The 71,656-nt window shown below is 47.1% G+C and overlaps 1 protein-coding gene across 1 annotated transcript; it reads right to left on the bottom strand.

Annotated features, from left to right (window-relative positions):
* Positions 1-21,099: 21,099 nt before the first annotated feature.
* Positions 21,100-56,099, bottom strand: MARCO (macrophage receptor with collagenous structure). Its single transcript, XM_035008176.1, has 16 exons — positions 54,985-56,099; positions 42,142-42,243; positions 41,054-41,275; positions 39,817-39,852; positions 37,544-37,579; positions 37,213-37,257; positions 36,807-36,914; positions 33,269-33,367; positions 33,136-33,171; positions 32,564-32,662; positions 32,409-32,471; positions 25,516-25,560; positions 24,430-24,528; positions 23,874-23,909; positions 23,123-23,314; positions 21,100-21,450 (listed from the first exon to the last, which is right to left on the bottom strand). The coding sequence occupies exons 1-16, from the start codon at positions 55,079-55,081 to the stop codon at positions 21,320-21,322; spliced, it is 1,446 nt and encodes a 481-aa protein (XP_034864067.1). The 5' UTR covers positions 55,082-56,099; the 3' UTR covers positions 21,100-21,319.
* Positions 56,100-71,656: the final 15,557 nt, after the last annotated feature.

The following is a 71,656-nucleotide window of genomic DNA, read 5'->3' as shown; positions in this document are numbered from 1 at the left end:
CACTTTCTCTCTCTCTCAAATAAATAAATAAATAACCCAACACGTTTCATTATCCTCTTTGGCCAAGAGAAGCCAGGAGGGAGCAAGCTGGAGGTGAGGGGAGGAGGGGAGGCAGTTGTCTGTCACCGGAGCTGAGTGTGAGCCGCCTGGGGGTGGGACCCAGTGACTTCATGTTCAGCTCTGCACACAGCATCAGCCCCATAGTCGGCACCCCAGCAATGCTGGCCAAATGTGTGGCTGGCAGTCCTGCCAACTGAGCCCTGATGGGGCAGCCAACCTGCCCAGCCAGTCTGGGCCTCCCCACCTGGAAACAGACACCGGCAACCTCCCCCCGGCCGGCCACCGCCACCACCATGGGTGCCCTGTAACACCCGACACTGTGTCCTACTTTTATTCTGTCTTCCTGCCCCCCAGCCCTTGCTGCACCCCAGGGATCTACCCAGTTCTGGTGAGAAGGTTAAAGACCCCGCAGCCATGGGCACTCCCTTGGGCGGCCCTTCTGGAGCCCCCTGGCTTCCTGCTGGCTTCGGGGCCTTTGGCTTTGCATCCCCGTCTCTGCTATTCTCCCCAGTGGGAGCTGATCCTCACTGATTATCCAGGACCTGGTGTCCTGCCCCCCGCCCCCCCGCAACCAGTCGCCTCACGTATAAGGCCGCAGCCCCTCTGGCAGCTTGGAAGGTGCTGCCCGGGTCCAGGCTGCATGTGGGACCTTGTGCCTTCTCTGCAGCCTGATGAGCACAGCCTGCACATCCACCACCAGCCCGATGTGTCCCACCCGCCTGGGCCCCAGCCCGGGCCAGGGGCTGCCGAGTTTCTGGAGAACAAGGTGACGGAGATGAGCTTCCTCGGGGGAACTTGGAATCTCTTTGGGAGACCAAGTCTAGGCACAGCCAAGCCACTGGAGAGCCGCGCAGAGCAGTTTGGATAGCAGGTGGCTGAGGGCTGGAGCAAAAGGCCTGCAAGGGCCCTGTGGGAGCCTGGGTGAGAGTGGGTGCCAGGGGAAGAGGAAACTCCATGGGGAGGCAGGAGGGTGGTGTTGGAGCTGGGAGCAGGGGCCTTGGCGGGCTCAGGAGGCCCGTGACAGGTCACACTCCACCACCCACACCGCACCTATGGCCCCTGGTGCTGCAGGTGCTGCTTCCCACTGCCAAGCCTTTGCGCATTTGTCTTCTCCCCAGCTGCGCCTTTCCTCCTGGAATTCCTTCTCTGCGAAGCCGGAGGACCAGGAACACGAATCACCCCTTCCTGTAACCGCCTCTGCCATTGCTGCCCAGACTTCACCCGGCTTCTCCGGCCCTCCACGGGGCCCTCCCTGAGGCCAGGCCACATCTTACTTACTCATCCGTGATCCCCAGTGCCCAGCGCGAGGCTGGCATACAGGAGGGGCCAACAAGGCAGCTCGGTCAAGCTGAGCTGCTGGCCATGCCCCGCCCACGGTCCCTCCCTGCTGCAGATGTCCCCATGCCGATCCTCTCCCCTTGCTGCCCTGCCTCTGGGCTCCTCCCTTGCTCTCCTGGGACCCACCGGGGGCACAGTGACCTTCGGCGTTGGGCCTGGCTCTGCCACGTACACCCAGTGACACCTGAGCATGTGGGCCTTGGGTTCCCCCATGTCCGTCGGTCAGAATGAGATCCCTGCACAGAGCTGATACAAAGCTCAGGAGGCCCAGGGCCTGGGAGTTTCTCCGCCGGTGCCTGGCTCCCCTCCCTCGCCCCTATCCTGCTGCTGCAGCTCCGCCCAACTCCTTCCAGCCTGCCTGCGAATCGCTGACACCTCTCTGGGGCCCGGGTGAGCCGTCCAGGGCCTGGCGAGTGCTTTGGCATACTTGGTCAATAGGAGGCACTTGACCCGTGTATGCTGTGGTTGGAGCAAGAGGATCTGCCCAGCTGCAGATGCTCCAGCCCCACGGAGACGTGACAGACCTGTCCCGCTGAAGACGGGGCAGTGGGACAGTTGGCCACACAGGTACTGGGTCATACCCTGCTTGGGCTACCTCCTCAGCTGTGGGACTTCTGGCAAGTCAGTCTACCTCTCTGAGCCTCGGACTCGCCAGGTAGAAGAAAAGGAAAACTGATGTGCCAACCGTCCTCCAAGAGGGTGATGTGAAGATGAAATGAAATTAATGCTAACAACGTGTTTAGCATGGTGCAGGGAACATGGGAAGCATGAAATGAATTATATAAATTAGTAAATATGTGCATTTTCACAGCTGTGCCGAGCCCAAAGAATAGAACGATCGATCCTTAGGGTGTATGGGGCCCCAGGAAAATATTTGATTAAAAATGTGTTATCAAATCCATGAGGAGTCTAATGATTTATTGATGAAGGCTTAGGATAATGGGCAGAGACGAGGAACTTAATTGTTTGTTGGCCTATCAGCGCTCGGGAAGATTCTTCAGAGAGCCCCGGCACTGCCTCTCCCCGTTCAGGTCCAGGAAGCATCGCTTTGTATTCTTTATTGACAAGAGCGCATTCCTGGCTAATTTCATAGCTCCCACTGCAAGGAACAGGTGGTAACACCATTTAAACTCACAATGCTGTAGCTTTCCGGAGCCAGGATGGCAGTGAAGCCGGGTTCGGCTCCCAGGCTGTGCGGTTCCCCAGCGTCATTTACTTAACACTGGTGGCCACCAGTGCTCCTGAAGCTGCATCAGCAGGGTGCCGTCCATGAGCACCGACTCCACCGACCTGCAGTCGCTGTTGCGCTTTGTTACTGATGACCACGCGTGTACAAGATCTGCCCCGGGACTGGGGGGAATCGGGACCAGTGATTCATTTTCCAGTCATGTTAAACTTGCCACTTGGAATGTTGTCGCACAAACCCACAGCACGACTTCCACCCACGTCTTTTCTTGAACTCATTAGGCCGTAAGGACAGTACCCCTAGAATGTGATGGCTCTCACACCACCATAGGCAAGGCGGCGTGGGGGGAGCCGGCAGACCGCACCAAGAGCATCCATCCACTCTCTAGCCAGTCTTTAGAGGGCCAGGGGGAGCATGGTGTCCCCACCCACATCAGCCATAAGAGACTATGTCACGGCATTCTCCAAAGCCCTCGGAGGAGATAGGCATGGCCCCCATCCCTGGAAAGGAGGTGTGGAACCATCCTTGGTACCAGCGGTGGGGAGGGACGCAGGGTAAAGATGATCCACCACCCCTCCCACCACTCTCAAGTGTCATAGACCTGAGGCCACATCATTGTGGAAAAGAACCAGCCCATGGGCCCACAATGGTGGCTCAAACCCAAGGCTCTGTGGTGGACTGTGGGTAGCTCAGAGCCCCTAGGTTTATCCTCTGTCTGGCATGAATGAGAGTTAGCCCAAATCAGCGTATCAGTACATTCTAGGGGCCCCAGCTCATGCATCCAGTGAAAGGAATAGCATGGCAGCCAGTGGTGGCCATCGGCTCCTCAGACCACTCTCCTGGGACTATGGCCTGGCTGTGGGGCTCTGGGATGATCCCCTAGGCATGGGTCCTGAAGCTCCTTCAGATGCTTTGCAGACCCCATGCAAAGAGTAGAGGGTCTGAGAGCATCTGGAAGGGGAGAAACAGAGCCAGAGCCTCCTGCCAGTCTAGGTCTAGAATACGGGTGCCCCACACAGAGGCTCTGCCAGCCCTGAGGGTCTCAGGCACTAAAGGGGACTTAAGAAAATTTCAAAGAGGGAGCTTCTGGAAGCTGGAACCTTTGCAGGCCCTGGCTTGGGCCTGAGGTGCCAGCCTGAGCAGAACTCACAGCTCCAGCTGGCCCCAGGTACCCAAAAGAGATTCAGAGAATTTCAAGGAAGGCACCCCAAATGGGGCCCCCTGAGGCACAGGGCCAGGGCAGAGGTCTGCTTGCCTAGGCCTAAGGAAGCTACTTCCCCCTCAAAATTAATAATAACCAATGAATGAGATTTTAAATCTAAGGGTCATGGAAAACTGAACCACATAAGAAGTTCTGGGCTCGGGCACCTGAGTGGCTCAGTTGGTTAAGCGACTGCCTTCGGCTCAGGTCATGATCCCGGAATCCTGGGATCGAGTCCCACATCGGGCTCCCGGCTCAGCGGGTAGCCTGCTTCTCCCTCTGACCCTATCCCCTCTCATGCTGTTTCTCTCTCTCTCTCTCAAATAAATAAATTTTAAAAAATCTTGAAAAAAAAAAAAAAAGAAGTTCTGGGCTCTGTCCACATTCACCCTGGCTGCTGTGGGCCTGGCTGGGCTGCAGTGGGGCAGATGGGCTTGGCTGGGCTGGGGATGGCTCACGTCCCCTCTTTGCAGATCGGAACTCAACAGGCTGGTGCTTCTCCCCGAGCCTTGCCTTCCTGCACCAGGGCCGGGGTACCTAGGGTGTCTCGGTGATGTTCCCAGACCCGTGCCAGATTAGTTAAATCCGAATCTCTGGGGTCTTCTGCACTCAGGGGATGGATAAAGGGAGGGAATGAGAACAGCAAGGTCTTTGAGCACAGCAGACTTGAGTTCAAATCCTAATTCCTTGACCTCCATGCTGTGTGACTTTGAGCAAGTTAATTAACCTCTCTGAGATTCTGTTCTCTCCTGTGTAAACCGGATACTTAGGCCTCACAGGACTATCATGAGTTCAGTGACCGAGACCATGGACTTCAGGCAGATATGTTCTGTACTTTAGTGGCTGTGTGAACGTGGGTGATTATCTAACCACTCTTAAACCTTCATTGCTCCTTTTTAAACGGGCATAATAATATTCCCCACCACCACCACCCAGGGCTGTGGAGATAGAATAGGATCAAGTATTTTAAATATCTAACGTAGTAGCTGGCACATTCTAAGGAATTTTTTTTAAAAAAGCTTATTCTCTTGCCTATGGAAACTGCCTATAAGAAGTGGATGATCCCAATCCCCCATCCAGCTTCTGGCTGTCTTCACTTCCCTGTCGCTTTCCTGTCCGCCTCCCCCCGCCCCCACCCTGACAACACACACCTCATCAATCCTTCTCTCCCCTAACTGCTCCAGTCATATTAATCTTCCTTGTTCCTTCTTATCTCTGAGCCTTTGCTCCTGTCAGGTGCAATGGAATGATCTCCCCTCTCCTCTCTGCCAAACTAGGATGAGCACCTCATTCACGCCTTTGTCAAATTAGAATGTTCTCCGTGGCAAAAAAAAAAAAAAAAATACCAGGAAAGAAGGAAAAGGACAAACCAAGGGAATATATTCACATATTCATATCCAGGCAATAGGAAGAGCTCTTACAAATTAGTGAAAAAGAATAATAACTCAATTTAAAAAAAGAAAGAGGGACCCAACCCATAGGCAGTTTACAAAGAGGGAAGCACAAATGGTCAATAAACATATGAAAAGAAGCTCGGACTCCCTCGTCATTAAAAAACGCACATCAGAACAATGAGATGCCATTTTTCACAGTTATCTCCGGAAAACGATGATGACAATCCAGTCAGGCGAGGGGATGGGGAGGAAGACTGTTGGAACTAGTACAGCCTGTTTGCCTGGCGTTTGACAACTTTACCAAGATTTTCAAGGCTTATCCTCTCAGAGAGCACGATGCCGCTGCTCGGAGCTGTTTTGTATTTGTAATTGCTCATGCCCCTCTATTCATTCAACAACTCTGCTGTAAACTCTGCCTGCAGGCATGGTCCTCAGCGTTGGGATGCAAAGAGAGGAGAGTAAAACAGCTGCGCCTCAATCGTTTCTTCCTGCTGCGGTAACTTCAACCAATGTGGTTTTGGCACCTTACGCTTCTGCTGGTCAGAAGCCCCACAGTCAAGGTGTCGGCAGGGCTGTGTTCCTCCTGGAGGCTCTAGGGGAGAATGCGTTTCCTTGTCTTGTCCTGCTTCTAGAGGCCACCCGCCCACCTTCGTTCATGGCTCCTGATCCTTTCCCTGACTCTGACCCTCCTGCCTTCCTCTTACAAGGACACTGATTACATTTAGGGCCCACCTGGATAATGCAGAACGATCTCCCCATCTCCAGATCTTTAATGCAACTGCATCTGCAGAGTCCCTTCGGCCACCTAAGGTAGCGTACTCACAGATCCCGGGGATTAGGATGTGGACGTCTTTGGGGGTCCTTGTTCTGCCAACCACACAGCCTCATGGAGTTAATATTCTAGTGCTGAAACACAAAGATACTCATGGCGGCATTATTTGTAACAGCAGAGAACTTGAAAAACCTAACTGATCATTAATAGCAGACTCCTTAAATTGGTTATGATGCTTCCATTTAGTGGAGTCCCAGGCTGCCAAACATCTGAAGGAGCTAAAGCTGTTTGTAGTCACAGAGATCCATCTCACAGACACTTTGCTGAGTGAAAAAGTGACTGCAGGGCAGGATGAAGAGTTAGCTGACAATTGTGTGGAAAGAAAAGTACATATCCTTTGATATGCATAGAATGTATTTGGAAAGACACACAAGAGACTGTTAAGCAGAGCAGCCTGGATGGGGGGGGCGGGTGTTGAGTTAGGGTGAGCCTCTTAATATATCTTGTGGTATTGCTTTCCTTTTTCACAATTTGTAAAAATAACTTTTCAATTAAAAAAGGAATCTAGCTAAGGGAAGGATAGAAATTAGACCATCAGGATCTTAGCACCAACCCGCATCACTTCCCAAAAGATGTGCCCCCAATTCTCTTCTGACATGCCCTGCCCTCCAGGGCAGCCTGGAGCAGCCAGGAATTGGTCTGCCCAAACTTGAAACAACAGATGCAGCTGTCCCAGGAGGGCTGGCTACAGGGCCCAGGCAGCTGGCAGAGCACAGAGGTGGGGCCGGAAGGGAAGTGAAGGGTGGGCCAGAGAACCACCAGGTGTTGGTTCATTCATTCATTCATTCATTCGTTCGTTCATTGGTTCTTTCATTCATTCATTCAACAAATATGGGCAGGAAGCCACTGTGTGCAGGGCTGGGAGGGAGAGCTTGGAATCATCCCCGGGGGATGATGGGCACTCACCGAGCCTCAGCTCTTGAAGTGCCCATCTCACTTCAGACCCATGTGCCCTGGTATTGGGAAGTCTGGGTACCTGGGTACTCTGTCTCATCCTGGCCTGGAGTTTTGCCCCAGGCATTGATGAAGTCAGATGCAAATTTTATTTTATTTTATTTTATTAGATTTTATTTATTTATTTATTTGTCAGAGAGAGAGAGCACAAGCAGGTGGAGTGACAGGCAGAGGAAGAAGCAGGCTCCCTGCTGAACAGGGAGCCCCCAGTGTGGGACTCGATTCCAGGACCCTGGGATCATGGCCTGAGCCAAAGGCAGACACTTAACCGACTGAGCCACCCATGAGTCCCCAGATGTGAATTTTGGAAAATGCTTTGGGCTGCAGGGGGATACAGAGGGGCCATAAGGGGCAGGAGCTGAGACAGGGGACAAGCTGGAGGCTGGTTCAGGGAAAGGACGACAAAGGTCAGGATTAAGACAGTGGCTGCTGGGAAGAGGGGAAAGGATCTGAGGGAAGAGGGAAGGGTCTGACTTGGTGATAGGCTGAAAGGACTGGGGGAGCTGGAGGGAGCCCCTTTGTCTTCTTCCTGAGAGACTGCACAGGGAACAGCCTCTTCCTCTCGAGAAGGAGCATGAAGGGGGCAACGGTCCTAATGTGAGGCTGTGCAGGCGAAGGCCCTTGTGGGGCACCCAGAGGATGCTGCTGCCGGGTGGGCCAGTGGCCAGCAGCAGTGCTGACCGGAGGGACAGAGAAATAGCAGTGCGGGGAGGGGAGGGACCGTGCTGCCTCGGGCCGCTGGTCGTGTACAGAGCCCTGCTCCTGTTCACCTTACATCCGTGGAAATAACAAAGTCTTCTAAGATGTTTTCATTCAAGCTTTACTGAAGAATGAGAAAACACACACGTCACTTGTTTTTTTCTCTCCATCTCTTCATCTGCTTTCGAGGTGGCTTTGGGAGGAAGAAGTTGGAGTTGGGGTAACCACCCCCAGCCACCCCTTGGCATCGTTGCTACTGGGGAATAGATGGACAGTGAAGCAAGAAGAGGATGAATGTCGGTTTTGAAGGGGCAAACAGAAGAGAAAGGAGCTGGGGAAGAAGACTGAAGGGGGTCAGGGAGACAGTGGGGCGAGCCTCCAAAAAAGGTTAAGAAAATGAAGGGGACACAATGTTTCAAAAAGCACATAATGCATTTTGAACTTGCAAAACATTTTTTTTTTTTTTTTGGAAAGGAGGTAATGGTAAGACTCAGATACCTCCCCTATCTCTCTTTCTCTCTCTTTCTCTCATCTATCTATCCATCCATCTATCTATCTGATCCATAGATACTTAAGGCATTCCTACAAAGCACAAGGCATTGTGATAGAATCTTCAGGCAAATGCTGTTAAAGTACCTATACTCTAGTTGGGTGAAAATTGAAACTAGCCATAACATATTTAAATAACAGCTTAACCCTGAAACCACAAAGGAAATGATTGATAAATTTGACAACACACAAAAAATTAAAAGCTTTAGTACAAAAAAAAAATTCTTCAGTACAAACTGTAAAGGTATTTGCAGTTCATACAACAGACAACCCATTTCCCTAATGTACATTGAAAGAATCATTGAAAGACCCCAGATGAGCAGATGTCAACAGGAAGTTCTTAAAAATGAAAGCCAATATGAAAGCATTCTCAACTCATAATTAAAGGAATCTAATTTAAAACAGCAAGGAGACTTCAGTAATCACATCTCAGATTGGCAAATATTAAAATGCTCATTTACTGTCAAGTGCCATCCAGGGTTTGGGGAAATCGGCACCCTCTTACTCACGGTGGTGGTCAACTGGTAGACCTTTTCAGAAGCTTATTTAGGACCATGTCAGCATTTAAAACATATATCCCATTTGACTCAGCAATTCCACCACTAGATACTCAAGGTGTACCAGTAGGAATGCTCAGAGCAACACTGCTTAAAGATTACAAGGTATCTAATATCCATCAACTGGGGATGGAATAGATGAGTTCTGCTGTATCTGTACTGTGGAATATCATGTAGCCATTAAGAAGGATGAGGTATAAGTGAAAACAGCTCAGTAGAAAACAGTGTGTCTAGAATTATGTCATTATGTTGATAAAAAACATACATGGTATACTGTATATGGATAACTCTAAATTTTTTTTTTTGGAAGGATACATGTGAAACTAGTAACCATGTCTGTCTTAAAACAGGATATGAATGGTTACTCCGAGATAAGAAATGCAGGAGCTGGTCTTTGGATGGAAATCATGAGTCTGGCTTTTGACTGTTGAGTTTAAAGCATATTTGGGAGGAAGACAGAGGGGGGCTCCATGCAGACAGAAAGGGCTTGTTATTGTCGATTTAATGTTTTCAAGTACTATTTGAACTTTTTATTATGTGCATGTATTACTTTTGTGTTATAACAGATTTTAAATAAAATTACATTAAGGCAATAATTGAATAGCTGGCCCAGGGCCACACATGAGACACAGTGAATTGCTCAACCAACTAGGGCTAGGCTAGGAGGTCTCTCTGGTCACGTTGTTTCTCTGTTTTGTGAAGTCCTTTTGTCACTGAATATTGTTCATACCCTTAGGAAAATCCCCTGCAAGGTGCTCACAACGTTCCCCCACCACCACTAGCAGCCCCTGCCATCTTGCCCGAAGATACAACCAGGGCAGGAGTATGTTCTGAGCAACTTCCATTTCAGGTGATCCTCAAACATCAAAGTATTATCTTGGTCAAAACCAAAATGAATCACGAATTTGGGCATCTATGTGTGTGTGTGTGTGTGTTTGTGTGTGTGTGTTCCAAGGTGAGTGGCACAGCTTGGTGAGCGGAAGGAGCCCTGAACAGGGAACAAGGACACTTGGGTTCTAATCCAGCGCAGCAGTCACCCCAGCTGGTGTCTCAGTGCCAATCTCATGGCCTCTCTGGATCTCCCTCACTTGCCTCTAACACGAAGGAATCCAACTCAAATCATGCCCTCCAAAGATCCTCGCAGGTTAGACATTCTGGGTTTTCTACATTTCTTTCTAGACCCCGAAGCAAGCCTTGGTTATATATTCTTCCATTTCTCTACTTTACCATAGAGCCTCTGTAAGGCAGAGCTAACAGAGGGCTGGAGTTGATGGCACACTGGGGTGGAGAGTTTGGGCTCAGAGTCAGGCACATATCCTTGGGTTTGAACCCCATTTCTGCTTCTCACCTGCTGTGTGGCCAGCACTAAGCCAATGATCTTTTCTGAGCCTTTGTTTCTCCCTGTATAGAATCCCTTCAAGGTAGTAATATAGATGAGGGATGCTTCATCTCAGGGGCCTGGCGTGTAATAGGTGCCCAATAGAAAGGGAAATTCTTTTTTTTTTTTTTAATTTTTTTATTCTTATGTTAATCCCCATACATTACATCATTAATTTTAGATGAAGTGTTCCATGATTCATTGTTTGTGCATAACACCCAGTGCTCCATGCAGAATGTGCCCTCCTCAATACCCACCACCAGGCTAACCCATCCTCCCTCTCCCCTCCCCTCTAGAACCCTGTTTGTTTTTCAGAGTCCATCGTCTCTCATGGTTCATCTACCCCTCCGATTTCCCCCGCTTCATTCTTCCCCTCCCGCTACCTTCTTCTTCTTCTTCTTTTTTTTTTTCTTAATATATATTGCATTATTTGTTTCAGAGGTACAGATCTGAGATTCAACAGTCTTGCACAATTCACAGCGCTTACCAGAGCACATACCCTCCCCAGTGTCTATCACCCAGTCACCCCATCCCTCCCACCCCACCCCCCACTCCAGAAACCCTCAGTTCGTTTCCTGTGATTAAGAATTCCTCATATCAGTGAGATCATATGATACATGTCTTTCTCTGTTTGACTTATTTCACTCAACATAATACCCTCCAGTTCCATCCACGTTGTTGCAAATGGCAAGATCTCATTCCTTTTGATGGCTGCATAATATTCCATTGCATATATATACCACCTCTTCTTTATCCATTCATCTGTCGATGGACATCTTGGCTCTTTCCACAGTTTGGCTATTGTGGACATTGCTGCTATAAACATCAGGGTGCCCGTACCCCTTCAGATCTAGAAAGGGAAATTCTTATCATTGTGCCAGAAATTAATGATAGCAGAGCACAGAAAGCCTACTTCCTCACCTCCTTTAAGGCTTCTCAAATGCCCTTTTTCCAGGAACCTATGTTGCCACACTTTTGACTGTAGGAGTCATGCTCTGTTGAAATTGTCTGTGGCTATCCCTAGCTCCATCACTAGACTGTGAACTCCTTGGGGCCCTAGATCATGACTTTCAGCCCCAGTCCCCCGTACTTGGCACGGTGCCTGGCACTGAGAACTGTTCTCTATACCTTTGTCAAGTGAGTGTACCCACGTGTAAGCCTGTGAACACTGCAGGCTTTGGAAGGTAGTTTTGCCTCTGGCCCAAGCTTTGTCCGGCCCACCTGTCCGAACTGTGATTGAGCTAACTCAGGAGGATTCCTGTACAGATGGGGGCAGGGGGGCTCTCTGGGAAAACTGACATAAGTACCAGGAAGGAGGCTCGTTTTTAATTAATTGCAGCCTCTTTTATCAATGACAGCAGGGACCATAGTCAGCATCACAGAAATGCTCTAATTGCCTCGGAGAACTTCCCGCACTTCAGATGTTCTGGGAGAGCCTCCTCAGCAGGCCCAGGCAGCCCTGATGACTCCCTCCTGTCCTTGCCAATTAGCTCCTCCGGGGGTTCCCTAGGTCAAATTCGAGCTTCTCTTTCCCACAGCCTGCCCTGTTCCTGAATCCTCTGTTTGGGTGAATAGCACAGCTACACTCCTGGGCACCCCAGCCAGGAATGAGCCTGGAGTCTACCCTCCACTCTTGGGCATCAGGGCCCATCTGTGCCCCAGGCCCCTGCTCCAGCCCTTGTTCTCTTTTAGCTAGGCTGCTGTGGCCTTGTCTGCTAAATGTGCATCCCCTACAACACACTCATCCAGCTCCTTCTTCCTAGAGCACCTTTCCTCCGGCCTCTCTCCTCTGGCCAACTTCAATTATCCTCCCAGCTTAGGTGGGACATCCGCAGGAAGCCTTCCATGAACTCCATCATCCCCCTTGAGTTCACTGTCCCGCTCTGTGTCCCTGGCCCCCATATTGGATCATCTAGTTGTGTGCTGATGGTTCTCTTTCCCCAGCTGGACTGAGAGCTCTTTGTGGGCCTAGCTGCTGTGGAGCATCTCCCTCTCCCTGCCCAACACCTGCTACAGGGCCTGACATTTACAATGTGCCTGGGCAGGGTTTGTTGGAATGGAGTTAAACCCAGCACATTCATAGATAAAGAGCCTAAAGAGAGAGAACACTTTCTACAAGGGAAGGGGGGCTGCCAAATGCTGGGGGTATCTCCTGAAGCCAGAGAGCATGAGACATAACCAGCGGCTTCAGGCCCACTAAGACCATGGGTGAGCACCTGCTTGCGAGGACATTTGCTTCCCTGCTCCCCTGCTTTCTCACATCAACTGGCCACCATCAAGCAGGCCTTGGGTGGGGGCACTTTTCAGGGGCTCTGGCTCTCTGGGACTCAGACCCTACTTCTCAGACTGCACAACCATGACATAGATTGCATGCGCCCTTCTTGGCTCTTCTCTGTCCTCACTGGCCAGTCCTTGGATGAAGCCCCTAGGTGGGGAATCCTGCAGGCACAAACTCTCAGATATGGTGGGGGGCTTGGCCGTGCCTCAGTCTCACCCTTCCTTGTCCAGACAAGGAATTGAGCGCTGGAGGAGGACATGGCTAGAGGTCACAATCCAGAAGTTGACTGAGTAGACACTAGACCGTGGGTCGCCTGACTACTTTGGTGCTTTTTCTGCTATAGAACTCTCAGTTTTCCCCCAAAACTCTTCAGAAGTCCCTCCATCACACCTGCTGGAGTACCCACCTCCTCCTGCCCACGTTCTTTACCCTGGGGTGTAGGTATGGGAAGGGGATGGCAGGTATAGGAGAAGAATGTGGGTTTCTGGGTCAGCTTGTGTGTAGACCATCAGCTCTGCTGCATACCAGCTTGCTGTGTGGCCCTGGGCAGATAACCTAACCTCTCTGAACTTCATCTGTCTTCTCAGTAAAATGGGAGTTATAGATAGACTCTCGTAGAAATTTCTATAGAATTAATACATATAAAGAATCTCATATGATACCGATTCAGTCAGTGCTTAATAAATGGAAGTTTCCCTACATCCTAAGGGTGTTGACCCCTACCTAGTTCATGCCCTTTCGAAAGCATTCTGTCTAGGGCCAGCTGTAGATTGTTTATTCCTGGGGATGAGGAAGAAGGAAGGAGGAAGGAGGAAGGAGTTTAGTGGAGGCCCAGGCTGGGCACAAGTGAAAGGCATGTATTTCTTTCAAGGCAGGAAGGCTGGGACCGGGCGGCACCGCCGGCCAGGGAACCTTGGTGGGACCCGCAGCCTCTGGAGGTCAGAGCCAGAGACCGAGGCAGGCGCCTGACAGGCTGAGCACGGCCTGCAGCGCCCCCGCGTGCCCACAGTGAGAACAACCTCCCAAACCACCGTTGGTCTGCAGAAGCAAGCCACCAGGCCTCGTGACCTGAAGGGAAAGCAGGGTCCAGCCAGCAGGCCCTGAGCCGGAGGCAGCCAGGTTCTGTTTGAGGGAGGTGAGAGGCCTGAAACCCACCCCTTTTCAGACTGTTCCTCAAGAGCAGTCCTGCCACCACCTGCAATGGTCAGTCACTGCTCAGGGTCTACCAAATTCTCGCCCGGAGACTAGTGCTCATCAAGCCCCTGCTCAGCTCTTGCTCTATTCTTCCCAGTCCCGGCCAAAAGGGCCAGAGGGCCAGAGAAGAGCTTTCATCAGCTTATCAAAGCCCCGCAATAAGAACATCCAGATTTTTTTTTTAAATGCCATTTTAATGTGTATCTTAACAAACTTGCAAATTTCTTGTGTTACCTTTTGTACGACTTTGAGTGCAATTAGCGGGGAGACACTAAACAGCTGTTTCACTTGTGTTCATTAAGGTTTTACTGTATAGATTTGGGGAGTGGGACCAAAGGAAGGAATTCCAATTGGACCCCGGGCCTGGTCGGGGTTCAGAGCAAAGACCCCCACACTCCTGGGCCAGCCCAGCCCATCACTCTGTACTGAGAATATATTCACTTGTGGTTTCCCCCCTTGGACCCTGACCACAGGGGACAGGAACTGGGTCGTTAATCTTTGTGTCGGTGACTCCCTCGTAGAAGGCACAGGTGGATGTCTGGCAAATTTCAGAAGAAAATACAAATGTGAGCCGGTGAGGTTGGAACCAGGGTGGTGGCAAGTGGAAAGGCAAGTAGAAGAGCTCAGTATTAAATACAGAGGAGCCCTCGTCAAAAACACCTCTGAGCTCTCCTGGTAGGATGTTAAAGCTTTAGCAGCTTTCCCATAGACGTATGAGAGCCCCCGAATTTGCTGGTTTCTCAGGAAACAGGACTTGATCGGGAGGATGAGCGGTGGCACGAGGTAGCGCCCAGCAGGGCAGAAGGGGAGGCGGGGCGTGAGGCTCAGCAAAGGCGTCCTCAGCAGAGTATGTGGAGGACCAACTTATCTCAGTCATCAGACATGCCTGGGGTCAAATCCGCCCTCCACCTCTACTGGCTGTGTGACCTTGGACACATAACTCCTCATCTGGATGATGGTTTCAGGAATTTTTATCTTGCAGGTTTTTTTTTTTTTTTTTTAATTCAAATAATTGAAGTATGGTTGACACACAATATCCTATTAGTGTCAGGTATACAGCGTAATGATTGGACAAGTCTGTAATGCTATGCTGTGTTCACAAATGTAGCGACCGTCTGTCACCATACAACTCCATCACAGTACTGTGGACCGTACTCCCCATGCTGTACCATGCATCTCTGTGACTTTGTCATCCCGTAGGCGAAGCCTGTACCTCCTACCCCCCTTCACCCATTTTCCCTATCGCCTCTCACCCTGACAACCATCAGTTTGTTTTGTGTATTTAGGGTCTGCCTCTTGCAGGTTGTTTTGAAGATCAAATGAGAGAAGGGGTGCCTGGCACAGGGTAAGCCCTCAGTGGGTGGCTGCGTGACTACCCCTGCCCACAACATTTCCAGTGGCGGCACCAGTGCCAGCCTTCCCTCCCCACCCTAGAGTCGAATTCTCCTCCCTTGGCCCCCAGTAGCCCTTCCTTCCCCCGCTGCTCAGGTGCTGACCTTGGTTCCTGCCCTTTGAGAACCCAGAAGTAATCACATGAGAAGTCCACCTATCCTTCATTTTCCTACAACCAAATACACCTGCTTCTGCATATTCATATTTTTGCCTTTCTTCCTGCTGCCATCGAGGAGCTATCCTGCTCCCACCAATTGCTCAGAACCCCTCTGACCTCTAGCCCCCGTAAGGACTTAGCTGCTGAAATTATGCCCTCTCTCCTGACTTACTAATTTCTCCCTCTCTACTGGGCCATTCCCATGAACATACAAACAAGATTGACTATCTCTTGTTTTAAAATATAGAGCCATCCCTGAACCCCCATCTCCTTCCACTGCAGCCCCATTTCTCTTCACAGCCCATGCAGCATAGATGTTTTCTGGATCCCATGCCTCTCATCCTCCAAGGGACCTGCACTCCAGGACACTCAGCAACACACAGTGGCACACAGGGGGACCAGGACTGAAAGTCTGAGCCCAGGATGGGGAAGATTCTGGATTCTTTGATGATGCATATTGTACTTCTATTGTTTACTTTAAATAACAATCTCTTTTCTGCTTATAAATACATACTCATGGTAGACAACCCCCTACTCATGGAAAAATACAAAAAAATAAAATAAAGGCCATGATAAAATTAATTAAAAATAAGATGAAATCAATCATAATCCTGCCAAAGAGAGACATTTTGCTGGTTCTTTCCAATTTTTTCCCCTAAGCATATATATATTTAAAAAATTATTTATTACATCTATATATATACATCTTACATACATTCACATATATGATATATATACACTGTGTGCCATGCACTTGCTGAATAATGGGAGTACACCAAGACAAACACAGTTCCTGCCCACACAGCAGAGAGAGAGCCAACGAACAGTTCTAAACTATGCTCAGCGCCATCTTGCTGGCTAGATCCAGGCGTTTGGGGCTCAGAGGAAAAGAGGTAGGAGGAAAGGCAGAGGGGAAGGAGGGGTTAATGGCCATAGCTTTTCTGACCAACACCAAGGATTTTTTTTTTTTTAAGATTTTATTTATTTGACAGAGAGAGAATGAGAGAGAGCACATGAGAGGGGGGAGGGTCAGGGGGAGAAGCAGACTCCCTGCCGAGCAGGAAGCCCCATACGGGACTCGATCCCGGGACTCCAGGATCATGACCTGAGCCGAAGGCAGTCACTTAACCAACTGAGCCACCCAGGCACCCCCACCAAGGATTTTTTTTAATTGCCAATTTGACATGCAAATAAATGACCTCACTTTTTTTGCATTTCTTTTATTGAAGGTAAGGATGAACTTTATTTTTTATTTTATTTTTTTAAGATTTTATTTATTTATTTGACAGAGAGAGACACAGCAAGAGAGGGAACACAAGCAGGGGGAGTGGGAGAGGGAGAAGCAGGCTTCCCACCAAGCAGGGAGCCCGATGTGGGGCTCGATCCCAGGACCCTGAGATCATGACCTGAGCCGAAGGCGGACGCTTAACGACTGAGCCACCCAGGCGCCCCTGTAAGGATGAACTTTAAAAAAAAAAAATGTTTATTGGCCTATGGTCTCTCTTTTGTGAATTGACGGCTTATATTCCTGGATTTGATCTTATTTGCCTCTGATTACTTTGCCACAAAGGGGAACGGAAGAGCTTTTAAATGAACAAATTCCTTGAGTTCTGATCCTCTCCTCAGGCCCAAAGACTTAGAACATCCCTATCAGGGGAGTGTCGTTTGCATATGATTTTAATGCCAATTCCTATGTTGCAACAATACACATTTTCTGAATGCTTCTTGAGTCCAGCATGGTGCAGAGGAAAAAGTATTCAGAGCTAGAAGACCTGGAGATGAGTTTTAATGACCAAAGAAAAGTCATTTTATTTCTCCCATCCTCAGTTTTCCCATCTATAAAGTGGAGATAATAAGGAAACATTCTACTCAGTGTTGCTGTGAAGAATAACTAAGATCAGGGTAACCAGCACAAAAGTAGAATGCATCTAGCATGGTGCATGCCACAGTCAGCCCTCAGAAAATCTTGGATTCTGTGCTGATTTCTCCTTCCTTACACGGATGGGCTATTGGGAGTGGGAGAAAGGAAGGCTTTCTCTGGAGTGAGAACCACCAGAAAAGGCTTCTTAAAGGAGGTGCAATGTGAACTGGGCCATAAAGGGTGGAAAGGATTCTGGCATGGTGGGTGGAAGAAGGGAAGATATTCTGGGCGTGGAGCCATGTAAGTTGGAATGGAAGCTTGGGGTCAGGCTGTCCTAGTGAATGCTGCTGTTATTCAGTTCCCATAAGTGCCAAGAGCACAGCCATGAATCCACACGAGCCAGTATATTATTACCATTTTTATCATCATCATCATTATTCCCCCCTTTACAGATGGAAAAGCAGAAACTCAGAGAGGTTATGTGACTTCCCCAGAGCCACACAATTGGTCATTGGTGCTGGAATTTGAATCTGATCCGAAATCCCATACTCTTTCCCCCAAACCATCTTCGGCAGGCACAGAGGCCTCCTAGGTCTCCGACTTCAAGAGAACCTGCCCTTGAGCGGCGGGAGCACAAAGGCGCTAGCCCCGAGGTGGCGCTTCGTTATTCACCTCTGCTTCCGGGTCAAGGCTGCGTGCTTCCGGGTCAAGGCTGCGTGCTTCCGGGTCAAGGTCTAGCACTTCCAGGGCAGCCTGGCCAGCGTCAGAAGGGGGCAGGGGGAAGGGGGGAAGGTCTAGGGCTTGGCTCTTCCTGCCCAGCATGAGCCGCCTCTGGGGGGCAGTCTTCACTCCCCATTTCCCTGTAGAGTCATGTAGACGAGCAGGTCTGAGGCTCACATGCCCCATCCTGCTCCTACCTTTCGTCTTTCACAAGCCTGAGCCCCAGTAAGCCTGACCCACTGCCAACTCCGTCTGTGTGGGGCCCTGGACGCCCCATCCTAGTGTGTCCTACCCCCAAGCCTGGTGCCGATGGGAGAGCCCCAAGAAAACCTGCCTGCTGGGGCACAGGGCCCAGCAGGGCAGTGCTGGGGCAAGGGGTGGGCTGTGGAGGGTCTTCAAGGATAGTAGTAACGAACACTGTGCATTCACCCGGTGCCAGGCACCCTGTTAAATGCTTTCTTTTGACTTAGGATTTCAGTTAACCCTCACAAGAACCCTGAGAGGGAGCAGTTGTTACTGTATTTTATAGACAAGGAACCCAGAGAGTTTCAACACCTTGACTGTCCAGGTGGAAGCCTGTTCTGGGGCAGTCTGGCTCCAGAACCTGCGCTCGTAGCTGCGTCTCTCTAGCTGGGTGCCAGGAAGCTCTCTGGGCTTGCCCTGCTGGGCAGGAAGTGACAAGGCTTTGGGCTCGCAGCGCTCTTGGAGCACCGGCCGTCTCTGTCCTGCTCAGCCCGACTTGCCTCGTGCTGGGGTCTGTCCTGTGGGCCTCAGCCAGGGGAAGGGGAAGCAGGAGGAGAACTACTTCAAGTGAACAGCAGTGTCTCACAGAGGTTAGGAGGTCATGCGGAACATTCCGCGGCGCCAGCCCCACCCCAGTCTGCTCTCTGGCCGTTGAGGATGCGTCATGCTAATTTTACCCAGTTCCTTTCGGGCCCACAGTCAGCCGCCCATCAGCCACAGACCCAGCGTGCCCACACTGCGGCCACGTGCCGTGCCCACCCTCCTTCCGCCCGTGGTTCTGGAGGGGAAGTTTTCTCAGCTTGGCTTGGCCTGAGAGCTTATGAGAGGAGCTGCCTGAGCAGATGTGCAGGGGCAGCAACTCTCCTTTGTCTCTTAATCTTACTGGTGTCAGACAGACCTGGGTTCAAATCCCTCTCTGCTTCTTACCGGCTGTGGGTCCTTAGTCAAGTTCATTTTATTAGGTGGTTTTTGCTATATAACAAACCACACCCCAAACTTAGTGGCTTTAACCCACAACCAGCTGTGATTGCTCATGAGTTCGTGGGTTGGTTGGACAGTTAGCTCCTTCTCCTCCTCCTCCTTGAGCAGCCTTGGCTGAACTCCCTACTGGGACTGTGGCCAGCTAGAGGCTGGCTGCTGAAGGATGGCCTCAGCCGGGGTAACAGGACCCTGCTCCACATGCTCACTTTTCCCGCAGTGGGCTAGCACGCACTAATCTTCATAATGTGCCAGGAATGCCCAGAGAGTGAACGAGCAACAGACCAGGCTTCTGATGATGAGCTGGGAAGTCACACTGTGAAGGCCACGGACAGAAGGGTGATGAATGGGAGCCACAATCTCGCATCACTTAACCTCACTGCGACTCTGTTGGCTCATTTAGAGGATGGGAATAATATCACATATCATGTGATACTCTACTGTTCCCTGTCCTTTTAGGGGATGGTCACTCAGGGGCTGCCACAAGAGGGGACACAGGAGAGGTGCAGGAAAACAAAGTTTATTAAACTCACAGGTCCTAGAGAGACAGAGTCACTGCAGGACAAGAGGGGGGACCACGTGGGAAGAGCGCCAAGGGACCAGGCTCAGCCACGAAGGTGGGGAGCTAAGGGACCATGAGGAACCCATGGGTAAAGGCCTTTACCTGGGGGCTGGGTAGGTACACAGGCAAAGGACACAAGGGAATTTCCTTGGTGCCCTTTGGTGTTTGACCAGCACTAGTTCACAGTCATGGGAGGTAGGAAGGGGACTGGGTGTTCACAGCGTGTTTGTGGGCATGTTGAGGCAGCAGGAAGAGATGAACTTTTAAAATTTACAATACTCGGGCACCTGGGTGGCTCCGTTGGTTAAGCGACTGCCTTCGGCTCAGGTCATGATCCTGGAGTCCCGGGATCGAGTCCCGCATCGGGCTCCCTGCTCAGCAGGGAGTCTGCTTCCCCCTCTGCCCTCTTCCCTCTCGTGCTCTCTGTCTCTCAAATAAATAAATAAATAAATAAATAAAATCTTTAAAAAAAAATTTACAATACTCCTAGTACATCATGGGCTCCATGAATTTGTTTTGAAAGCCAACCTTATAAAATATAAAAGACCCAAGAGTAGATTCACCTTTGGAGAAAACCATTCCTTCGTTCCTGGGAAACTGTTTGAGTGGGGCGTCCTTAGTCACAATAATTAGAGTATGATACACCAGGACCTGCCCTCCAGCTGCAGGAAGACTATGAAGCAATCCCAGTGCAGAAAAGCAGAGTACTCTGCTTAGCATTCCTTCCTTCCTTCCTTCCTTCCTTCCTTCCTTCCTTCCTTCCTTCCTTCCTTCCTTCCTTTATTCAGAGAATCAATCAGAAAACAGCAAGAGACTGTCGTGTGATGTGTGGGAGATACTGGATGTAACATAGAGAGGAAACGAAGCATCAAGGTTACGGGAGGGAAGTGTGGGGTCAACTGTCAGGGGCATTTCCTTGCAAGCCAGGTGATGAGTGTGGTCCACTGCCTCGGGGAAGGAGGAGCCATTGAAGGCTTTAGGCAGGGATCAGTATGGTGGTTTCTTTGTCATTTCTAAAGATCTCTTAGGAGGTTGCCTGGAGAATGAAGAGGTGGTTGGTGTTGTGCAGTGCAGGGAAGAGACTAGATGTTCAGAGAGAGGGAGAGAGAGAGAGAGAGAGAGAGAGAGCACGTGAGATTGCACTCAGAAAGTTTAGAACCCAGAGGAAGCCTGAAAAGGGAGGGGGGAGCCAAGTTGCTCAGAACATGAGCTGCTCTACCTTCTTGGTTTAATTCGGTCATTCATTAAATACATGTTTACTGAGCCCCTACATGGGTGAATAAAACAGACAACAGTCCTCTCATTTATGGAGCTCACATCCTAAGAAAACTAATTTTCATGCTTAAAGGCACAGTTCCTGTTTTTCATGCAACATGGTGTCAACTGTGTGCCCACCTCCCCATTTGCTGGCGAACAGCTCCAGTGAGGGAGCTTAAGGGGAGGGGACGGGCATGCCTCGTTTTGACTATAGGCACTCTTCACTTTCCACGTCGCATTTAGGTCCCCCTCGAGCGCACCCTCCCCCTGGCTATATGTTGAGACTTCGCTGTCCCCCTGTGAGAACTCAGTGAAATGTGTCCCTTGAGTGGGCTCATCGATAAGGGACGGGAGGTATGAACTAGTGATTTCAGCCACGGCAGAAGACATTACCAGGTCGTGCTTTGAGCTTTATTAGTGGCCCCAGCCCAGAGTGACCCTTCAGAGAGTGTTGGCCCTCCCCCCGAGAAGTTGAGTGTCCATGTCTGCAGACACTTTGGGCACAGCACAGTGGAGGGGCTGTGGGAGGTCATCTGCATTCCACGCCAGCATCCTCATTGTGGTTGCAGTTGTGAGAGCCCCAGTTGCTTTTTTGGCAACTCCAGAGGCTCATCTCTGTCCCTCGACAGGCAACGTCATCCAGCCAGATTTCCCCACTGCCTGGATATAGGGAAAGCAGGGAGATAGAGGAGAGCAGGATTAGGGCCAAACTTGCATTTGGGGTAGGCTACCAATTTCCCTCGCAGCCCCTCAGGCTCTCCTGCCATGACTCTGCCTCCCTCCTGCTTTCTGCCCTTTAACAAAAGTCTCATCCAAAGATTAGGTGAGATAGATTAAGATAAAGATATATACTCTATTATTAATTATTAATACTTAATCTGTGCTCTGTTTGAAATTTCCTCCTGGGGGCCTCCCAGTGTTTGTCTCTTTCCTGCTTAGTCCCTGCTGTCGTACCCACTTTCCTCAAATGCCCTTTGAACCAGGCCGTTCTCTGGCTCAAAAGCATTCACACATTCTTCCAAATCCCCTCCTTTGGATATAATTGATTTCAGATCAACAGCACGGAGGAAAACAGCAGGATGACTGACAGTCCTGACTTACGATGGTTTGATTTATGATTTTCCAACTTAATGGTGGTGCAATCATACTTGGGATTTTGAACTGTGGTCTTTTCCCAGGCTAGGGATATGTGGGACGATGCTCTCTTGTGATGCTGGGTAGCAGAAGCTCCTAGTCAGTCAGGTGATCATGAGAGCAAACAACCAATATACGATACGCGTACAACCGTTCGTACCCAGACCACCATGCTGTTTGTCACTTTCAGTACAGTATTCAATCAATGACATGGGCTGGTCGACACTTTATTATAAGTAGGCTTTATGTTAGATGATTTTTTCTAACTGTGGGCCAGTGTAGGTGTTCTGAGCACCCTTAAGGCAGACGAGGCTAAGCTGTGATGTTTGGTAGGTGACATGTATTAGATGCATTTTTGACACAATGTTTTCAAATTACTATGGGCTTATTGAGATGTAACCCCATCATAAATTCAGGAAGATCTGTATTTGGTTACAGTAATTTACACTTTTACACAGTTTACAGTGTAGCGATCTACATTAAGTGTAATCTATATGAGGAAAACACATACTTTAAAGGAGTTTTATAATCCATATGGAACTCAGGTTAAAAAGCAAGTAGGCACCGTAGGGTGGAGGAAAGGCAGAGAGTGTTTGGGGGTGGGGGCAGGAGAAGGTGGCCTAGTGTCCCTGCCAGGTCAACTCTTGTGGCCAAAGAAATGGTCTCAGCCTGGGGACTTAACTACTTTATTGAAAGTTTGAACCTTTTGCTGAAAGAGATAGGCCGAGTCTCTAGCACCCTGGGATATCTTTCCAAAACTTATTTTAGGAAGTCCCTGCTCTGATTTGTTTTCTTTTCCCTTTGTACCTTCTCCTTGAGGATGATCACAGCATGGCCATTCCTGGCTTCTAGTTTCCAGATAGCTGAGATGAGCACTTGTGTTTGCCTACCCTGCAACTTTTCTGTTCTGCCATGACCAGCACCTCGCTGTCGTTCAGAGAGCCACGGCTCACCAACACCCTTGGCCATGGAGCAATCTGGCTTCCCGGGCTGCACAGACAGTGACCAAGCCAGGTCAGCCAGAGCCCCAGCCAAGCCTTTGCTGTCCAGGTCCTCTTTGTCCTGGGGTGGCTAGCCTGGACGGCAGCACTTTTCAGTTGCTTAAGCCAATCCTTTTCTTTAACCCAAACTCACTGGGTCACTTGCAACCAAAGGGAAAACTTCCAGGAAAGAGGCTCCTGGCCGAGGACCCACTCACCAGGTGTTACATTGGTAAGGGCTATTCCCCTGGAGTAGCCCAGCATGCGGCAGAAGACAGTGGCATCTGAATTGTCCCAGTCATCATCACAGATGGTCCCCCAGACATTGTTATGGTAAACTTCAGCCCGGCCTCGGTTCCTAGTGCCGATAATCCTGACCATCTGCACCGGATAACTGAGTCCGGGTTCACCTGGGTGAAAGACATACGTGGGAGAGGTGAAGAGAGCAGCCTCGGGCTTTGTGTGGATGCAGGCTCTGCCTTTTCATTGTTGGAAGTTCTGTTATTCAGGGGCAGGGGGAATCCTCCTGCTTGGCCATCACCAGAGCTGGGAACATCCTGCATGTGACACCAACACAACCGGGCGAGCAGCCTCCATCCACCTGTGGCTGGTCCTGCCTCTCCAGCCGGCTGCATCTTGCCTTGTCTTGTGGCGAGAAGGAAAGGAAACGTTGAGGGGGAAATGGCAGGAAGGAAAGAAGGGAGGGAGGGAGAAAGGGAAGGAGGGGAGGGAGGGAGGGAAGAAGAGAGAAAGTGAAGGAAGTGGGGGAGGGGAGCTAAACAGTTGTGTTGTGGTTCTATGTCATCCTGGGGAGGCTTAGTCAAAGGATGAGTCTGCTAGCTTTTCCCAAAATGAGGAATCTCTCTGAGAACAAGGGTCTCTCCTCTACCACAGCTACAGTTTTCAAGTACAGAGTTCTCTCGAAGGCACCAATTAAAGAGAACAGAATTAATAATAATTAATAATTACCTTTTTCTCCCCGTATTCCCTGCGCTCCAGAAGATCCTGCCAAAAAAAAAAAAAAAAAGAACACACACAATATAAAGGAAACCAAGCCAGGACCCCTTCACCCTTCTTTGCTAGCAGCAGGGACGAGGGTGTGGGTGGGGAGGGCAGATTCTCTCCTCCAGCTTTGCCAGTGACCTGGCATCCTGGGGACTAGATGTACCATGAGCACCACTGGTTGAGCAAGATGAACTAGGCTTGCCCTACAGCAGGAAGGATTTAAGTTAGCTTAGTGAGGAGCATTGAACAGGTAAGAGATAGTGGGATGCATCTCCTTTGTGGAAAGCTCTGGGGGCCAGGGTGTGGCCGGGTATCGTGCAAGCACACATTCGCGTGTCTGCCCCTCTGGGTGCCCAGGCTGTGCCTCACTCACTTCCGTGTGCTCAGGGCTGAGGGCAAGCCCAGCACGGAACTTGTCCAGGGAGCCAATAAACCTCTACACCTCTGGTTCTGAAAACTCCCAAACCCCTTACAACAGGGCCTCTCCTCAGAACCCACAAATCACAGATTGAGGCCTTACCTTTCGCTCCCTGCTCTCCCTTTTGGCCTTTCAGTCCCGGTGGACCCTGGGGGCCTACCAGGCCCTGGTTTCCCATTTCTCCCTTCATGCCCGCAGGACCTGGAGAGGAGAGAGACCGCTTCCCTCAGATGTTCCGCTCTGCTTTCCAAGGGAGACCAAGGACCTTGGGCTTTAATGACTGGGTTGTCTTGACAAGCACGTTCCCCGCCCCCATGAATGGGCTGTTTGGATGTTCAGCCTGTGATTTTGGCCCACCTAGGAGAGGTGGTGAGGGCGGGGGGGCCAGGTATTGCTGTGATCTCTGCACTGACTCTCACATGAGTGCTACACAGATCAAAACGGCTGATTCCAGAGGTTGTCGGTCCTCATCAGACCACCTAATTGTGTGGAAGTTCTGGCCATTCTGGGAGAACTTGCTAGAATGTTTCTAGGCCTCCGAGATCTCCTTTAGTAAGTTCAAATAGGAACCAAATATCCAACTCAGGAGGAAGAAAGACAGTTCAAGAAATGTGTCTGAGAAGTTTCGCGTCGGCACGCATCAGGGCGGGGCTGTGGAGAAGACTAGAATTGCTCTGTGGGAAGTGCTGCACTCAGGGAGGGACCACAGGCAGGGGCTTGGAAAACTGAGGTGATCGTAACAGGCCAGGGGCCAGCAGCAGGAGGAGGACGGGAGAAGCTTCAGGGGACTGACGAAGACGGAGATGGACCAACACAGACATGGGGAAGCAGATAGAGGCCTTGCAGCCTGGGGCCTGCAGAGGAAGACTGCCCAGCTCCACGGAGGCTGCACGGCCTGAGGCCACCAGCTGACCACCAGCTCTCCAGCCCCTTCTTCCCCCTTCCCCACCCTCAGCCCCTCTCTCCCCTGCCTCAGGGCCCTGAGTTCTGTCCCTCTCCAGGTTTTCCAGGGGAAGAATCTGAGGCTTGAGGGACAGAGGACAGGAGTCCTAGCCACAAACAGGCTTGGGCCCCGGCCGCTTTGGGGGAAGGTGACAGCAGCACGTTCAAAGTCATCAAGACCTGCCCTCCAAGCACGAGGCTTTCCAGACATCATTCTGAGAAATGTAAATGAAGCCAGCCCTTTACCTGGAACTCCTGATTCTCCTTTTGTTCCTTTCTGTCCTTGAAGTCCTAAGATCGAAATACAAAAGGTGGGGGGGATAATAAAACTTAGATATTAGACACTTTTAATCTTAGACAACCTCTACCTTTTGTCTGATTAATGCAGACGGAAAGATACATTGGTTCTCCACGATTGTTTAAAGCCTCCTTAGCAGAGCATAAAAGGAGACAGACCGCAGATAAATGGGGACACGTGTTGGGGTGAAGTAGAAAGGTAGTGGATGAAAGTCAGAGTTAGACAGACAGACGGACTCTGGATTTACTGGCTGGCCATCTTTGTCCGATGGTAGCCTGACTCAGTGTATAAATCCAATCCCATTCCTTCCTGCCTGCATTTTATTGGAAAAGAAGTGAGAGATATTTTGAAAATAAAGTCATCTTTATTTCTAGAAGGCTGTGGAGGGGACTCCTTGGCCGCCAGTGGTGTTGGGGGCCCTCACAGCAGCTGCTCCATAGCATTTGTTGGTTCATTTCATCGTGGCCCTAATGTGGCTAAGGATTCGTGTGGTTGGGTCAGAAGCCCCAGGAGCTCAGAGCTGCTACTGCTAGACCTTGGCACCGGAAAAGCAGGACACACTGGAAGGATCTGAGAGGGCAACTAGTTCAGCCCCTCATGTGAGGGATGGGACAGAACTGAGGCTCAGCGAGCCTCTTCCAAGAGCTGAGGGAGGGTGCCTGGGTGGCTCAGTCGGTTAAGCGACTGCCTTCGGCTCAGGTCATGATCCTGGAGTCCCGGGATCGAGTCCCGCATCGGGCTCCCTGCTCGGCAGGGAGTCTGCTTCTCCCTCCAACCCTCCCCCTTCTCATGCTCTCTCTCTCTATCTCATTCTCTCTCTCAAATAAATAAAATCTTAAAAAAAAAAAAGAGAGCTGAGGGAAACTCAGACGTCAGACCCTGGCAGGCAGGCCCCGGCCCACCGCAGGACATTTGCACCTGCTCCGGTCCCTCTTTTTAGAATGCCTCACCCTTTCCATCCCCTGGAGAACTCAGATCAAGCCTGTAAAACCTGCTAAGATGTCAGATGTCACCTCACCGCGAAGCCTTCTCTGGCCTTGCCCGTGGATGGCGTACTTCCCCCTGAGGCAGCAAAGCGGCCAGAGTTAGCCGGCCCGGGCTGGCATCTGCCTCTGTGACCTTGAGCAAGGTGCTGCCCTCTGGGAGCCTCACTTTCCTGCTCTGAGTCTCCTGGCTGCCTCAGGGGTGGTCTTGAGACTGAAATGAAGTCGCCTGTGTCATGGGCTGAGCCTCGTGTCTGGCCCGTGCTCAGTAAGTGCTGCCACAGGGACCCCACGGACCCTGTTGGCGTGTGTCTGTCTCCCCTCTGGGGGGAGCACCTCAGACCCTGGCCCAGATGAGCTCCAGGCTCGCTGCCCAACAAGCCCCCTAATTGTTTCCCCGGGGACCTGAGGTGACCCAGCTAAGGCAGCACAAATTTCCTCTGCTCATCAGCATCTGAATTGCATGTGTCAAGATCAGAGAGGAGAAGCCACACTCAGAAATCTGCCTTTGGCTGTTAGTAAATAGAAAAACCATCCATACCTTGACCCTTGGCCCTCTGTGGCCTAGAGACTGCCATATTGCAGAAACCTCTACCTTGAGAGTCTGTCCCTGGAAGCAAGGTGCAGGGGCCCCAGGCCCCGTGACCTCCCTTTATTGTCCCCTCCCAAAGAAGTGCCCATCTCCAGCTGTCCCCAAAGCACCAAATGACAAGCACACCCTGTACAGACAGGAATCATAGGGACTCCCCTATTCCTAGGTCCGTGGTCCCCATGGCCTGACCCCCACCCCCACCTCATTTTCACAGCCTCCTCCCCAGGTCCTCCCCTCCCGGGGACTCAGCATCTGCTGAGCCAGGCCCGCTGCTAGGAGCTTTATACACACCCTCATTCCACCTTTCAGCTGCCCTGCAGGTCGTGCCATTTTCCTTTATACAGACAAGGAGGAAGTCCACAGTCACAGATGCTAGGTGATTTATCCAAGGTCACACAGGGAGGGACTGGGGCAGTTGGGCTGTAACCCACGTTTGGTCTCCCACTGGGTGCTGCTGCTCCTTGGGCCCATTAGCACGGCAGCTCCCACCTTCCTGGAGTTCCCACTCAGGCTGTCCACCTGGTTCCAAAGACACTCGCAGCCTACCCTGGGCCATCCCTTTCCCCTAAATGAGTAGTCGAACTAGGGGTGCATCAGAATTGCCTGTACCGGGCTCGGGAAACAAGCTTGGCTTTTCAGGCTCCACCCCAGAGATGCTGAGTCAGTGGATCTGAGATGCTGCATTTCTAACAGGTTCCCAGGTTGTGGTGATGCTGCTGGTCCGAGGACCACGTTTTGAGCAACACTGCCCTAAACAAACCTCACTGATGCATTAACGACCACTTCCCAGCTCACCTTTGAGCAGCCTTCCTGTCTCTGAGGCAAACAAATGCTGGTTTCTCCTTTAAACCACAGCTAACTGAGTTTTTCTGGGTATCACACACGTATCAAGCTGAGGGGACCCAAAATATTTATTTGCAAGGTGTTTATTTAGAGAAATGATTTTCTCCCCCAAGAAAATCGTTTCATTAGAAAGCAAACATCTCCTTATTGTTTAGTGTTCAGCTGGTCTTTTGCCTAAAATCTTAGAATGTTCCTGCTCTGAGGGGAAATTGCCAATTTCAAACCCAGAGTGTTGTCAAGCTAGCAGGGACCTGGATATATATTCTAGACTATTCCTCACATTCCACAGAGGAGGAAACCCAGAGGCCTGGGTCAAGTTGGGGAGCAGATCTTCCAGCTCTGATTTAATGTAGAAATTTCTGGTACATTAGGAAACTCCTTAAGTAGCATCTTGACATACAGGCTAAGTGCAGCCTGACAGAGTGAGGATGTGTTTAATAACTGACAGACTGAGTTATGTAGCAGAAGTAGGATGGCGGGTTGGGGACCAAAACTGGGATGCGTGTAGACTTTTGCAGATACCCCTGAGAGATTTAGAGGAAAATGAGGACAGGTTTTATAAGCGACAAGTTAGAAATGTGAGTTGGTAAAATTTAATAAATTCTGGGACTAACTCAGTACTTCGATATGGGGACTGGAATGAACTGAGAAATTATATTCACAATATAGGGCTTAATTGCTATTACGAATTACTCTTTGTTGCTTACCTTCACAATAAAATATCTTCCAATACAGATGAGAAAATGGATTTCAGGTTATTTGCATTTTGGCTTTGTCTCAAGAGGAAAATCAAAGCCCAACAAACTTTGAAATGGCTAAGGGATTCAGAGCTAAAATTAATTTTTGTGGGGTTTTTTTTTTTGTACTTTGCAATCTTTTCCCCCAAATCAGATAATTTTGAAATCCTTTGAAAGATCAAAGGTTAGAAAAAACTAAGTTTTGGGGGGTGGTAAAATGCTGCTTCGTGAATGGTAAAGGAAATGACCTCCGGAGAAAGTTCTGCTGAGTGATAATGCCCTACGTGATATGTTGCGGTTTGTCTTCCCAACAGACCAAAAGAATTTCCTCTTCACCATCTTCAATCTGAGATGGCTGCTTTCTCTCAAGAGGTGTCAACACGGGGAAACATTCCACCCGAATGGGTTGGGGTATGGTAAATGACCGTTTACAACAGGAGGATTTTTGGTGACTGAGCCAGGATTTACCCATCTACTATGGAATGGGAGGTGCAGGCGATTCGGACTTCTCTAGAGTCCTACACTCTATGTTATTTTATGCAACACAATCTGGAAAAGCACAACTTTGGGATCTGACTTTGGGATTGAGATTCAGAGTATATTAACTGTGAGACCCCGAGGAGATTGTTCACCCTTGGGGAGTGCTTGCTCCCTCGGCTGTAAGGTAGGGGTGATGAAACTCAGGGGCTCAGGCAGATGAGCTAAGATCATAGGAGTAAATCCCAAGCATAGTGCCTGGCCCAAAGGCATTGTTAATCATAAACAGACTTCTTTTTTTTTAATAATTAATGCACGATAATGGGATCTGGCTGTTAACCTAGGTCAAGCCAAGGCACTATAATTTCTCTGTTTTCATCCAGGGAGGCTAGATATTCTTGTGAGAGATTAACGATTTTATTTACAAAATAGGAAACTGGTTTGAAAAACTGGCTTGATATAATCAAAACTGGACAAACACCATACTACCTCTAGTTGGGGGGAATACCAATGTCCTGACATGGAAAAGTGTGCGTTATCTTCCATGACCACCACCCATCCTTCCTTTTCCCACTTGAGAAATCTAACCTCTCCAAGAGTTCCTTAACCTCTGCCTTCGGGATGATATATAGACCGGCCTATGTGCGGCCAGATTATGGACCTGTGGGACTTCCCTCTTGAGATGGGACCATTAGCTACTAGATGGAGATGAGCATTTGGATTTGTGTGGGAAACCTATGCAATTTTACGTAAGTTGTAATCATCACATGCTCCAAATTGAAAACGTAATCCCCATGTTTACTTGGGTAGGCGGAATTAAGGACTAATGCTTAGAATTTGCCTGGTTGGCATTTACCTCTCGGCCTGATTGATGGAGATGCCCAAAAAGGTGCTCAACAAATGTATGGGAACTTGATAATGGGGTTAAAACGATCCCCAGGCTGTGGGCCAAAGTTCTCTGTGCTATAAGGGAGGTGGGCCATAACAGGGCCTGAACACATCAGGTTTCCTTCTCGGAATGGAAGAACCTGCTGTAGCCTCAGCTCTAATCCTTCCTGACCTGGGATGGAGAGAGAAGGTGTCACTCATCAGAATGCCTGATGGGGTAGGGGGTACTTTCAGGCTGCCTGGGGAGGAAGACAGCATGACAGAGTGTAACAGACAAGGCCCCAGGCTTTGGGTCGGCCATGCTAGGATTCCAGTTCTGGCTGTGCCTCCTCCTGGCTCCTCAAGTGTGGGCAAGTCACTGTGACATAGCGCTAATGAGAGTGCTTATCCCACTGGCTTGTCATGGAAATGCTCATTATCAGGAGCTGCTCTTCTTCTGCAAGCCCTCCCAGGATATGGAGTGCAGGGCAAAATCTCCTACCTTCAGACAGTGGGAGACACAGGCTGGGGGCCTGGGGAGTGGGCACAGTGTCCCTTGTGGGTAAAATCATGTTTTACCCCTGATACCCTTGCTTAGTTAAGAACCATTAGTCTGGCAATTGGGGGGGCGGTGGAGGTTGGGGAGAGAGACTCATTATTTATAACTGAGGGATGAAAGCTGTCATCACTATGAAGCCAAGCAGAAAACTCAGGGGTAGGGCAGCCTCAGGCCCTAGAGTCAGACCCCCTAAGCTCTGGGACCAAAGAAGGTGAAAATATTTAAGATCAGGAAGAGGCAGCCAACAAGGCAGGGACATCTGACCACAACACCCAGAACGTGACACCTTGCTGGGTGCCTTCAGGTGGTATCTACATGACATCAGGTAGCAGATCCCCAGCTCACGCTGACACACAGCCCGTGAAAAAGAAATCAGCTCCGAGGCTGGATGGGCTAGAAGGACAACGGGTATTAGAACGGCCTGTGCCAAAGCTCTCGATTATCTTCAGGAAAACCCCAGTGGTTGAAGGCCCAGAATCCAGAGCCAGCCAGGAGGTGGCCCCCACCCACCCCTCTGGCCAGAGCTCCTGACCCTCTCTCACATCCCAACCCCAGATGCCGGGAACAGCAGCCTACAGAGCTCTGCCTCATTCCTCCATGACTTCGCCTGCTCTATTCCTTCTCTCTAGATTTCCTTTCCCCTCTTCCCCATGGCCAGGCTCCACTCATTCCACAAGACTCAGCTCAAGCTCTTACATCACTCCTACACTGCTCTGCCTTTTGCCACCCCTACCAGACAGGGGACACGGTGAAACTAAAGCATTTAGCTGAGTTAAGTCACATTTGTTTAAAGAATCAATCCATCCATCAGTCAACTGCTTGATCGATGAGCCCTGAGAGGACCTGCCCCTGGTGGGAGTCTGCACACAGCTCCGCGTGAGGCCATCAGGCTGTCTAACACAGCATGACCTTCTGCTCTGGCAGACGAGGGGCTGTGCCAGACTGTCCACGCCATCCTAGGCAGCTGCATAGCCCGCTCTCTCGACCTTGCCCTGTTACAACACCTCTAGGCTGCACTTGGCTTTCTAAAGGGTGTTCGGCACTTCTCCATGCAAAAGCCCACGACAGAATGTTCCTGGCAACGGTCTGTCTACCTGTCTCCTGCACCGACCTGTAGGTGTGAGGGTAGGAAGCAGGTATTCGGCATCACGGTGCCCCAGCACCCAACACAGTGGCCCAGACTTTCTAAACCATTGCTCAGACTTACTTAGTGACTAGACAAAATTGGTGTAGAGGTTTATAAAGTAGACCACATTGGTTTATAACCTAGACTAAGTTGGCACAATGGTTTATAATGTAGACCAAGTTGACATGAAGGTTTATACAGTAGTCACTGTGAGTTTGGTTACTGTGGGTCACTCTTCCCAGCCTGAGCCCCTTTGGAAGAATGTACAAGAGAGGGTTTCTTGACCCCCCCCCACCCAGATCCAGAGCCCTGACCCTTGGGGTCCCATTGCAGATTAACTGGAGAGAATGCACACGGCTGGAAGGCAGGCCAGGAGATGATGTGGGTCAGCTGCCCTTCCCTTCTCTTTAATGGTGGAGGTTTGGTCATGGCATAGGGGCCTTTCAAGGACCCTGGGCAGAGAGAGGACAGCCCTAGGGCTTTGAGTTCAAAGGGCCCTGGCAAAAGAAAGTGTCTTCCTTAATCCAGGGGTTTCCGGGGCCAGAGCACAGGAGACCCTCTGCCTCCTTCTGGTGGGAGCAGTGGGAAGCAGTCCTCCTCCCTGTCCATTCCTGGCACCCAGCATCCCACCCACCCCCTACCCACACCCTCTGTTACCTGGGTCCCCCTTGCTTCCTTTCACGCCGTTGGCTCCGGGACTCCCGGGTCTCCCTGCTGGTCCTATACAACAGATGCCCAGATGGTATGAGGGCTGGGCTCTGTGGATCTTCAGACATCACTCTCCGCGCCCACCACAGCACCAAGGACCTCACCTGCTAGTCCCGGGGAGCCAGCGCTGCCAGGCTCCCCCTTGGCCCCTGCAGATCCCGCCGCGCCCGGAAAGCCGGGAAGACCCTTCGCTCCAGGTTGTCCTGCAAGTGACAACTGCAAGGTTGGCTTCGGTCACCAGAGAGCCTGGCTGCCCCCTGCCCCAGCACACCTCTCTTCTCAGCAGTGACACGTGTACCTCCTACCACCTTATGTGTTCCCTGGGCAGCTTTAATCATCTCCCTCTAGAAGCCGCGAATGAGCCCAGTCAGCAGGAGAAAGGTTACAGCCTGAGCAATTTGTTCATCTCAGCCATGGCTCTGCAGTGTCTGGGGCTTAGGGACCCACCAGGCACCCTGGGTTGTGAACGTGTGCTCCACACCCCTGGAGGGCAGAGTGCGGCGAAGCTCTAAGACGGAATGCCAATCAAACCCCTTCCTCTCGGGCATGGCTGGGTTTTAAGAGACCCCATGGGCTCTGGGGTAACACTACAGTGAAATAAAAGACATGCCCTGGGCTTGACTTTGTCCAGGGACAGTGGCAGCTCGAATGATACCTGGATTCCCAGAGTTCTTACCTTGATCTCCTTTCATTCCAGGAGATCCAGCCACACCTGAAATGAAGAAGGACTTTTAGGGATTTTGTTCCCTTATAGCTCAGTCTGCCAGGGGGGAAAGGGAATACTTACAGGCCAATGGACAGCCTCTTACCTGGGGGGCCTGGCTTCCCTGAGTCACCTTTACTGCCCTGGGCTCCGGGGGGACCCATGACCCCTGTGTCTCCTTTCATGCCCATGTCCCCTTTGCTTCCTGAAAAATCAAGGAATCGTGGTCAGGCGTAGGAGAAGGGCAAACCCAGCTGCCAGATCCCACTGACACTTGTCTCACCCAAATTCCAAACTCAAACTCCTTGAGCTCCTCCGACCTGGAGCCCAGAAGTGGAAGATCCAATAGCTGCCCTCAAGGAGCACACCACCTTGCCCCAGAGACAAGATGTGAACTTGTGAAAAATGGTCAAGGTCACCTGGCTTGGCTGATGGGCAGGCCTGGGAAGCCAGGCTCTCAGGACCCTGGTCAGCACGCCGGTCCCCTTGGGAGGGACCACAGCCCTGGCTAAGCTTAGCCAGGGCTGCCTGGCTCATTTTCGTGTCTGCGTTTGGGGAATTATTTTTCAAGCCTCCCAAACCGAAATCTGAATATTCCAGAAAGTCGATCCCAGATGCTGAGAATAGAGACTCAAAGGTACGGGTGGGGAGAGGAACATTGCCGCAGCTCCGATTCCTGCCAGTGCTTCAGCCACAGCCTCTCCGGGTGCCCGAGGTTTCAAATTTTCCACTTGTCATCTGCATTCGAGGCTCGTCCCAGCCTGTCCTCACCTCGGTCCTTCACTGCTCCCTCCTCCTTTCTGCCACGGCTTGGTGCATATCAATTGAGGGAGGCTCCTGAGAGCAGGGGGCTGGCAACCCCTTCCCAATCCATGGGTTTGGTTTCGGACCCAGCTGCATGCCTCTGCTAGCCCTGCCAGTCGAAGCCCCACCCCGAGCAGCCCCCTCTGCCCTGGGACAGGCTTAGCGTGATGGAATTTGGTTAAAAGGCTCCATTCCATTATTTTCTTGATAGAGAAGGGGAGGACTCAGAGGGATACCAGCCTTCTCTCCAGTGAATCAAGAAAGGAGACAGAAGGGTCTGAAGCAGAGGGAAAGAATCACGGGTCATGCAGAGCTTTCTGGGTCTAAGCTGGGGTGATGTTAGGGGCAAGGCTTAGGACGTAGATTCTTCCTGGTTTAGATACTTGAAGGATGATTATTCCTTGATGGGAAACAAAATAACCAGAGAGAACTTGGTTACAGTTGAGATCTCTTAAAGCCTCAGGGGCAAGCCCCAATGAAGGCAGTTCTTGGTCATTGAGTGTGTCGGTTTTGGCAGAAGGGACAAATGGCATTTGTTAGAAGGGACTAGGAATTACTTCCCTGGAGGAATTGGTTGGTGGGCCCGATTGTTCCGGGCCGACCGGAACCATCACGTTACAGGAATTGCTTGGCTGTAGGAGGATTCTGGAGCGTGGTCTGGGCCGGAATCTGTGTGTGGCTATGTGTGGCCATAACTGCCATGTTTCCATCAAAGGGGACAGCCCTGGGAAGCCGGGCGTTCTGGGTGAAACAACCAGGGTCTGGCACCCACCCACGGAAGAACCCCAGCTGCGCCTCATGTCCGAACCTTCCCATCACCTCTACAGGTGAAGTGAGGCAAACAGACGTGTCCCCTGGATCTGTACCAGGGGAATTACCCATCCGCTGGGACAAAGAGCACCAAACCTCGGTACCACCAGAGCGGAGTGAAAGAGATCTTGTGATCTTGGGAGAGGACATTTGGGAAGAGGAGGGGTGGCCACAGCGTTTCCAGGCCCGAGTCCACCTCTGAGTGTGCGTGCCATGCCCTGGCGCAAAGTCACCATGCGTTTGTGGCGGTGGGTGAGTGTGGGATGGGAAACAGGAGGGCACAGACTCCGCGGGCAGAGTGCCGGCTGTCATCCCCCCCCTTCCCCGGGGCTGGCAGGGCCACCTTGAGAAAGTCTAGGGCCCCCTTTCCTGTTGCAGAGAACTGTGGCGGGCCGCCTTTGGAAGCACCCTCAGAGGTCAACTGTCTAACCATCTGCTTGGTGCAAAGGTTTCGCTCAGTCCCGCCAAGAATTCTGCAGCCCCTCCCCTGGCCCGTCCCCGCGGCAGCTGCCCCGCGCATGCCTGCCCGGTTCATCCCTGGGCAGCCTTAAGTCTTAATGCCTTCCTCCTCCCTTACCTCGGCACAATTGGCTCTCATGAAACCCTTGATCATCGCTCCTCCTTCTATTGCTGGGCACCCAGAGTGAGTCTGTTTTCTCTTCCACAAGTGCCTTTCTAATGTTTGAGCAAGACTGACACATCCTTGTAAGTGCCCTCTTCCTGAAGACAAGCACCCTAGTCTCTTACAATGTAAATATTCCCATTTGCAGGTACAGCGCCACCACCTTATATCTTATATTCCTGTTGTAACTGATCCCTATTAGAAGTTGCTCTTATTATCCCGCTTTTATAGGTGAGTAAATTAGGGTCGGAGAGGTCGAGTCATTTGCCTCAGGTAGCACAGCTAGTGAGCCGTATTAGGACCCAGGTGTGTCTGATCTTAGAACTGAAGTCCTTCCCTTTCTACCTGAAAGGATCGCTAGTACTGCTAATTCTAATGGCTATTAGTTTAGTGTTGAACCATGTGGCAGATAGTTTGAAAACATGATCTCTAGCCCTGTAACTGTCCTACAAGGTATGCATAATTTAATTATTATTATTTTCATCGCCATTCTTTTCTGAAATGAAGAAACTAAATCTCAACTGGTTAAAAATGTGCCTAGAGATGCAAGTGAATGAACAGGTGCAGAGCAGGGATGGCAAATAAGCCCACTAGCTGGGGTGCCTGGGTGGCGCATGTGGTTGAGCGTCCAACTCTTGGTTTCCGCTCAGGTCCGGATCTCAGGTTGTGGGATCCAGCATCTGGCTCTGTGCTCAGCGGGGAGTCTGTTTGAGTCTCTCTCACTCCTTCCCTCCCCCACCCACGTGCATGCACGCGCTCTCTCTCTCTAAAATAAATAAATCTTCAAACAAAACAAAACAAGCCCACTAGCTGCACAGGCCTCACTCTCCCTACTACGCCCCGAACCCCCCAAGGGGGCCTCAAGAGGCCAAGGACAAGGGGCAGGAAGGTGCTCAGTCATGGCCAGAGCCCCCGGGGCTGCGCTTCTCAGAGCATCTAGACTGTCGGCATCAAATCATCCAGGCCTTTGAAACACAGACTCTTGGACTTTGAACAAGTGCCCCAAATAGTTCTGAGGTAGCACCTGCTTCTGGGATGAACCCCTTTTCCCTCCCTGCCAGCCAGTCTCCCCTCCTCCCCTGTGCCCACCTCAGGTCCCACCGCTGTCCCTCGCCTTCCTCTCCTCCGAGCTCCTAGCATGGCCTGTGTCCCCACTTGTCACAGGTCGTGCCTGGCATGAGGTTTTGTCCCCCCCCCCCCCCCAACACACACTGCTCTCAGCTTTCGCGTTCCTGGTTTCTACTCACCTGGACAGAAAAGACCTCGTGTGTGTTCCCGGGAGGCTGGCAGGCAGAGCCCAGCTTTGTCCACTTTGTCCTCCATGGGACAGAACAGACACGCTTCCACAGGGACAGGACCCAGCCCGCAGGCCCCCCCACCAGCACTGACACCCCCATAGGGCCCTTACCTGGGAGACCCAAGTCTCCTTTGTTGCCCTTAGCTCCAGGTTCCCCTTTCGGGCCAACAAGACCCCCATCGCCTTTGCTCCCCTTCTCTCCCTGCTGTCCTGGGGTGCCTGGGTAGAGAATGGCCAACGAGGTGGGCTCCTGCCATCCTCCTGGGATAGGCTCCTAGGCAATGGGGCAGGGGGCATTTGGGGAGAAGAGAAAGGGGCCTCCAGAGGAAGTCTGGGGAAGGTGAGGTCATCTAGGGGTGTCTCGATGAGGCACAGTAAGACTCCAGGGCAGAGGACTGGGGGAGGGCACCAACCCTCTGGGGCTGCGGGTGGGGCTGTGGGGAGGGGGTAGCGGGGCGACTGGCTCAGCACCTCGGCCAAGGCACCGCTGAGCCCAAGCAGAGGAGACACACGTTACCAGGGGCTCCCTGTTTCCCTGGAGCACCGTTGGGTCCTTGGAGGCCTGCGAGGAAGGAAAGAACTAGTCTCAGCTCCTCAGTCAGCTGATGTTCTAGAGCCCCACAGAAGGACAGGATGCCCAGCATGAAGGGAGGGGCTTCTCTCTGTGTCACCCCCCTCCACACACACACACACACTAACAGTGATAACATTTCACTCTGCAGAACAAGAAGAAGAGAGAGACAGAGAGAAAGAAAAGAAAAGGCGAGTCCCTTAGGCATAGGGTATAAAATTGCTGAGGCCCCTGCTTCCGGACCCTCTCCCTGTGCACACACCCGGCCCCTGCCCACCTGCGTCTCCCTTGATTCCAGGCGGGCCTTGGAGTCCTGGGGGGCATGGAAAGGAAAAGGGATTCAGAATGAAGCCTGCACAACGAGGGCAAAAACAATTACGGGGCTGGTAGACAGGGGTCAGTGTTCATGGCTCCACGGCACACCTCGGTCCACTCGGCCCCCTTTCTCAGCCGGTGGCCTTGGCAGACCTGGGATGCGATGCCCGGCCTGCCCTGGGTCCCCTTTGACCTGGAAGACCTAAAGCTGAGGAACAGAGACACCCAGCAGCCAACCCACAAGGTGGGGTGACAAGGCTGCTTATCACACTGTTATTTATTCAACACACTGCCACTGAGCCCCAAGAATGAGCCAAACCATGTGGAAGGAAGGAAAGAAAGAGAAGGCAGAGCTCCTTCCTCCAAGAAGCTCATGGTGTAACAGGTGAACTGCAGTGATGCAGGTGACGTGTTCTGAGGGAGGTGCGTCAGACGGACCCGGGTTCGAGGAGCAGCACCACCCCTTCCCCTGGGTGACCTGGTGCAAGTTACTTCTTCCTTTTGAGCTTCAGTTTCCTCATCAGTAAAACGGAGCATGGAGGTGCTCAGCAATATACCAGCTCCACAGGACAGTCCTGGTGGCCAGCTCTGGACACGTGGCACCTATTTTTGCTGTCACTCACATATAGTTCTGTCCCTTCCCACGGGCTGCTTTGCAGACTCAAGACTCCCAACACACCAGGAGGGCAGGACAGGGCTCCTCGTCCTGTCCTAGTCCATTCGGGCTGCTGTAACAGAACACTGCAGAGCAGGTGGCTTATAAACAACAGAAATGTATTTCTCACAGTTCTGGAGGCTGGATGTCCAAGATTCGACTGCTAGTGTGGTCAGGTTCTTCTGAACTTCTTGCCGTGTCCTCACGCGGTAGAAGGGGGGTGAGGGAGCTCATTGGAGTTTCTTTTATAAGGGCACTAATCCCATTCAAGAGGGCCCTGCTCTGATGGCCAAATCACCTCCCAAAGACCCCACCTCCTAATACAATCCCCTTGGGGGTTAGATTTTCAACGCAGGAATCTGAAGAGGTGTAAGCCCTGACTCCTTAGAGTCAGCATCTCCTTAGAGGGGAGGAGTCAACATCCATCCCGCTGGGGCTGCCCAAGCATTAGCTCCTTTAATCTTCCCCACAAAATAACAAAGCAAATACATATTCTGAGCCGGGCACCGGACTACACATTTTTACATTCATCGTTTTATCCCCACACCAATCCCAGGAGGTCCTATCCTTATCCCCACCTCACAGGGGAGGACACTGAGCTCAGAAGTGTTAAGTGACTTGCTCAAAGCCACCTGGCTCCAGAGAGAGCCAGGGTCTGTCCCCAGGAGTGCTGGGGATGCAAACAGATTCTCGTGTCACCATGCAAGGCTGCCTCGAAACTCTTGACGACCAGCAGCGTGGTCTGGGCCAAACTTAAAAAATTATGAGGCCAAAGGGTTCTGTCCCAAGAACGCCACGCAGAATGATTTTCAAGGTGGCATTCCAACGGCTCTGGTGATAAAATGGAGTAGGGGTGGGGGGAAGTGTGTGTACATGTGTGCACATGCGTGCAGCTAATACTGCGTGTGTTCAGGTAGAAAGAGAAAGCAACAAAGGCACATGTGTTTTCCTCAGAAAGCACTTGCTATTGGACATTTTTTTGCACATTGCTTCACTTGTGTCTTATAGCCACCCCGGGAGGTGAGTAAAATGATCTCTGTTAGTTTTTACACAGCTGAGTGGCTGAGGTTCCAGAAAAGTGACGTCACTGGCCCAAAGTCACACAGCCAGGAAGCGGCAGAGCTAGGATTAGAACTCAGGTCCCAGAGGCTGCCCCTCCTGTTATGTGCTCTAGGAGACGTAAGCCGTGCACCCCTGGAAATGATCGTAGTCAGATGGGGGGACAAGTTCGGTGTTGGGTAACAGGCATCTGGAAACAGTGCTTACGGGAGACAGAGGGGGATCCTGCACTTGCAGCTGGGGTACCAGGGGAGAGGGCACCTGAGGGCGATGCACTTGGGCTGGCCGTGGAAGGCGGCTTAGATTTGGTGGGGTGGGGTGGATGGGGAAGCTATTTCCCACTTCAGACGAGGTCAGGGAAGAGAGAGCCGACCCAATGGAGGACCAGTGAGTTTGTGGGGAGCTGTGGGGGCCCATGGAAGGTAAGCTGGGGTCAGGGCCCAGAAAGGCATCAGCCCAGGAGCCCGTGGGGAAAGGCCTTGGTGAGCAGGAGGTATGGGCCAGAGGGGAAATTAACGTACCTGGAGCTCCTCGTTCCCCTTTGACCCGGAACAGCTCTGCAAGGGGAGGAGAGAGGGTTGTAGGCTGGGCTGTGAGGGCATGCACCCAGGGCACCCAGCTCTAAGTCAGGAGCCTCTGCCCTCCAGGCTGAGGAGCAAGGGCTTCAGGCAGATGGGGGATTTGGACAACAGGAGCCAAACACCTGGGTATTTTCCAGGAATGAGCTTTTAGAAAAAGCCAGATGTTTTGTTGCAGCTAATGGTCTGCACCGGGGAGCTGTAGATCCCTGGGAGCTGCAGAAGTGGGGAAAGAAGGTTGAGACCCCCGGAGTCTACCCTATATTGTCAGAAGACTTGGGAGCCAAACCTCTTCAGGAAGAGCCTCAGGTTAATGGCAGGGCCCCTCGTACTGATCACAACCAGCTCCACCATATCTTAAGGAAGGGAGTGATGGTCCTTGTGTCTGAGCATCTGAACATCTGAGCCTGGACTCTGCCCATCTGCCACAGCTGTCTCCTGTCCCTGCATCCTGGCTCAGCCTTCATTTGTGCTCACTGGGAAGACCGCAGCCTCTGGGGGATTCTCCCACCTGGACCCTGTGCCCATTCAGCAAATGCTCCCATGGGCACAAAACGGCGGCCATGGGATCACCCCTTAAGCCCCAGCTCTCCCCAGACACGGGGCTGGAGCGCCATGCAATAGTGAGGACACACCTAGCAGCTGCTTTTGCCCAAATCAGCTCTCCTGTTCCGGCACAGCCTAAGAGAGTGGTGGGTGTAGTGGTTGGACCACCTCACGTGGCCCAGTCTCAGGCCCCGAGAAAACCGAGGGGAGGGGGACTCCTGGCATCTCCACTTTGGGCTCCATTTTCTTCTGCCCTGGGCCCTATCTTCCAAGCCATCACACTTCCCCAGCAAGCCCACTGCTCTGTCCCTCCGAGGTCCCCACGTGGCCCAGACCTCTTGGTGCCGGCCGTTACTCTCTCTCCAGCCATGGGCCTGTATTAGTTGGCTACATGGGAGTGGTCCTGGGACTTGCTCCAAGCTCTGTTTTACCCATCCTCCCAAACATTATAGAGCCATCTCATGCTTACTCCATATGGCTCTCACCCATTTCCTTGGGCCCCAAGGTTCTGGAATGTTCTCCTCACTGTGGAAGAGGGTTCGGATTCCAGTCCAAGGATCCCCTTTCCCATGAACCAGCAGCCCCTCCTTTCTATCCCCTGGGGAGTCCTGGTGCAGAGGGGAGGGGGCCAAACCTGGGCTCCGAGTGAAGTTGTCCACCTTCCGTAGCAGATGCTCCTGCCTGGTGCGGACCTGGGTGATCTGGGCCTGCAGGACCTGCAGCCCCAATGTGCCCCCAGGGAGGTGTGGGATGGGCATTGACTGGAGCAAAGAGAAGGACAGGCCATCCTCGGCGGCCAGTGTTCCATTGGTGAAGTGAGTCTCCAGGGCCCAGAGCCGTTCCTGCAGATTCAGAACTGGACACCCCACCCCCACCCCACAGCCTTCTTTTAGGGACTTCATTAAAATCCCAGGTATTTGAGCACATCCCTGACGTTCTTGTGTCGTATGCGCATAACTTCTGTGGGTCCTGGATACTGAACACACATTTCATGTGCCATGAGGACCTAGTGTGAACACAGAGCTCTTTCTATATCCTGCACATGGGCACTTCACACTTAAGCATGACATTACATGTTCATAGACTATTCCCGCATGGCCTAGGGATGCACTCACAGCATCATGATCAAACTTCGCCTTCCTGCATGCTCTGGGCATGAACATATGATGACCAATATGTTGGTCTGATGTAATCACATGTGGCCTGAATATACGTGTGACATATGTTTATGACAGCTGGGCACACGATGTTCTTGGGTGAGTTCAGTGTCTGCAGATGGAATTGCTTCATGACCTTGACATTTGGACCAGGAACACTTTGTAAGTAAAATCATGTTAACATGAACTCTCTGATCAATAAAGCCCCTTCCCGCTCAGACACTGGGGAGACTTGATGGAAGACGCACACAGCAGACCCATGTGAAATTATTGCATTGTTCACTGCTCTCATGCACACAGGCTCGAATGTACTTTCTCTCTCTATCTCTCTCTCGATCTGTCTCTATGTCTCTCTCTCTCTGTCTCACACACACACACACACACACACACACACACACTCCCCTGTCCACTTCCCCCCTATCGAGCCCCATCAATGTGGCTACCTGGCTACCCAGGGACTAAGAACCCCTTCTCAGCAGGTGGGCAGCAGTGACCCCAGGGCTTTCCACTCAACCTGAACCCTGTGTCACCCCAGGAGGCACCAGACGGGACCAGACCTCTTTACCTTTCACCACCAGCAACCCAGCACCTGCGGTGAGCAGAATCAGGTAGATGGCCACCATGACCATGAAGCAGTTCACCCCCTTTCTCTTCTTGGGGTGTGGATCTGAAACACAACCTCGGTGTGAGGTGGCTGCTGTAGGAGGCAGAGACCAGGGGGCCCCAACCTGTGTCGGAATCCCCGCTCTGTGTGAGCAGATGGCTCCCCCGGGGAAGGCCAAGGGTAAAGACACAAAGTCCCGCTACCCCCAAATCCTCCCCCTGACCCCCCTTCTCCCACAAGCCAAGAAGTGCCATTGTCGGTCACTTATTGGTGTGGCTGGGCAAACTCCCGGGCCCCACATCATCAGGTGACAGAGTGCAGTCCTTAAACCAGGTGCAGCCCGAAGCCCTAGCACAGTGCCTGGTGATAGAGGGCTCTCAAGAGATGTTTATCAAGTGAATTAATGAATTAACGTACTTAAATTTCAAAACTTTGGGAGGAGCATGATTGTTGCCACTTTATCTGAGTGAGGTTTGGAGAAGTTGAAATACCTATTAGGTGATGAGACGCAGATCTGGAACTCAGACTTGGGCTTTTGTTTTCTTTTTTCTTTAGATTATTTAATTACACAAATAAAACATGCTTAATATAATTTATCAAACAACATAGAGAGCATTACAAGGGTTAATAATCTTGTAATCAGGGACTTCAGGGGACCTCAGTTCCCTGGCGTCCTAACCTGCTGACATAAGCTTTGCGGGCATCCTGGGGTGTGGCCTTCCTCCTAGCCTGCTTGCTCATGGAAACTGATAAACCCGGACACTGCTAGACAGACATGGCTTTTTTTCTTTTGATTTTATGCAAATGATATCATATTATATATAATATAGTACATTGCTTTCTGCAATGAATGATTTCCCATGGACATTCCTCTAGTTTTTTGTTTGTTTGTTGTTGTTTTGTTGAAAAAGATTTAACTCTTCGTTTTTTAAGATTTTATTTATTTATTTGATAGAGAGAGGGAGAGCACAAGCGGGGGAGTGGCAGGGAGAGAGAGAAGCAGGCTCCCACTGAGCAGAGAGCCCGACATGGGGCTCGATCCCAGGACCCTGAGATCATAACCTGAGCTGAAGGCAGACGCTTAACCGACTAAGCCACCCGGGTGCCTCTTAACTCTTCTTTTAATAGCTGCCTAATATCCCTTACAGACAATTCATGCAGCCGCAATTCATGCAGACATTTCCCTGTTGGCAAGCTGTTTCCAGTGTGGGGCATTACAAAAGAGGCCACCATGGCTCCAACACCAGTCTTCCCCCACGCCAGCTGTCCCCCCATTTTGGGGCATCCAAAGGGAGGGAGCCAGCCTGCAGAAGGCCCTGTGCTTCCCACCACTCATACTGACAGAGCACCTACTCTGTGCTGGGCATTGTCTGATATCATCTATAATGCTTTTGGCGATCCTGCAAGGTAGGTGTGACCATCCTCTTATACAGACTTGGGGTTCAGAGAAGTTAGGGCAACACAACAGGCACATGCCCCTGGGTCCATCTAACCCCAAGGCCTGAGCTTGCCTCACTAGCCTACACAGACAGTTGCCCTTGGAAAAATGAGGCTGAAATGCGCCCCAAGGGCAGATGTGAAGGGCAAAGGGATCATAGGTGGGCATCCCAGGGGAGGGAGTGGGGGCTCGTGAACACATTTTTTTTTTGCTTTGTGGTAGGTGATGGTGGGTTTTCAGTTGAGTCATCATAGATGTGTATGAACCTTGAGTCTGTTTTCTATCACTTGTGGAACCTTCATTATTCTGCTGATATTGCTTCCAGCCACCCGCAGAACAGAAACCCCTGCTTTAGCATTGTCTAAAGCATGGTGGTCTCAAGACGGCTTCAGCAGCAGCAAGAGGAATGATTTCTTGGTTGGGTGGTATTTTAGTTAGTGGCACTTGGGTATGCTTAGTCTAGCACAGTCCCCCCTGCACTGCATCTCCCAAATTGGGGCCCCACACAGCAGTCTGAGTGAACTCTCTAACACACAACCTGGCCAAGTCAGTTCCCTGCCTTCAGTGCTCCAGTGGCTGTTCACGGTCCTTGGGACAAACAGGAAGACCTCTGCCCACCGGCTCTCCTGTGGCTGCACCTTCACACCACACCCCACGTGGACCCTGAGACACATGCAGGCCAGACCACTCATCATTATACCCTTCTCACTCCAGGTCATGTATTTCTCTGAAAATACAGCCCTGCTTCCTCCCCCCTACACAACTAATTCCTTCTCATCCTTTGGGAGCACAGTGGAGCTTCTCCTGTTCCAAGATACATTCTCTGACTCCCCTGGGTTAGGTGGAACCCTGCTCTGCTTCCCCACATCGCTCTTTTTCCACCTGATATGGCATCCATCATCCTGAACTGTGTCTGTTTATGTCTCAGTTTCCCTCCTCCCTGCCCCCCCTATGTTCCAGAAGCTTCTGGGATGCCGTCCAGCACCAACACAGTATCAACCACACAACATGAGCTGGAAAGATGATGAATGCATGGATGGATGAGTGGCTGCAGAGGTTTGGGTCCTGAACACATGCAGAGTAACAGTGTCAGTTTAGAAGTATTGGAAAAGCATTGGAAATGCAACTTCAGACCTCAGGCAAGCATATGATAATGGCAAGGATGGGTAACGTACAAGGGAAGCCTCATATTTAGCAGAAGATGGTGGACGATGAATACGATCTCATAGACAGCACTAAACTTAAGGAAATGATGGGAATAGAAAGATAGTGTGTTCAGAGGCACAGATGTTATAGGGCCAGCATGGAAGATATAGATATTTTCAAACCGGATGATAGGAAAAATGGAAGGCATTTGAGTGAAGATAGTGAGAGGAAAAACAAACATGGTAGTATAGATGGGAATAGTTCGGGGGTGTCCACTCAGGCCCAGAATGCTCTTTTAAGTAGAGCTTTTATGTAACAGAGGCAAAGTAGAAACTGGGAACTTTGAATCTGTGGGCATTTAACTAACTTGCTTACAAAACAGAAAGTCTGGTAAATTCTTTACCCTCTATGCTGATTTCTGAGAGGGTAGAAAAACTGCAAAGGAACATCAACCTCAATGTGGATTTCACCAATGAGGAAGAGTTTCTGAGATGAGAGAATGAATGACACTTCCAGTAAACTAGAATGAGCATCCCTGGAGTAAACTCTGGTGAGTCCAGGTGAAGATTTTAGGAAAGCAGTTTTCAGAAATATGACAGCTCTATTGTCTGACTTACAGTGAAAATGTGGCTCCAGAGGGAAATAAAATTTCAATTCCATAAAAGATCTCAGTGAAGAAAAACAGTCTGTATACAAATTCTAGGGTCTCCAGGCCTACTATCTCCCAGCCCTTCGCCCAGGGGCAGAAGGTGGCTTGGTGCGGGCAGAAGTCCCCTCTTCTAGCCCCCGGCACAGGGCTGCTGGTGAGCAGGCCCAACAAAGTGGTCGCTGCCCTGTTGGCTTGACGTTTCCCACCCCTGACCCAGGGTCACTGGGCAGTCTGAAAAAGTACCTTCTGTCTTTGCAAGCAATACCAACAGGGAGCAAGGAAGAATACCAGTAACATCAGGTAAACAAAGCAGACCAGAATAGAACAGTCAAGGCTCTGAAAATTAAGTTGTTATTGGAACCATAGCCCACAAAAGTGGGCCAGAATTTATGTGATAAACCTAAACAATATGATTTAAAATAGAAAATTTAAACAAGATCTAGAGGGTCCTAACATACTATACAAAATGTCCACAATACAATGGAAAATCACTCATCATACCAAGAACAGAGAAAATTACAACTTGAATGAGAAAAGACAATCAACAGGGTGCCTGTGTGTCTCGGTCAGTTAAGCGGCTGGCTCTTGATTTCAGCTCAGGTCATGATCTCAGTGTCCTGGGATTGAACCCCGCATCAGGCTCCATGCTCAGCAGGGAGTTTGCTTGAGGATTCTCTCTCCCTCTGCCCCTCCCTGCACTCTCTGTCTCTCTCAAATAAATACATAAATATTAAAAAAAAAAAAAAAAAGACAATCAACAGGTGTCAATATAGAGATGACACAAACATTGGAATTATTCAATAAAGATTTTAAAGCAGGCATAACAAAAATGCTTTAATGAGCAATTACAGATACTCTTGAAGCAAAAAAATTTTTTAATCTACGAAAAAATAGAGAATATAGAGAAGAACCAAATGGAAATTGTAGGACTTAAAAGCTCCAATTAAAAAAAATCTCACTAGATGGGCTCAATAGTGCAATAAAAGTGATAAGGGAGAGAATCAATGAACTAAAGGATAGAACAATACAATTACCCTTTCTGAAAAACAGAAAAAAATTGACTAAAAAAAAAAATGAACAGAGACTCAGAGATCTATGTATCAATAACAAAACATAATATTCATATCCTCAAAGTCCCAGAAAGAGTGTGAAGCTGAAAAAAAATCTTTAAAGAAATAATGGTGGCTGAAAACTTTTCAAATTTGGTGAAAGTCACAAACCTACAAATTCAAGAACTTGAGCAAACCCCAAACATGATAAATTCAAGCAATCAATAACAAGACACATCATGAGTTAAAAATCCAAAAAAAAGGCCCTATATACCAAGAAGATTAAAAAACTAAAGAAAAAGAAAATTCTTGAAAGCAGCCAACAGAAAAATAACCCATTACCTATAGACATACCAATTTGAATGACAGAAGATTTCTCATCTGAAATTGGAAGTGACATGACACTTTTCATGTGCTCAAAGAAATGAATTATCAACTGTATCTAGTGAAAATATTCCTTAAGAATGAATGGGAAATTGGGGTGCCTGGGTGGCTCAGTCATTAAGCGTCTGCCTTCGGCTCAGGTCATGATCCCAGGGTCCTGGGATCGAGTCCCACATCGGGCTCCCTGCTCGGCGGGAAGCCTGCTTCTCCCTCTCCCACTCCCCCTGCTTGTGTTCCCTCTCTCGCTGTGTCTCTCTCTCTGTCAAATAAATAAATAAAATCTTTAAAAAAGAGAGAGAATTAATGGGAAATAAAGAGATTCTCAGATGAAGGAAAACTAAGCGAAGTTATTGCTAGTAGGTCTACCTTGAAAAATGGCTAAAGGGGGGCACCTGGCTGGCTCAGCCAATAGACATACAACTCTTGATCTCAAGGTCATGAGTTCAAGCCACAGGTTGGGTGTAGAGATTACTTAAAAATAAAATCTTAAAAAAAAAAAAAAAAGAATGGCTGAAGGAAGTTCTTCAAACAGAAGGGAAAAGATAATAGCGGAAGGCATGGCACTTCCGAAAGGAAAGAACAAGAAAAAAGCATGGGTAAACATGTAGATATGTTTAGACCATCCCTCTCATGATTTTTTAAAATTACATTTTTTAAAAGATTTTATTTATTTATTTATTTGAGCGAGAGTGAGAGAGAGAAAGAGCACGAGCAGAGGGAGGGGCAGAGGGAGAAGCAGACTCCCTGCTAAGCATGGAACCCGACATGGGGCTCCATCCCAGGACCTTGAGATCATGACCTGAGCCAAAGGCAGACACTTAACTGACTGAGCCATCCAGGCACCCCTAAAAATCATATTTAATGGTTGAAACAAAAATAATTAAGTGATACATAGTGCATGTAGAGGAAATGTTTAAGACAATTACATTTCAAAAATGGAAAGGCTCAAAAGACATAAATGGAAATTAGTTTTCAAAACTTGACTCAAAGTGGTAGAATGTGGATGTTGGTAGACTGTGATAAATTATACATGTATATTGTAATGCCCAGAAAAAAAGTAAAAAAACTATTTCAAATGATGAACTAAAAAACAAACAAACAAAAAACTGTAAATAAATCAAAATGGAATTCTAAAACATGTTCAAGTAACCCATAGGAAAGTAAGAAAAGAGAAGCTGGTAATGGGAAACAGAGAGACAAAGAGAAAATCCATAATGATGTGGCAGACTTAAGCCCTAACACATCAATAATTACTTTAATGTAAATGGTTTAAATATACCAATTAGAAGGCAGATAGTGTGGCAAAAGTAGATTAAAAAGCATGCTTCCACTCTATGCAATCTCCAAGAAACCAAAAACAGAGCTTCTATTTGCATGAAGCAAAAACTGATATAACTGAAAGGAGAAATCAATATATCCATAATTATATTGTGGACTTTAACACCCCACTCTCAGAAATCAGCAAAGATACAGAAGAAATGAACAACACCATAAACCAACAAGATCTAATGAACAATTACAGAATACTCCATGAAACAACAGCAGAATACACATTCTTTCCATGTACATTTAGGATATTCACCAAGACAGACCATATCATGGGTCATAAAACAAACCCTAACAAAATGGAAACGAAATGAAGTTGCATAGAGTATGTTTCTTGACAATGGAATCAAAATATAAATCAGTAACAGACAACAGGAAAACGTCCAAACACTTGGAAATTTTTTCAAAAATTAAATAGTGCATGGGCTATAAAGTCTTAAATAAAAATTTCTAAAAATAGAGCTGATTGAAAGTGAGGATAGAACATATCAAATTATTGGATTCAGCTTAAATAGTACTGGGAAGGAAATTTATAGCAGCACTAGAGGCTCACATTACAAATGAGAAATGGTCTCAAGCTGATAAAGTAGGTTCCTAACTTAAGGAACTGGAAGAGAAGAGCAAAATAAACCCTCAGCAACCAGAAAAACAAAACAAAACAAAACAAAAAACAAAATAATAGAGATCAGAGATCAATGAGATTTAAAATAGGAAAACAAAAGAGAAGATTGGTAGAACAAAATGCTGATTCCTTGAATAAAGTCAATAAAATTGATAAAGTTCTGGCAAGACTGATGAAGAGAAAAAGAAAGACAAATCACCAATATCAGGAATGAAACGGGTGCTGTTACTACAGATCCTGCAGCCCTTAGCAAGAAAATAAAAAGATCCTATCACCAACCTCATGCTCACAACTTAGAAGAAATGAGCTGATTTCTCCAAAATTACAAATTGTGGAGCCTCAACCAATATTAAATAAATAATATGAATATCTACATCTATTAAATAAACTTAATTTGTACTTAAAAATCTCCTGAAGAAGAAATATCCAGGCCCAGATAATTTTAATGGAGTCTTCTATCAAACCTTTAGGGGAATTAACACCAGTTTTACACACTCTCTTATAGATAATGGAAGAGTAGAAAACACTTCCTAACTCATTTTAGCAGGTCAGGATGACCTTGAAATGAAAACCAAAGACAGTGCAAAAGAAGAAAACTGAAGATCAGTATCTTTTATGAAATTTGACACAAAAATCCTCGACAAAATATTAGTAAACCATATCAAGCAATGTATAAAAAGAGTTTATATACCATGACTAAATGGAATTTCCAGGTATACAAGTCTGGTTCAATACCCAGAAATCGATCAATATGATCCACCATATCAATGAGCTAAAGAAGAAAAATCAGATAACCATATAACTGATGCAGAAAAAGCACTTGACAAAATCAAATTCATAATAAAACTCTCATAATTAAAATTCATAATTCTAACTCTCATAATAAATAATAAATTCATAATAAAAACTCTCAGCAAACTAGAAATAAAAGAGAATTTCCTTAACTTAACAAAAAGGAGCATCGGGGTGCCTGTGTTGCTGAGTCGGTTGAGCGCCCGACTCTTAATTTCGGCTAGGGTCATGGGCTTGAGCCTCGTGTTGGGCTCCGTGCTCAGCATGGAGTCTGCTTGTCCCTCTCCCTCTGCTCCTCTTCCCACTCACTCCCTCTCTTTCTCTTGAATAAATAAATGAATAAAATCTTTAAAAAAGGGAGCATCTAAGAAATATCTAAAGCTAATATGATACATACTGGTGACAGAGAATCATTTCCTCCGAAGATTGGGAAGGAGGCAAGGAAGCCTGTTCTCACTCTCTCAGTCACATATACTACTGGCAAATAAGTGGAAATCGCAATTAAAACATAATGGCATTTACAGTCACTCCGAAGGAAATGAAATATTTAAATATAAAGGTAATAAAATGTATATAGGATCTGTATGCTGAAAATTGTAAAACACTGATTAAAAAACAAAACCAAAAAACACAAACAGAGACCTAAATCAGTGTGGAGGCACATTGTGTTCACAGATTGTAGGACTAAACATAGTAAGATGTCAGTTCTCTGAAACTGATCTAGAGGTATAACACAGCTCTGACAAAATCCCAGCAAGGTTTTCTGTAGGTATTGATAAGCTTATGCTAAAATTTACATGGAAAGGTACAAGCCACAGAATGGCTAAAATCGCCCTGAAAATGATGAATAAAATGTGAGGAATAACAACTTGATGTTTAGGCTCACATGAGACCCGCAGTGATCAAGACAGTGTGGAATGGGCAGAAGGATAGACATATGGAGTTACAGAACAGGATAAAGGACACAGAAATAGTCCTTACACTAATATAACCAACTGGGGTTTTTTTTTTTTTTTTTACAAGTTACAAAAGTAATTTCATGGAGGAAGCATAGCCTTTTCAGCAAATGGTGTTGGAGCAACTGGACACCCATAGGCAAAAAAATAAATAAATAAACAAACCAATCTTGACTTAAGTGAAATTTAGGTCAAGATTTGTTTGTCTGTTTATATATATAAATATAAATATATATACACATTACATGTATATTACACACATCACACATATATCATATACATATACACATATTATATACATATAGTACATATTACCTACATATATAATACATTATATATACAAATATGTACATATATATTACACATATACATTACATATATATTGTATGTGTATATTACATATATATACATTACATATACAAACCATGGACTTAATTGTAAAATGTAAAATTATAAAACTTTAAAATTGAACATAAGAGAAAAATACTTTTAGAATTAAACATAAGAGAAAAACTGGACCTAAGGCCAGGTGAAGAGTTCTTAGACTTGACACCAAAAGCAAAATCCATGAAAGGGAAAATTGCTAGGTAGGGCCTCCACAGGATTAAATGCTTTTGCTTTGAAAAATACCCTGTTAAGAGGATGAAAAGACCCGTTACAGACTGGGAGAGAATATTTGCAAACCACCTACCCAGCAAAGGACTTGTATTTTGAATTGATAAAGTGCTCTAAAAACTAGTCAGAAAAACAAATGAACCTATTAAAACATTGGCAAAAGACATGAAGGGGCATTTCATATACAAATGGGAAAAAAAAAAGCACATGACAAGATATCCAACATTATTAGCCATTAGGAAAATGCATATCAAAATTACAACAAGATATCACAATCATACACTTACCGGAATAGCTAAAATAAAAATAGTAATAATGCCAATTGCTGGCAAGGATTCAGAAAAGCTGAATCTGTTGTAAATATCACTGGTGGGAATGTAAATGACACAACCACCCTGGAAAAATAGATCAGCTGCTTCTTATAAAACCAAACATATACTTAGAATCCAGCAATTGCACTTTGGGGCATTTATCCTAGAGAAATGAGAACTTAGGCTTATACAAAAACTTTTACATAAATGATCATAGCGGCTTTATTTGAAATAGCCCCAAACTGGCAACAACCCAAATGTCTTTCAATGGGTGCATGGTTAAACAAACTATGGTACATTCATATCATGGAATAATACTCATGGCAAATACTCATTAATAAAAAGAACTACTGATAGATACAACAACTTGGAGGGAATCATGCTATGTGAAAAAAAGCCAATCTTTAAAAAGTTATGTACTTTTTCCATTTAGATAACATTCTTTACATAACAAAATTATAGAAATGGGGGACTGATTGGTGGTTGTTGGGGGACTGTGATTGCTGGTGGGGAGGGAGGGGTGTGTATGGCTATAAAGGCAGCAAGAGAGAGTTGTGTGGTGAAGGAACAGTTTGGTATTTTGATATTGGTGATGGTTACACAAATATATGCATGTGGTAAAATTGTAGAGAACTGTATTCACACACACAAATGAGTGCCTATAAAACTAATGAAATAGAAATAAGCTCTGTAAACTGTAGCAATATCAATTTCTTGGTTGTGACAGAGTACGATAGCTATGCAAGATGTTCTCATTGGGAGAAACTGGGTGGGGGTCACAGAGACTTCCCTTTTTGCCTGTTTCTGTGAATCTCTAATTATTTCATAATAAAATTTAGAAAAAAATAACTCTAGGGTAAAGCTGGACATCTAAAAGGTGCTGAGAAGTAGTGACATGACAAAAAAACAAAGTCAGAGCAAGGACCTGAAGTGACAGTGAGCACGTCAACAAGGATGACCGAGAATAGATTCTAGGGTTAAGGTCTACTAGGAGAATGCTTAAAATTAACTTTCAAGCAAAAAGAAGAGACAGCCAGACCCACAGCTGGGAGCCAGGGCTTAATGTTAAATTACAGCAAACAACAACTTCTCTATCTGTATTTTTGGGGGTTCTCTCTGTCAAGAAGAATGTTCTTCAGACCAAAATCAGTGGGAGGACATATCAAGAAGCGAGATGTGAAGCCTGAAATAGTTGAGGGCTCAGGGGGAGAGGTCCAGACAGATTACATCCCACAGACCTGAAAGAGCTTCCTGATGTGCTAACAGATCTCCTTCCTGAGAAACCAGACACATCAGGAGAGAGACAAGAAGGTCAAGACAGAAAAATGTTCATAATTTTCAAAAAGGTGGACAGGAGTGCATCCCAGGATGCACATCGGGGACAAATGGAGAGTCTCTTGTTCAAGCCCATAATGGCATTTTCTAGAAAGTTCCGTATGTTCCAAGATCTTTGTATGAGAAGACAGGAAGTTGTGAAGGTGTTTAGAAAAATGTTCCTTCCAGAGCGTCTGGGTGGCTCAGTCGGTTAAGTGACTGCCTTTGGCTCAGGTCATGCTCTCAGGGTCCTGGGATGTAGCCCCATATCAGGCTCCCTGCTCAGCAGGGAGTCTGTTTCTTCCTCTTCCTCTGCTCTTCCCCCTCCCCATGCTCTCCCCTTCTCGCTCTCAAGTAAATAAATAGATTCTTTAAAAAAAAAAAAAAGAAAGAAGGGAGGAAGGAAGGAAAGAAAGAAAGAAAGAAAGAAAGAAAGAAAGAAAGAAAGAAAGAAAGAAAGAAAGAAAGAAAGAAAGAAAGAGAAAGAAATATTCCTTCTAACCGAGCTGTTTTGTTTTTTGGTTAGATTTTTAGTTAATGGTATCCATAACCCAAGTCAGAAATCTAGAATTCCCCCTTAAGCTAGCCTCCACCTCACTTGCCTTTTCCCACCATTATAGTCCTACTGACTTGACTTCTAATATCTTTCCGGAACATTCTCTCTCTCCCTTCCTTATAACCACTGCTCTTATTGTCTCTTGCTGCCACGCTTCTCTCTGTCCTCAGAGTTATTCTTTCTAGCTCGTTCCACATCTATGATAGCGAGTAATCTCAACAGCAAACCAATGCCTCTTAGCCCAAAGTCAAACATTCAAAGCTCCCCATTGTCTTCAAGACAAAGTCTAAATTAATTGGTCCCAGTCTCAATCCCCACCGAACTTCCCCCACTCAACATTGGCCCCACCACATGAAACTATTTGTATTTTTCTAAATAGTCCCTATGAATATAGCATAAACCCGTGGTCTTCTATTGCTGCCCCAGCCAGTATCTTATTTCACTAATTCCCTTTATTCTTTAAACTTTAGAAGAGGTCTCACTTCTGACCTCCAGGTCAGACCAGGTTAGATCTGTCCATAGATCTGTCCTGCGCTTGTATAGAGATAGTTTATAGGTGGCCCGACCCTGCCATCCTCCTGCCACCACCGACATGACTAAGGACACCCCGTTTATTCTTGTATGTTTCCTCCGTGCCAAGAGCAGTGCCCAGTAGGTGCTGAATATGTTTGATCAGCTGACTTTGCTTGCACACTTTCAGTAACATAAAAAGTCATATATCCAGAATGCTGCATTCTCCAAAGTTCTGAATAGCCAACAATTAGTAAAGTCATTTGCACGCACGCATTTTGTTATCACACTGTGAATTCCTAAAGGCAGAACACCCAACCCTGCATCTTTGTGCCCCCTTCAATTCCAGCCAGTGACCCTCACAAATACTGGGTGAGAGGGACAGATCAGGCTGGGGGACAGAACTGCAATTGTTCTGAACAGACGACTTCCAGAAAAGACTAGGAGTGGGAATGACTCATCAACTTGGAAGGCAAGTCCTAGAGGATATTCTAGCACGGGAAATCAGAGGTCCCCTGTGGAAAACACTCACTGGCGACTTTAAATTCTAGAAGACTTAAAAAATGCACCACCTGTAGAAGGATGAGGGAGAAAAGAGTTGCCTGAATTTTTAAAACCTGAATTGAATCTAAGACAAACTAATTATGAAGCTATGAACATATCCTAGCCAGCGCGAACTGGAGAAAGCACTCCCTGATCAACACGTCAGTTATAATGGAAGTCACCTTAAAGAGTTTTAAAGGAATTACATTAAATAAATATGTGGCCCTTGGCTTTCATTCTGTGGAACTTTTTCATCCCCCTTGTGTTGCTTTGCCATTTTGTCACACAACCTGGGTGTCAAAATAAGACTAATAAAAAGGAAGGGCATATGATAAGTATTAGAACTCATCGAAGGGTAAATATTTTAATACAATTTATTGGGAAGCTAAAAAAAAACAACAACCCAACTGTATACTAAAGATACAGCATCTATTCCTAACATTACATGAATCCCACATTGAAGCATTCCAGAAATGTATTAGTGAGAGTCTACGGCACAAACCTAAGGCTTCCTATCACCTTGTCTATTCTTATGTTGCCAACAGAAAAAGTACATCACCAGGCAATGTCATTACTGGGAAGCAGTACTTTACCATTGATTTCAAAGGCCTCCATTGCAGGGAACATGGTTTGGTTGACGGCTGCTCTTTCTCCAGTTCTAGCCAAGAACTCTTCCTCCTTATTTTCCATTGTGAAGCTTTATAGATGGCCCAAAGTCCCAGAGCCAGCAGAAATGCTGTCCTCAAGAGGAACCACTTGGGGAAAGATTGTTCTCATTTAACTACTGCAGCTAGCTGTAGACCACACAGCACTTCCCTTTGGCTCTGACTTCTGAATTTGCAAAATGTTTCCTGACATGATCAGAATTGGGCATGTCGCAAAAACAGGCTATTCACACACGGAGCTCCTGTTTGGCACAGCTGCTTGTTAAGGGCAGTGACTTATGCTTTGGGGCATAAGTCACAGGTCCTTGGAACCAGCCCTCGCTCCCGGGTCCCTGAGAGCAGGGAGTTGGGTGACCCCAGGGAGGATGTTTCTCTCCCTGCCCTCTGCCCATCCAAGGGCCGCCATCATCCCAGACCCAGGGCACTGTCCTAGGACCTCTGCGGTTCACACTGAAATCTCCCTCCTCTGACCCACTTTGGCCTTAGGGTTCATCTTTTCTCCTCAAAGTGTGGACCTTGGACAGCTACGGCTTTGGCCTTAAAGGAGTTTCCAGTCTGGTTCGCGGGCTGGATGTGGATACAACTGAATTATAGAAACTTGCTGTCACGTGAGAGGTTGGAAGTGACCTGGAGGCAGCGGGACCAGGGGTGGGAACATCCCCAGAAAGCTTGCTGATCAGCTCTGGGTTCAAGGGAGGACCGGGGGGTCTGCCTGGAGAGCGTGATGGGGCTGGGGGGCCTTGGAGGCAGGAAAGGTGGCAAGTGCAGCCTCCCAGGCAGGGCTTCAGGGCGCAGGAGCCTCAAGACTTTGGGGCTGTTTGGAACCTGAGAGGTGAGGAGGAGAGGTGGCCAGGGAAGAGGCTGGGCCCCGCTCACTCACTTTGTTTGGCCTGTGGCATGGCAGAAAGCAGAAAGGGCAAGAAGCTCAGGAAAAAGAGTGACTGGCGGTGTCCCCAAGGCAGAGGTCCCCCGTGGTGCCCGCAGTTTCAACATTCAGGAGGTCCCTGCCATGGCCTGAGGTACTAGGAGGAGAAGCCAGCACACAAAAAGTTAAAGGAATTGGAGGTGAGGAAATGAAAGTGGCTGGCAGCGCTAGGCAGAAGTGTGGGCATTTGAGGTAATAGAGGCTGGGGGCTTTCCCCGTGGGAGGGGAATCTCCCCGGGACAGGGACCTGCTCTTTTAGGCCACTGTGCCTCCTCTCTCTGCCTGTGCACCTCGGCTCTGGCCAAGGGCCGTCCTCATCCATGACAGCGGGGCGGGGGCTCATTGGAAACGCTGTGGGCTAGTGACCGAGGGCCTCCGGCCTTGGACCGAACATTTAGTGGACATCAAATGTGGTTGCTTTGGTGCTAGATATCGGGCCAGACAGACCTTGGCCACAAACCCAACTCTTTCAGGAACTTGCTGGGTGACCTGGGGTGTCTTACTTCACTTCTCTGGGCCTTGGCACAAAATAATAGCTCCTAGAACCATTACCCGGTATCCAGGATTTGTTAGGTATCAAGCACTGTGCTGGACACTTACATACATTACTCACCACTCGCAACAACCTGTAACTAGCCTCAGATCCTGTGGTTAGAAAGTGATGCCGCCAGAATGTGAATCCAGGACACTCGGTCCCTACAGCCTCGTTTAAACCTAGTTTGATTCAGAGGCTGTAATCCAGAGGTTCACACTGGAGGAGTTTTTTGAAAACACCCTTACCATTTCTCTATCCCCAGCCTGCGATTCTAGTTTTCATAAAAGCCCCAAGGCTGGTTAAAATGTGCAACCTGGCTGAGGACCTCTGCACAGAAGAACGAAGCAGTTACATGTAGTGTAGAGACCCGTGGGGACCCTCAGGACTCCCTTCTGGAAGGATCCATTAGGTTGAACTATATGCAATTACTGATATTCATCTCTTCTTGACATGCAATAAATGGATACTTCATAGGATCCAGGCTAATCCATCCAACCTCCAGAGCTGGGACTAGAATAAGGCAATTAATGCACTAGTTTGGGGTGCAAAGGATTCAGTAATCAAGGTAGGTAACATTTTAACACAATAATTTAAAAATCAAAGTTAATGCCAAAAGCCCATGATGAACAAAATTTAAAAAAGATGAGATCCCACTTGGAATGACCCATCACTTGCTCTCCATCGTCTTGGCCGTGGTCTTTACTCTGTGTTTCAGCATCCCCATTTGCAAAATGGAATACCAGTAGTTGACCTGTTTGTGCATGAGGTAGGTGTGAGGGTCAAACAAAATAATAAAACCATAAGCATGTTTATAAATGAAAGGGCTCTGGGTAGAATGGCATCTTCTATCAAGCCAGTGTGTAATGTGAAACTCCTGCATTGTCAATGTCACCCTTAAAAATCCCTTAAATCTCCCATAAAGTACAAAAGACACAATTTGGGGGAATATTGTACAAGCTCTTCCTAAGTGTCTTCCACTCAGACACTTTTATCTCCAGGAATAAGGATCTAGCTGTTTCTTCTCTCGAGAACCAGATGAAGTGGTCAACTTGCCTTTGGGACCAAGGCAAGAAATGCTGTTCAAGAAATGCAGGGTCTGGCTTTATTTTTCTAGCAAAGTGCATATCATTGGATTAGAGAATTTAAATGTGTGTTCAGAGTGGTTCTGATGTAGTTACATCAAGTTCCGTTGTTCTCCAGAGTGACAACCAATTGGCTCACAGTGCTCTTTTAGACAGAGGGAATGGGGCTGGAGTCCCAGGCAGAGGCGACTCCAAGCCTGATGGTTTTGGCAGAGCTGGGCTTTCTATGAACCAGTGGACCCCAAACTAGTTTAGTCAATGGGTCACCAGGCAGTTCAAGAATTCCTGAGCAACCCCGTTGCAGATGAACACTGGGGCAACCAAGGTAATGCATGATGTAAAACTCACCAGCACAAACCCAAGTGTTCAAAACAAACAAACAGAACCCCATAGCAAGTAGGCAAGCCAATGAAGCTTAATAGCAACTAATCTTCAACAAAGCAGGAAAAAATATCCAATGGAAAAAAGACAGTCTCTTCAATAAATGGTGCTGGGAAAATTGGACAGCTATATACAGAAGAATGAAACTCAACCATTCTCTTACACCACACACAAAGATAAACTCTAAATAGATGAAAGACCTCAATGTGAGACAGGAATCCATCAAAATCCTAGAGGAGAACACAGGCAGTAACCTCTTTGACATCGGCCACAGCAACTTCTTTCAAGACACGTCCCCAAAGGCAAGGGAAACAAAAATGAAAATGAACTTTTGGGACTTCAATCAAGATAAAAGTCTTCTGCACAGCAAAGGAAACAGTCAGCAAAACAAAGAGGGAACCCACAGAATGGGAGAAGATACTTGCAAATGACACTACAGATAAAGAGCTCGTATCCAAGATCTATAAAGAACTTCTCAAACTCAATACCCAAAAAACAAATAATCAAGTCAAAAATTGGACAGAAGACATGAACAGACACTTCTCCAAAGAAGACATACAAATGGCTGACAGACACATGAAAAAATGTTCAACATCATTAGCCATTAGGGAAATTCAAATCAAAACCACACTGAGATACCACCTTGCACCAGTTAGAATGGCAAAAATTGACAAGGCAAGAAACAATAAATGCTGGAGAGGATGTGGAGAAAGGGGAACCCTCTTACACTGTTGGTGGGAATGCAAGCTGGTACAGCCACTCTGGAAAACAGTATGGAGGTTCTTCAAAAAGTTAAAAATAGAGCTACCCTATGACCCAGCAATTATACTATTGGGTATTGACCCCAAAGATACAGATGTAGTGAAAAGAGTGGTACATGCACCCCAGTGTTCATAGCAGCAATGTCTGCAATAGCCATACTGTGGAAAGAGCCGAGCTGCCCTTCAACAGATGAATGGATAAAGAAGATATGGTCCATATGTACAGTGGAATATTACTCAGCCATCAGAAAGGATGAATACCCATCATTTGCATCGACATGGATGGAACTGGAGGAGATTATGCTAAGTGAAATAAGTAAAGCAGAGAAAGACAATTATCATATGCTTTCACTTATACGTGGAACATAAGGAATAGCATGGCGGACATTAGGAGAAAGAAGGGAAAAATGAAAGGGGGGGACATCAGAGGGGGAGACGAACCATGAAAGACTATGGACTCCGGGAAACAAACTGAGGGTTTCAGAGAGGAGGGGGGTGGGGGATGGGTTAGCCTGGTGATGGGTATTAAGGTGGGCACATATTGCAATGAGCACTGGGTGTTATATGCAATGAATCATGGAACACTACATCAAAAAATAAAATAAAATTAAAAATAATATTAAAATAAAAATAACTGCTAACTAATTTTAAAAACAAAAAAGTCCCATCAACACCAATGACCATCAACTCTTGAATAGATAAATAAATGACAGTACATCCATTCAGTGGGATGGTAATCAGCCATAGGAAAAACACAAGCAAATTTTCTAGAGCACCCCAGCATCCTTTATCAATACTACCTCTTCCCTATTGTCATTCCAGTCCACTGCAGTTATAATCAGGAACCTGCAGTAACTCCACCAAGGGGAGGGGGGTAGCGGGGCAAGCAAACAGACTTAAGCCAATGGTGTGATCCCTTACTGGTATTTAAATCATAGGCAGAGAGAAAATAGCCTAAAAATAGCTGGGGCTTTTACTCCTTCTTAGCAGTGTTGTCCTGAGTATTCCTGCTACGTGATCTTAGCCCTGCCCTGTTTCCTACACTGCCCCCCAAACTACCTCAGTTTCTCTCTTTTCTTTTCTTTTTTTTTTTTTAAAGATTTTATTTATTTATTTGACAGAGAGAGACACAGCGAGAGAGGACCACAAGTAGGGGGAGTGAAAGAGGGAGAAGCAGGCTTCCCGCGGAGCAGGGAGCCCGATGCAGGGCTCGATCCCAGGACGCTGGGATCATGACCTGAGCCGAAGGCAGGCGCTTAACGACTGAGCCACCCAGGCACCCCTCTCTCTTTTCTAAACCAAGTTCCTCCTGTCAAATCTCTAAGTCCTCTACATTCTTCCACTAACTCTCCTCTTGTCAAGTGGGCTAGATTTGGTTTCTGCTGCAGAGAGCTTAAGAACCAGGACCCCCCCAGCTCTGCACAAAGGGTTTCCAGGGCCATCTTCTGACCCTCTTTCTGCTCGCATGTCAGGTCTGTGTGCCCTGTGGTTCTGGATTCCCACCACCTTGGGGAAGGTACCTCTTTCATCAGCCTGAGCTTTGTGGACCCCAACTAGCTCGAACTCAATCCAAGGGGAGGGTGGCCTCACAGCTTTCAGAAATGACACGGGTGATTCATTCCCCAGTAACCTAATTCACTCCCTGATTTTTTCTTTCTTTTTTCAAGTTTTTATTTAAATTCCACTTAGTTAACATACGTTGTTATATTAGTTTCAGGTGTACAATATAGTGATTCAACGCTTCCATACAGCATCCCGTGCTCCTCACAAGTGCCCTCCTAAATCCCCATCACCCAATTCCCCCTTCCCCCCACCTCCCCTCTGGTAACCAGCAGTGTGTTCTCTAGGGTTAAGAGTCTATTTTCTGGTTTGCCTCTCTTTTTCCCTCCTATGTTCAGATATAAGTCCAATAATTATTGATCCTTTTTTGACAGTTTGCAATTTTACCTTATCTCTGGAAGAAACAATATTTTCAATAGCAAAATAACAAACAGATTTTTTGAACAACAACAACAACCCAGAAACAATCAACTGGCCCCGTGAGTAGAGCATCCTTCTCCAAACTCCAAAAGTCCCTCAGAAAAGGCCCAGAGGCAGCTCCTCTCCCTCTTGTAGCTCCTAACTTGGTATTGAGTTAAGACTACCCCAAAGGCCCCGGATACAGCATTTTCTGAGGCATTTTGTTATGACTGACCTGCATGTGAGCTCCTTTCAATGTCTGAGGTCTTTCCCACCTTTGGAGATTGAATGGGAGAAACCATGTCCACTAGAGGCTTGCAGCCAGGCATAGGCATGTGGCCAGGCAGACATACCTTCCATATCCCTTCAAAGGAGAAGCCAGGATCCCTGCACAGCGGGGAAGAGGCCGCAGCTCCAGCAATGCCAAGGGACCAGCAGAAGCAGGAAGAGGGTGGCAGCAGTAGGTGGGTCCTCCCGGGATGGGTTCTATGGCATGATCTGGGCTGTGGCCTGGTAGCCCTGTACCTGACCTTTGCCCGGGCCTGATTCTACAGTCTCATCAGCAATTCTCTGAGCTCTCAGTAGCTTTCCAGTGATTCCCCTCTCTGTTTAAATCTGTCAGATTTTCACCTCGGTTGCTTGCCATGGATATTGCAGACTGGTACAGAGAGCAAAAGATGGGATCAGCAATCCAGACCTTCAGGAGGCCCAAGTGTGAAGATTTTTGGAGAGTAATCAAGTCCAAGGGCCTTAGCTTGGCAAATAAGAACCTCTGTGATTGTGCCAATATCTCCCCTCCAAGCTCTTACTGACCTCCTCTCTGCCACCCCCCATCTTTCTCTGGTCATCTTGAATTACTACAGTTTATCAAGGCTAATCCTTCCATTTAAAGAGACATTCCCACTCTCAAATCCCTTCCGGTGAATGACGACCACTCATCCTAAGGGCACATTCTCTATGAATCCTACTGCCCAGTAGAACTGACTCCTCACACTCCTAACTCACCTTTGCAATGTGTATTCTGCACAGAGAGTCCTCAATAGACAGTAACTTGGCCACTGGTTCTTTTTATTGGTCTCGTTCTCTGTCCTGAGAATTCCCCAAGAGCAGGAACCACACATTACATTGCTTGGACCGCAGTTCAAGCAGGAATAAAGAAGTGAAAGGATGATTGAGAAGTATCCACACGCTGAGGCGCAAACCCCGCACAACATTTGTGGGAAAAGGGGAAGAAAAGAGCAGGCCAGAGCCCCTTTCCTTTTCTCGTGGACTCTGTTAGATCGGATCTCAAAGGATGGTGATCGAGAAAGGCTTTGTGGGGCCCGATGGCTGTTTTCATCTGGCACAAAACTTATCTTGCAAAGACTGCGAGAAATTTTATGGCCAATTCCATCTGAGATTTATTCGTCAGGGTCCTTAACCTCAGCCCCTAGATGTTAACTACTAACCCTGGGTATTTATCTTCCCCAGCATGGGATGCCTTAACAAGGAGCCTACACTATCAATGGGCTACATTTCTGCAGATGGAGGGGGCGGGAACTGAGGTCTTTGCTGAGGCCGTATCTCCTCTCCGCCTTGTCCTTGCTGGGAAATAAAGTGTACACAGAAGGGCATTTTTAGCCAAACTCTGCTCCTCCCTCTTTTTAACCATTTTCTATTGGGAAGATTTGCAATAAGCAACACAATGCTGATTCCTTCATCATTTGGTCTGATTCTGCCCATCAGCAATTCTCTGAGCTCTCAGTAGCCTTCAGTGATTTCCTTCTCTGTCATCTGGGTACTTGTGAGTCTAAGCGCTATACTGGGTATGGTGAAACCATCTAAAACACAAATGCAAGGAGTTCCACAATTAGGCTACAAAACTCCCAGGCTATTATTTCTTTCGTGTCATTTCTGATTACCGAAAGGAGTTAACTAGCGGTGGTTGTACAAACTGGATACAAATAGAAAGGGAAGCAAAGTCCTGAGGCAGAGGTTTTAAGGGCTGGGTGGAGAGGAGCTGAATTGATTGCATTTCCGTAGACTCACTTCCAGAATGGTCGATTTCATAGAATCACTTCCCCAGCATGTACCCAGAATGTTTACATTTGAGTTCCCACTCCGGGCCTGGCACAGCTAGGCATCTGCATAGGCTCACTCTTCACAACAATCCTTTTTCAGTATAGATGTCATTTTTTGTTTTCTGCAGATGAGGAAACTGAGGCCCAGGGCCAAGAAAAGCGTGTGCTGAAGGTCAGACAACCAGGTCCATCTGACTCCCGAGCCCAAAGCGGCCACTACACATCCCCTGAATCCTGGACTCCCTGGGCACTGAAGGGGGCCAGAGTTATTTAAATGAGGCATTTGTTAGAGGATTTTTGTCTGAAGCAGGGGGGCTGATGTCATTCTCTGCAAACAATACAAAGAATCAAAAGCTGGTGAGCCCACAGGAAAATAGGGCAGGATGCCCTTCCCCCTGCTTGAGGTCCTGGCTGTCCCTCCAAAAGAGACTGTGTCTTCAGCTGAAACTTACCCTAAGGACACGCTCACAGAATGCACTGGGATCCAAACACACCGCAGCGGTCTGTTAGAGCAAAGAACTGGACGTCATCTGAATGGTCTTCAGTAGGAGACACTAAGAATATTATGCAGCCATCAACAAGAACAAGATAGATCTGATTGTGTGAATTAGGAGAGAATTACAAGAGTTGTTATTAAGGAGGGGGAAAAAAGGGGGCAGAACAAATGAACAGTTCGATTCCAGGGATGCAAATTAAAAAGCATATGCATAGGCACACAACATAATAGGGCATTTATAAAAGTTTTTAGAAGTAGAAAAGTGCACAGAGACCTTTCAGCAGTGGCTGTCTTTGTGATAAGACACTGGAAGTGGGAGGGCTGTGATTTTTAAATTATTGTTAATCATCATTTCATAATAAAAATTCTTTTTTAAAAATATATTTTATTTATTTATTTATTAGACAGAGAGAGAGAGCACAAGAAGGAGGAGCCTCAGGCAGAGCCAGAGGGAGAAGCAGACTCCCCGTGGAGGAGGGAGCCTGATGCAGGGCTCGATCCCAAGACTCTGGGATTGTGACCTGAGCTTAAGGCAGACGCGTAACCGACTGAGCCACCCAGGCACCGCCATAATAAAAAATTCTTAACATGCATGTTATGTTTATATCATCCTTGCACTGTCCTAAGCTTTTCATGTCTTTTAATGTATTTGATCCACATGATAATATCACAATGAAATCGGTATCATTAAGTCCATTTTGTACATAGGGAAATCTAGTTCAGAGAAGTTAAGTAACTTGCCCAAAGCCTCCTAGCTGTTAACTGACAGAGTAGGGGTTTGAGCTCAGGTACTCCGACTCCAGAGTTTAGGCTTATAACCACTGCACTGTCTTCCAGAAGAGTGTAATACAGGCACATAAATTACAAAGGAAATATTGATAAAAGGTTAATATCTAAGGAGGAGCAGTCCACTGACCCACATGACCTCTTCAGGGGCAAAACTTTCAAATTTTTCTAGCTATCTCTTATGATTATTATCTCCCTATTTTTATATGTGTAGGCTGCTATTTTTGATTTACCAATTCTAGAATAATCTATTGACTTCATGTTATGGAAGATAAGGACTTAGCTCTCTATTGCTACTCCTTACTTCCTTACTCCTGCTTTCCCCAGATTTAACTGCATCTATAGTCAATGCGTGAATCTCCATGATCATGTATGTACATATATGGGTTAGCCAAGTCATCATCTATAATTGCCTTGCCTTATTTATTTATTTTTTTGGTCTTTCTTAAGTCAATAGTTGGCTTATTTTTTTCATTAGTTAAGTTTCCTATGAATCCATTCTTAAATTTTTCTAAATGTTCCATCAGATCTGTTTTAAAAACAATAATTAGTTTTCAAGCGCTCAAATGTATTTGATATTTTATGAATTCCATTTTTCTGAGAGAACTCTCTCCTGAAGTTTTTAATCAAATGATTTTCTACACTGCTTGAATGTTTTTATCATGTGCTTCTACTGCATTAAAAATACTATGTGAGGGTTTAAAGCAATTTTATTGAGGTGATGCGACAAACTGCACATACATAAAGTGTGCAATTTGAGCCATTTGGCATATGTATACATCTTTGAAACAATAGCACAGTCAAGATGTCCTTTAGCCCAGAAAGTCTCCTTGGGATGCTTTGACAGACATCTTGCCTGTCTTTATAGACCACATCCCCAAGCAACCACCGGTCTACTTTCTATCACTATAGATTAGTTTGTATTTTCTAGAGTTTCTATAAATGGAATCATAGAGCGTGTCCTCCATTTGTGTGACCTCTTTCATTTAGCATAACTACTTTGAAAGTCATTCACATTATTGCATGTACCAGTAATTTATTCTTTTTTTTTTACTTCATAGTTTCCCATTGTGTAGATATACCACAATTTGTTTATCTGTTCACCTTTTGACAATCATTTGGGTTGTTTTCGGTTTGGGGCTATTACAAAAAAGCTGTTATAAACATTTGCATGCGAGTCCTGGCATGAATACAATTTCTTTTTCTCTGGGTAAATATCTAGGAGTGGAGTGGCTGGATCGTAGGGTAGGTGCATGTTTAACTTTTTTTAAAAAAACACCAAACTGTTTTCCAAAATAATCATACCACTTTATGTTCCCATCAGCAATATATGAGAGTTTCAGTGCCTCTATGTCCTTGCCAACTGATGGTTAATTTTATGTGTCAACTTGACGGGGCTAAGAGTTGCGCAGATCGCTGGTAAACCATTAGTTCTGGGTGTGTCTGTGAGGGTGTTTCCAGAAAAGAGTAGTATTTGATTCTAGACCGAGTAAAGAAGATCTGCCCTCACTAAAGTGGACAGATATCGTCCAATCCACCGAGGATGGGGATGAACAAAAAGGTAAAGGAAGGGCAAATTCCCTCTCTCTTTTCTTGAGTTGGGACATGCATCTTCTTGAGCCCTTGGACATTAAAGTTCCTGGTTCTCAGGCCTTTGGACTCAGACTGAATTAGACCACAGACTTTCCTCCTTCTCCAGCTTGCAGATGGCAGATGTGGAACTTTCCAGCTTCCAGAACTGTATGAGCCAATTCCTATAATAAATATCCTCACAGACATAATATATACAGCCCATTGGTCCTATTTCTCTGGGGAACCCTAACTAATACACCAACATACTTGTTATGATCACTCATTAATTTTAGCCATTCTAATAGGTATATAATACTATTTAATTATAGTTTAAATTTGAATTTCCTGGCTCTTCTGGGTGGCTCAGATGGTTAAGATCTGCCTTCAGCTCAGGTCATGATCTCTGGGTCCTGGGATCAAGCCCGGAGTCGGGCTCCTGGCTCAGCAGGGAGTCTGCTTCTCCCTCTCCCTCTGCCTGCCACTTCCCCTGCTCATGCTCTGTCTCAAATGAATAAATAAAATCTTTAAAAATAAATAAATAAATAAATTTGCATTTCCCTATGATTAATAATATTGAGTATCTTTTTAAGTGCTTGTTTGCTATCCAGAGATCTTCTTCTGTAAAGAGTTCGTTCAGAGATGCCTGGGTGGCTCAGTCGGTTAAGCGTCTGCCTTTGGCTCAGGCCATGATCCTGGAGTCCCCGCCCCATGGCAGGGTCCCGGCTCAGCAGGGAAGTCTGCTTCTCCCTCTGCTCCTCCCCTCACTCATGGTTGTGCTTGTGTGCGCGTGCTCTCTCTCTCTCAAATAAATAAATAAAAATCTTAAAAAAAAAGTCTGTTCGAACTTTTGTACAGTTTTAAATTGCATAGCTTGTTGTCTTATTGAGTTTTGAGAGTTCTTTGTATTTTACTACCACAAGTTCTTTATCAGATATCTGGTTTGCAAAGATTTTCTCCCAGACTTGGCTTGTTTTTCATTCTTTTAAGAGTTAACAAAGGAAAATTATAAAAGAAAAGCCACATGGTTTTCTCAGATGGAAAAAAAAAGCATTTAAAACAATCCAACATCAATTACTGATAAAAAAAAAAAAAACAACCAATTTGGAATATAAGAGAACTTCTTTAACCTGATGGAAAGAATATAAAATCCTAAATTAAATATCATATTTAATGATAAAAGACTGAATGTTTTCCTCCTAACATCAGGAACAGGGCAAGTGTGTCTGTCCTCACTGCTTCTATCCAACACTGTGCTGGAGGGTCTAGCCATTTAATAAGGCAAGAAAAAAGTTAAAAGGAATCTCGATTGGAGAGGAAAAAGTAATACTGTCTTTATTCACAAACAACATGATCATCTATATAGAAAACCCAATAGTATCTACATAAATGTTATTAGAACTAAAAAAGTGAATTTAGCAAGGGTGCAGATTACAAGATAAATATGCAATTAAATTTCTATATGCTGGAAATAAACAATCAGTAACTAAAAATTTTTTAAATTATATAGTGGGTAATAGCATCATATCTGACAGATGTATAAGACCTATGGATTAAAACCTATAAATATTGTTTAAAGAATTAAATAAGACCTACGTAAGTAGAGAGATATGGGATGGTCATACATCAGAAAATTCATAGTTAAGATATTATATCTTCTTAAATTTGAAGAAATTTCTTCTTTAATTCTTAACTTTGATCTATAGATTCAGTTCAATCTCAATCAAAATTGATAGGCTGACATCAGAAAAGATGAATATCTACTATTTACATCAACATGGATAGAACTGGAGGGTATTATACTAAATGAAATAAGTCAATCAGAGAAAGACAGTTATCATATGTTTCACTCATATTTGGAATATAAGGAATAGTGCAGAGGACCACAGGGGAAGGGAGGGAAAACTGAATGGTAAGAAATCAGAGAGGGAGACAAACCATGACAGACTCTTGACTCTGGGAAACAAACTGAGGGTTGTTGGAGGGGATGTGGGTGGGGGATGGGGTAACTGGGGGGGAGGTGGGTGGGGGATGGGGTGACTGGGTGATGGGTATTAAGGAGGGCACGTGGTGTGATGAGCACTAGGTGTTATATGCAACTAATGAATCATTGAACACTACATCAAAAACTAATGATGTACTATATGTTGGCTAATTGAATTTAAATAAAAAAAATTGATTCTGAAATGTATCTGGAAATGTAAAGGAACTAAATTAGCCAAAAACACTTGAGAAGAAAAACAGAGTTGGAGAATTTATACTACCTGACTTTGAGTCATCTTAATCTTAAAGTTATAGCAGGACCTGGGTGGCTCAGTCAGTTAAGTGTCTGCCTTCAGCTCAGCTCATGATCCCAGGGGATCAAGCTCCACGTGGGGCTCCCTGCTTAGCGGGGAGCCTGCTTCTCCCTCTGCCTCTTCCTCTCCCCTTGCTTGTGCTCTGTCTCTCTCTCTCTCTCAAATGAATAAATAAAAAATCTTAAAAAAAAAGTTTACAGCAATCAAGACAGTGCTGGGTTTGCAATTTAGCAAAATGCTTGTTCAAATCTTTTGCTTATTTTATTATTGAGTTTTGAGAGTTCATTTATACTCTGGATACAAGCCCTTTATCAGATACTTGATGTTCAAATTTTTTTTTCTAGTCCTACGACTTATCTTTTCGTTTTCTTGAGAGTGTCTTTTGATGAGCACAAATTTTCGTTTAGACAAAGACCAATTTATACATTTTTTTCTTTCATAGACTGTACTTGTGGCATCCTATCTAAGAAATTTTTGCCAAACCTAAGGTCACAAAGATTTTCTCCTGTTTTCTTCTGAAAGTTTTATAGCTTTATCAATTTGAAGAAACTGAGAAGCCCAAGGCCCTTTCAAGTGATCCTGATCTCACAGCCAAGACAGCCTTTAAGTTCAATGAGTTTGAGTGATTGTTGATGACCATGTGTAGACTATAATGTGTTTATTCCAAGTATCAGAATAACATCTTAAATTGGCTTAAACGGTAAGAGTGATTACTGGCTCATCAACTGCAAGCTTAAAGTGAGGGTGAGCTACAGGTTTGGTTTAGTTCACCAGCTCAGTGATGCCACCAAGTTCAGTGTCTCTACCCGTCAGCCGCTTCCTGATTTGAGTCCTTCTTGGCTCACAGGAGGGTTGCCTACACCTCCTCAGAGCTCAGCGAGAAAGGGGGACTGCTGGCTGGATGCCCCCATCACATCCCAAATCGGACCACATGTGTTAACTCTGAGTGTAGATCGGTAGCCAGCAATAAGGATGAGATTATCATGATTATTCTAGGTGTGAGCCATGTGCTTCACCACCAGAGGCAAGGGACAACCACTTCCCTAAAAGCACATGGACTATTCAGGTAACGTGGTGATGGTGAAGTATAAATTGAGGTAACTTTTAGAAGAAGAGGGAATGGATGTTGAAGAAGCAGCCTGACTGTTACAGTTGGATTTGGGAGCAGGGGACAAGACAGTTGGGTAATGCCTTATATCTGAAAAAATTCAAATTTTCCATAGAAATTACTATTATTTGCAGATTTGTGTTTATATACCTAGAAAACTCAAAATAGTCAAACAAAATAATAAAAACATTAAGAAAATCTGGTAAGGTGGCTGATGGCAAAATTAACATGCAACCATAGCTTTCCTTATATAGACTATTATCAATTAGAAAATATAATAAACATAATATAAGAAAATATACATACGCAAAGGGATGACATGCCTAGGAATAAATATTTTTTAAAAATCTTAAGGCTCTATGTGAAAAACACTTCCAAATTCTACTGAAGTACATTTTTTTTTATTATTATGTTATGTTAATCACCGTACATAACATCATTAGTTTTTGATGTAGTGTTCCATGATTCATTGTTTGTGCATAACACCCAGTGCTCCATGCAGAACATGCCCTCCTTAATACCCATTACCAGGCTAACCCATCCCCCTCCCCTCTAGAACACTCAGTTTGTTTTTCAGAGTCCATAGTCTCTCATGGTTTGTCTCCCCCTCCGATTCCCCCCCCTTCATTCTTCCCCTCTTGTTATCTTCTTCTTTTTTTATTTTAACATATAATGTATCATTTGTTTCAGAGGTACAGGTCTGTGATTCAACAGTCTTACACAATTCACAGTGCTCACCATAGCACATACCCTCCCCAATGTCTATCACCCAGCCACCCCATCCCTCCCACCCCCCACCACTCCAGCAACCCTCATCTACTGAAGTACATTTTTAAGAGACTTGAATAAATGTCTTGGATAAGAAGATTCAATGTTATAGCAATGCCAATTGTCCCTAAATGAATCTATAAATCTAATGCAAGCTCAATAAAAATACTAACAGGATTTTTCTTAAGCATGGGGAATTAAGACAAAGTCTATGTGGAAAATAAATAGGCAAGAGTAGCCAGAAAAATGAAAATTAAGAGTTACAAGGGAGGACTCATCTTTATGACAAAGTATCATAAAGGTGCAATAATTGAGTTTGTCCTTGTCTCCCTATGACTAAGCAATAGCTGTGGAAGAGAAGAGAGAGTCCACAAATATTGAAAATATACCTTGAAATTCAGGGAACAAAAAGGGGTATATTTCATATCAGAAAAAAAGGTGGGCTATTTGATAAGTTATGTTGAGGCAACCAGTTAGCAATTCCTTACCAAAAAATTAAATGCTGATAAATCAAAGATATAAGCATAAAAAATATTTTAAAAACTGGCAGTCCCAGAAGGAAGACTAATCTGTTTTAGTCTATTTTTAACATTCTTAGAATAGAGAAGAACTTCCCAAGCAAAGAGTTTCACCCCGTCAAAGTTACAATTAGCTATAGGGGGAGACAGTACTGTAAAAAAAAAAAAAATTCATTTTAAAAGGAGAAAAGTCAAGAAAAATGTTTAAGACACATTTCACAAAGAGCTAATTTCCTGAATATGTAAAGAGTCTACAAACAAATAAGAAATACTAAGAGGAGAATGGACAAAGCACATGAACAAGCACTTTGTAGGGTGCAAAATGAGTCATAAGTGACAATGCAAGTCATAGTTCCATTTTTGAAATGTCAGATTGAAAAATATTAATAAATATGACAAAACATTACTGTCAAAAATATTGTCTTTATTGTCACTCTCATGCAAAATTAGAGTGTAAATCATTGCCCCTTCCCTGAGGAGCAAATTGGCACTGTCAATATAGCTCTGTTTTGACTCATCGACTCCACTTTTAAGTCTTTGTCTTACAGATATTCTTGTACAAGGATGTTCATAGAAACAGTGTGCATAAGAGAAAGACTGAAAACAACCTGAAAGCCCCTCATTAGGGAGCCAGTTAAATAAATTATGATCCATTCATACAGTGGAGCCCTACTATAGCAAAATAATGATTTTGAAATATCACCCAGTGTATTTATTTTCCTCCTGGCTATTTTTTTTTTTTCTTTTCCTTTTTTCTTCCTCTGTGCCTGGGTTGTGAAAGTGAGGCCTGGAGGTCCAAGCTTGGGAGAGGTGCTCGTACTGTCTCTGGGTAGGGAAGGTTGATGCAGCCTAGAGCACAGAAGTCATTTTTCAGCTTTGATGCCTGGCCCTTAATAAAGTTCAGAGGGAAGCCATGATTTTGAAGGTTCACCATCTCCTGAAATAGAAAAGGGACTTCTCAGAACTCCCAGAGCTGGATTTTCCTATTTCCGGGACCAAAGTTTGGGGAATAGGCCACAGAGTAAAAGACAATAAAATGACATATAAGGAATGACTGCAGGTGCCACCTGCCTAGTGCAGGAAGCAGTCAGCAAGGAGGGGCTGGGGAGGAGAGGGGAGAAGCTGGGTAGGACGAGTATTCAGAGGGGCAAGTCTGGCTTCCCTTCCAGGGAGCATGAACATAAGATGGGGGAATCAGACCATCTTGGGGCTCTTGATCTGCTCTTCCAGGATAGTCCTACAGAGATGATAAGCCTTTAGCATAATGTCATGTCCCCGCTGGCTTGGGAGTGACCAGGAGCCCTACATGAAAGAGTAGGTAAACCTGAGTGCAGTCCTCAGACCCCACAGATCCC

The sequence above is a fragment of the Mirounga leonina genome, unplaced genomic scaffold (assembly GCF_011800145.1).
Source record: "Mirounga leonina isolate KUSES-001 unplaced genomic scaffold, KU_Mleo_1.0 Mir_151, whole genome shotgun sequence".
NCBI lineage: Eukaryota > Metazoa > Chordata > Mammalia > Carnivora > Phocidae > Mirounga > Mirounga leonina.
This window is presented reverse-complemented; position numbering and strand designations above follow the sequence as displayed.

Excerpts from the sequence above, each read along its gene's own strand:
- MARCO (XM_035008176.1), bottom strand. The coding sequence starts at position 55,081 with ATGGAAAATAAGGAGGAAGAGTTCTTGGCTAGAACTGGAGAAAGAGCA. Across the intron at positions 39,853-41,053 it reads CAACTTCACTCGGAGCCCAG|AGCTGTTCCGGGTCAAAGGG; the intron begins GTTTGGCCCCCT and ends CTCCCCTTGCAG. Across the intron at positions 37,258-37,543 it reads TGGAATCAAGGGAGACGCAG|GCCTCCAAGGACCCAACGGT; the intron begins GTGGGCAGGGGC and ends CCTTCCTCGCAG.